This window comes from Cannabis sativa, chromosome 4, assembly GCF_029168945.1.
Source record: "Cannabis sativa cultivar Pink pepper isolate KNU-18-1 chromosome 4, ASM2916894v1, whole genome shotgun sequence".
Taxonomy (NCBI): Eukaryota; Viridiplantae; Streptophyta; class Magnoliopsida; order Rosales; family Cannabaceae; genus Cannabis; species Cannabis sativa.
In genome coordinates this window covers 80,246,929-80,310,585 of record NC_083604.1, presented here as the reverse complement: position 1 = coordinate 80,310,585, position 63,657 = coordinate 80,246,929, and the positions used below count along the sequence as shown (strand labels likewise).

At 31.6% G+C, this 63,657-nt stretch overlaps 8 protein-coding genes and 1 non-coding gene across 10 annotated transcripts; 6 read left to right on the top strand and 3 right to left on the bottom strand.

The window, feature by feature from the left end:
* The first annotated feature begins 5,116 nt into the window (after positions 1–5,116).
* LOC115714373 (F-box/kelch-repeat protein At3g24760) lies at positions 5,117–7,265 on the top strand. 2 transcript variants are annotated; one of them, XM_030643051.2, is made up of 2 exons: positions 5,117–6,448; positions 6,988–7,265. In XM_030643051.2, the coding sequence occupies exon 1, from the start codon at positions 5,271–5,273 to the stop codon at positions 6,426–6,428; it is 1,158 nt and encodes a 385-aa protein (XP_030498911.2). In that variant the 5' UTR covers positions 5,117–5,270; the 3' UTR covers positions 6,429–6,448; positions 6,988–7,265. The 2 variants fall into 2 exon arrangements, with proteins under 2 accessions (XP_030498911.2, XP_060970649.1); XM_061114666.1 differs by having other exon boundaries at positions 6,978–7,265.
* Positions 7,266–10,115: 2,850 nt separating this feature from the next.
* LOC115714159 (glycine-rich cell wall structural protein 1.8) lies at positions 10,116–13,107 on the top strand. The gene is made up of 8 exons (XM_030642729.2): positions 10,116–10,409; positions 10,894–10,974; positions 11,065–11,153; positions 11,316–11,390; positions 11,475–11,581; positions 11,664–11,816; positions 11,934–11,996; positions 12,347–13,107. The coding sequence occupies exons 1-8, from the start codon at positions 10,287–10,289 to the stop codon at positions 12,811–12,813; spliced, it is 1,158 nt and encodes a 385-aa protein (XP_030498589.2). The 5' UTR covers positions 10,116–10,286; the 3' UTR covers positions 12,814–13,107.
* A 13,396-nt stretch (positions 13,108–26,503) lies between these two features.
* LOC115712390 (protein SULFUR DEFICIENCY-INDUCED 1) lies at positions 26,504–29,297 on the top strand. Its single transcript, XM_030640662.2, has 4 exons — positions 26,504–26,731; positions 27,737–27,949; positions 28,382–28,537; positions 28,679–29,297. Exons 1-4 carry the CDS (start codon positions 26,594–26,596, stop codon positions 29,075–29,077), a joined length of 906 nt encoding a protein of 301 aa, XP_030496522.2. The 5' UTR covers positions 26,504–26,593; the 3' UTR covers positions 29,078–29,297.
* Positions 29,298–30,052: 755 nt separating this feature from the next.
* On the top strand, positions 30,053–31,977 carry LOC115713860 (pantoate--beta-alanine ligase). Its single transcript, XM_061114664.1, has 4 exons — positions 30,053–30,295; positions 31,080–31,194; positions 31,329–31,460; positions 31,628–31,977. The coding sequence occupies exons 1-4, from the start codon at positions 30,054–30,056 to the stop codon at positions 31,760–31,762; spliced, it is 624 nt and encodes a 207-aa protein (XP_060970647.1). The 5' UTR covers position 30,053; the 3' UTR covers positions 31,763–31,977.
* A 134-nt stretch (positions 31,978–32,111) lies between these two features.
* LOC115714213 (vesicle-associated membrane protein 722) lies at positions 32,112–34,860 on the bottom strand. The gene is made up of 5 exons (XM_030642804.2): positions 34,450–34,860; positions 33,237–33,378; positions 33,024–33,144; positions 32,794–32,856; positions 32,112–32,562 (listed from the first exon to the last, which is right to left on the bottom strand). The coding sequence occupies exons 1-5, from the start codon at positions 34,637–34,639 to the stop codon at positions 32,419–32,421; spliced, it is 660 nt and encodes a 219-aa protein (XP_030498664.1). The 5' UTR covers positions 34,640–34,860; the 3' UTR covers positions 32,112–32,418.
* Positions 34,861–41,661: 6,801 nt separating this feature from the next.
* LOC115714873 (uncharacterized protein At4g13200, chloroplastic) lies at positions 41,662–44,545 on the top strand. Its single transcript, XM_030643635.2, has 3 exons — positions 41,662–42,140; positions 42,888–43,042; positions 44,142–44,545. The coding sequence occupies exons 1-3, from the start codon at positions 41,924–41,926 to the stop codon at positions 44,394–44,396; spliced, it is 627 nt and encodes a 208-aa protein (XP_030499495.2). The 5' UTR covers positions 41,662–41,923; the 3' UTR covers positions 44,397–44,545.
* Positions 44,546–51,846: 7,301 nt separating this feature from the next.
* On the bottom strand, positions 51,847–54,943 carry LOC115713023 (guanine nucleotide-binding protein-like NSN1). Its single transcript, XM_030641495.2, has 9 exons — positions 54,793–54,943; positions 54,430–54,674; positions 54,226–54,340; positions 53,932–54,105; positions 53,451–53,668; positions 53,090–53,354; positions 52,746–52,925; positions 52,431–52,645; positions 51,847–52,332 (listed from the first exon to the last, which is right to left on the bottom strand). The coding sequence occupies exons 1-9, from the start codon at positions 54,809–54,811 to the stop codon at positions 52,006–52,008; spliced, it is 1,758 nt and encodes a 585-aa protein (XP_030497355.1). The 5' UTR covers positions 54,812–54,943; the 3' UTR covers positions 51,847–52,005.
* A 2,565-nt stretch (positions 54,944–57,508) lies between these two features.
* TRNAM-CAU (transfer RNA methionine (anticodon CAU)) lies at positions 57,509–57,593 on the bottom strand. The gene is given in 2 exon segments: positions 57,509–57,544; positions 57,556–57,593. It is a non-coding gene; the product is annotated as a tRNA-Met (tRNA).
* Positions 57,594–58,522: 929 nt separating this feature from the next.
* On the top strand, positions 58,523–62,238 carry LOC115715057 (uncharacterized). Its single transcript, XM_030643848.2, is given in 9 exon segments — positions 58,523–58,614; positions 59,039–59,238; positions 59,368–59,667; positions 59,824–60,046; positions 60,543–60,686; positions 60,778–60,902; positions 61,415–61,619; positions 61,988–62,112; positions 62,114–62,238. Coding segments are annotated over 8 exon segments (1,305 nt in total). The 5' UTR covers positions 58,523–58,614; positions 59,039–59,125; the 3' UTR covers positions 62,184–62,238.
* The last annotated feature ends 1,419 nt before the right edge of the window (positions 62,239–63,657 follow it).

Here is a 63,657-nt window from a genome sequence, read left to right as displayed (position 1 = left end):
AAAAATATTCTCTTGGGACCACATAATTGATTTGGTGAATATTCTTTCATTGTCCTATGATTGTGGCTGATTACAATAATTAGGCCTCATCAAATTCTGGGCTTTCCTCTTCGGGCTGGGCTATTGTAGGGCCTTTCATTTCAACATGTCTGAACTCCATCGTCTTTACTAGTACAGAATATGATACATTAAATGGCACTTTTCAAATTTTGAAACTTTTCCGTGTAAAAAATAACATAAGGCAGTTCATACTAATTTGATTAGATTGTGCTCTTAAATTTTGTATGTTGTTTTTCAAAATATGGAGAACATAATTTTGTAGTGGTAACAGTAAGGGCATAGCTCAATTATTCTAAATGATTTGGGAGACACAATTTGACAATATACTTCGAGTGTGAAATAATGACGTATCAATTTTTTACAATGAAAGATATAATGAAATAGTTAGAAAGTAAATATCTTAATTATCCTTTATTTTAAAATATTTTATTAAAAAAAATTACAATAAAATACTATTATTTACATGTGTTTTTTCGTAATTGAAAAAGTCATTCTTAACTTCGTAACATAAGAATAATTTTGTTGCTATGTCCATCGTTTTGATTAGTTAAGTTACAATCTTATTTATTTTGAATTTTTTTTATCATTTAAACGTTTATATATTACAATACATATATTTGTTTTGAATACTAATTAGTAATTTGTAAGTAAGTATACTCTTTTATATCTTATGTTAGTGTCTTTTGTACTATTTTTTCTTCTTTTCATTTCACTTTACTTTCTTTCATTTTCTTTTCAATTATACATTAGTTCCTTTTGCTACATATATATAATTATTTGACAATGATTTTTAATTTACTTTGATAAGTATTAAAGGTTTTTTTGGTCATATCATACAAAGAAATTTTAATAATGTATCTAAAGTGACACTTATGATCATATATTAAGATCTATAAATATAATTATTGGAGGGAGTTCAAAATATCTCATGTCTTATCTTTTATTTTACAAGAAATTGAATTTATTTAGATATTTGCAAATACTTTTACTTTAAATGTTATTTTCGATAATATTTGAAAAATCCCATATTAATTATAATATTATCTATTATCGCTTTGATATAATGTTGAAATTTTGTTTTTTTTTTATTTAACATGTGTGGCCAATTTTTTAGCAAGTGTACTCTTTTCTTTTCTTCTTCTTTTTTTTTTTTTGGAAGAAAAGCGTGCAAATATATTAAATCAGTTAGACTTGTCGGTCGTTACAAAATAGATTATCGGAGGATAGTGGCATGGTACCAAACTTCTCATGGGAAAATGCCCACTTAGCTACATTATGGACCACAAAATTACATTGTCTACTAACATGTTCAAAGCTACAACCAATAAAAAAGGGAGAGTTTCTTTTACAAAAAGAGACATAGTTCTCAAGCTCCCAACAGGACTCCTTCCCATTAAGGGCGTTGATCACTACCCTCGAATCACTCTCTACAATAATAAATTTAACACCATGAGCCTTAGCCTCCTCCAAGGCCAAACAGTAAGCCATCGCTTCCCCACAGAGAGCATCAGCAAACTCCAGCTTAGATGTAGTAATCCAGATCACCTTGCCAACGTGATCCCTTGCAACCACAGCTGCACACATGCTATCCAACCCTACTCTGATGTCACAGTTCAGCTTCAACCAATCCTGGGGGGACGCCAAAGATCCGATGAGCATAATATGGGGCAAGGGAGCAAGTAAGCATGATGATCTGCAAAAGAAGACCAAATAGTGTCAATGCATTTAAAAATGTCGACTGGACAATTATTGTGTACCTTTTCATTTTAAGTTCGCCAGATCGTGTCAATAATTAACGAAGCATAAAGGAAAGCCTCATCTGCATTGATGCCTTTGTTTTTCAGGTCCCATAAGAATTTAACCCAATCCCACATTCTAATACCAATATCACAGATGGGGAAGATACCCCAAGGAGTTGACCGCCATAAGTGAAATGCAAAATCACAAGACAGGAATAGATACTCCATAGTTTCGACCACCGTTCCACATAGGGGGCAGCTGTCATCCTCAATAGGAAATCTTTTTCCTATGACCGAACGAACAAGAAGTTATGGAAAATACACGTATATTTAGTTATATTCTTAATTTTTATTTTAATTGTATATATTTTTAATTGTATAATTTTTTTTTTGTGTAGATGTTATTCAATAAACAAAATTATTTTTTTAAAAAATGTTTAATTTAAGTATTATTTGTATAAAAACATAATAATATTCAGAATTTACTGTTAATTATAATTTTAATTTAATTATCGTAATATTTTTTTTTTTTTGAAATATCATACACTTTTTTTTTTATTTTTTTAAATAGTAAAAATAGAAATATATTTTTTCTATAAAAAATGATAATAAAAAGATAGTTTTTTTTTTTTAAATATGTGTAATGAGGTTAAATTTAAATTGTAATATTAAAAAAGAAACTTTATGTTATATAGACACATTTAATACAAGATAAAAGATAAGAAAAATATGTATGGTAATCTTAAATTTGAATTGTAATATTTTTTTAAAAATAAAACTTTTGATATATAGCCACATTTAATATAACATTGATATATAATTTTTAAATATGTTTTCACATTTTGCTATAGAATACCCCCAATATGCTAGAATAAATGGTCTGGCTCATACTTGTGTATTGTTTTCCATATTTTTTGTCGTTTATTGCTTCCGTGATATTAACACTTATATATTTTGTTTTGCAGAAAATCCACACACTTTTCAGGTGAGTTTGGTTGAAAATTTTTGGGAACCATCACCAAGAAGTCCTATGACATTAGGGATGTCGCCAAAGGTGGCAAGGGCAATGGCAAGGCTGGGCAATCTTATAATGTTGGAGCTAAGAAGCCAGCACCTCTGGTTAAGGGCCACGAGGTCGTTTCTCTAGATCTGACCTTAGAAACTTTTGCTCATCCCCAAACCTCTTCAGCTATTGTGGATATGTTTCTTCCAAAAGAGAAGCAAGTGAGACTGCTTTGGATGTGGCGCCTCTCCAGCAGGTGTCAATCAATGTTGACGAGGAAGAGGAGGAGGAGGAGGAGGAGGAAGGAAGTGAGGGCCTTGTTTAATCTCATTGTAAAAGGTTTGTCCCCGCCCTGGGCAAAGACAGTAAAAGAAGTAAGGCGGAAGCCAAAGACAAACTTCTTCAGCTTGCTACTTCTAGGAGACAAAGCTCAAAGTCATCTGGGCAGAAGGAAGGAGAATCTCAGGAAACTGAGAGACTAAGTAGGCGGACTACTCGTTCTGGTAGGGAGATCACAAGCTCTCAACCTCTGCCACCAAAACCATTCAATGCTCCTCCTCCTCAACTGCCCAGAGACGGGACCAACTTTCCTCCCTTTCCACCTTTAAGGGTCATCTTGCCTGTTTGCCCTCCTCGTTGCTAGAATAAGATCTTGTTCAGTTGGATATAGCTAATAAGTTCTTTGTGAAGAGGTTCAATGGAGAGTTTGACGATGCGAAGAGGAGAACCACAAAGCTCTAAACTAGACGAGGGGCAGAGTTCACAAATTCAACAAGAAAGACTGAGCCTCTTCCCCCAATTTTTGACCGTCCAGCTGTCACTGAGAATCTTAGGCCTAGAGTGGGTTTAGATCCTTCTCCGTTCGTGGCAGATTTATTGGACCAAATTCGAGTAACTTGTAGCAGGTTGGGTTCTGATAAATTTGCTTCCATGACCAATGGAGATCCAACTTTCATGCTCGACTGCCTTAAGAGCCAAGCTATTGTAGTAAGTTTGTCGATCTTTGTTCCGATTGTGATCTCAATTTTCTTAATTTGTATTTAACCATGAGTAATTTTTTCCATAGGCGAGTCTGATGGCAAAGAGGTGTTCTTCTTTAGTGAACAAACTAACCTACAAGATGGAAATCTTGAAGGCCGAAGGTGCTAACTCAAAGCGAAAAAGAGAAGAGATCGTCAAGGCTCTGAATGAGGCCAAGGCTCAATTTGATGCTTTTGTCAAGCAAAGGGTTGAGGCTTCTCTTAATGCTACTGTGGCCAATTATAAAGCAGATGCCAAGACGGAGAGGGATCATGCTGAGAGGTACAAGGAGTTATACAACCAGAGAAACTCTTAGGCGTAATATGGGACAACATTTATAGTTGCCAAAATACATACAATATCCTAAAATATTATTTTTTTTTTTATTTCTCTCCAATCCACATAAGATTTGTCACATTTTTTTAAAAAAATACTCGACAACTCTAAAAGTTACCCACCATAGTCTCATATCAAATTAAATTAATAATTTTTTAAGTAAAAATAACTTTTTTTTAATAAAAAAATGAAAGAAAAAAATATCATCATAAAATTAAACCACATTAGATATGTAGAGCATGTTTAGTATTGTTTTCTATTTTTTGTTTTAAAAAATTATTTTTAGAAATGAGAACAAAAAATAGTTTTTGAAGTTTTTAAAACACAAGTCACGTTTGGTTAGTGATTTTTAAAAACAATATTGACCAAAAGTGTGGTTTTTAAAACAGAAAATAACATTTTGTTGTTTTCAAAATTCTTATTTTTTGTAACTTTGTTTTCTGAAAACTGTTTTTAAAAAACAAGGCCAAACAAGCCAAATTGTTTTTAAAAACAAATTTCTGTTTTTAAAAACAAAAAATAATTTTTTAGTTATGATGCCAAACATGCACGTAGCAACCACTCCAATTTACATTCTTTATTGGAAATGCTCTAAGAAAATAAAACTTATTGGTCCCCTAAACAAAACTTGTCTTGAAAATTGAAGGTATATGTGTGAAGAGCACTCGAACCAGCATTAGAGATGCTCCTCTAACTTTCTAAACATATAGCTTGACCCAGGCCCGGCCCTTGGCATAGGCATGCTAGGCCTGTGCCTAGGGCCCACCCAGCCCAGGGGTCCAAAAATTCTTTTTTCCTCTTTTAAAATTATACTTTTTTTTACCAATTTTAAAAAATACCACATTTTTTCTAACATAAGGGCCCAAAAATTTTTTTTGTTCCTATGGCCCACTTTGTTTCAGGACCGGCCTGGCTTGACCTATAATAATACAAAGACAACCGTCGTTCAAATTGAAAGAGGGAATGGGTGATTTGCGTACTTAGTTTCCGTATCTACCAAGTACCAAATCTCATCCATACATCGCACCTACTACTACTACTCTCTCTCCTCTTCTCCTTTCTCACATATTTAATATCTTTCATTCCACACACTACACTCTGAATCTCTTCCAATGGCACAATTCAGCAACCTCACTCCAGACCTAACCGAACTCATCCTCTCCTACCTTCCAATCCCAACTCTCCTCAGAGCTTCAACTGTCTGCAAACTCTGGTACCACATCGTTTCATCCCCAAATTTCTCTTCTTCTACCAACCAAATCCCATGGTTCTTCCTTTACGGACTCCACAACACTTCTTCAAGGAACAACCAGTCCTTCGCTTTCGACCCATTATCTAATCTCTGGTTCTGCCTCCCCACCGGAGCTTCTCCTGCACCTCACCTACCCAATTCATCTTGCTTCCTCGGACTCGATAAATTCGTTCTCACCACTGCTCCTAATTTCACCTACTCCAGGATTCTTAAACGGACTTGGCGATCCACTTCTCCGCTTCGATTCTCGCGGATTAATCCTCTTGTCGGTGTTTTTGATCATGAATCTCGACGAGTTCCCAGATTCGTTGTCGTTGGTGGTGTCAGATTCATTGGGAACTTAGTTGATATTGAGGATCGATTGGCGGTTGAGATTTACGATCCTGATTCTGATTCTTGGCAGATTTGTCCACCTCTGCCGTCTGATTTCAGATCCGGTAATTCGTCGCAATCTCTCTCGTCGGCTTTGTTTAAGGGAAGGTTTTATGTCTTTGGTATATACTCTTGTTTCGTTTCGTCTTTTGATCTGATCCAACATCAGTGGAGCGATGTTCTTATCCTTAGGCCACCTGGTGTTGTTTTCTCGTTTTTGATCGCGTGCCAGGACCGGCTAATCTTGGCCGGAATGTGTAACACGCCGGTTGGGTTGTCGTTTAATTTGTGGAAAATCGATGAGAAGACTATGGAGTTCAGCTCAATTGGAGCTATGCCTAGGGATTTGCTGTACAGTTTGTTTGATAGTGATGATGATGATAAATTTGCGAGCTTGAAATGTGTTGGACTTGGTAATCTTATCTATGTTTTCAATGAGGATTACCATAAGAAATACCCTGCTTGTGTTTGTGAGATTGTAGATGAGTCTGGTGGTGATGACAAGTGTGGCTGGAGAAGAGTCCCTCCATTGCCTTCCCCTGTTAATAAATTTCACAAAGTCATTAGCTTTTGTTCAACGATTTCTGTACACAACATTCTTAGAGGAGAAGAAGATTTTGATCAGATTCAGATGAGGGCAGATTGATATTGTTTCTTCTCTACTTGGTGAGTTTATCCAACCCTTTTCAATGTTATAATTTTGGGCATCTTTATATAAGGAAAACTTTTGTTTTGCCATAAGCTTTAGGAATGCAAATTTTGTGTTGTCTTGTTTTTGGCTCATGTTTCTCAGATCATAAGCCTATCAAAAGGGTCAATTTTACATTTGAAAAACAATGACTAGAATCAAATCTCAAGCACTTTTTGGTTACTAATGGAATTTCTCCTTTTAACAACTATGCCAAGACAAGTAGGTGTTGTACTCAGTACTCACTCTTTTACTAATGGAATTAGGTTCTTTATTATGAATATCAGTTTGTTTCTACCTACCTTAGCATATATATTATTAAATAAACTTCCCTAGTCTAGCTTTTATTAGTACAAGTTTACTCTATAATATTTTATTTACTTGTATGCTTTGAAGAACAATAAAATAATGTAAATTGTGGATGTTTTAATGCTGCTGCCGCCAGTTGATCTTGAAACCTTTTTCTTTTTTTCTTCTTTTTGAGGCAATTCATATTATTTTGGTTAGTTTTGTACAGGTGCATGATATGGATTTGGGTTTGAACCAACATTAGAATAAAAAGCTCTTGTTGTCTTCATGTGAAGTAATCTCTATACAAACTTAATTCTTCAAAATTTGTCCTGGTCATCAATCCCATGAGACTAAGACTAGTACTTTGTGTTCTTGCTACTTGGTATACTATTTTCTGTTGTCATTAGATCTTTGTGCATTATTTCTCAACAGATATAGTCAATTCTGTTTAAAAGTATGCTCAGCTTGGTTGAATAATTCCAATTGTCTCTAAAAGATTGTTGATATTTATGTTATGAGCATTGTTGAGTAGTTAGCGGGTTTTCTATCTTATCTAATATTATATTAATAGTGATATAACAAGTTAGTAGATGTTGGACATTTTAAGGTAACTCTAGCATTTTCCATTATGTTAATAATGATATATTGTTGATATCAACATGTTTATCTATATCTTTGATTTTTCAAAGTTCAAAACGTTATTTGACACAAAGCATTTTCGTTTTGTCTAAACATTCTTTATCCAATTATATATCGATTGTTAATGTGATTCATTCAACAGCCAATCTCATAAAATTAATATTTTTTAAGATTCTTGTTTTTAGTCAAAATTATGACAATTATTGATATGTGAGTATGTAATTTGAAATAAGTTGAAAGTTCAATATTTTTCATCTTAAATTAATTCATAACTTATTTTATTGATATATATTTTATAAAATATAATCTTATCAAAGTAATTATTAGAGTTAGCATCAATTACTTCTAAACAAATGATTGAGAGGTTCGATGATGAAAGCCAACCCATTGGTAGGGTGTATTATTTTTTATAAGAATGTTAATCTTTACATTCTATTTGCTTAATTCGAAAATTTTATTGTTGTGGAAACATGTCCTTCCGTAGTAATAATCTTCAATTAATTTAGATTTTGTGTTCAACCAAATAATGTAATCATGCTAATAGTAATATAAGTAAATGTCCTCATGCACTACAAACACAATAAGTTTTAATTAAATTAGGGTCAATTTTCGATAATTTTTTTTTTTTAAATATAATCAATTTGAAGTTAATTTTTAGCACGAACAGATGTAAAAAATATAATCAGTTTTGTCATAAAATCTCTATATTGGGTTGTTATTAAGTTACATTTTGACAAAAAAAATAGTTAAAGATACTATTTAGTAACGCTTTGAAAAATAAAAGACTAATTTGTTATTTTACAATATATGATCCAATTAGTATCTTTTGCATAATACAAAGTTTAAGATAGTATTTACACTTAAAAGTATAATAATCTTCTCATATTGAATGAGTATCATGTAATATATTAAAATACCTTAGGCCATGAGTCATTGTCTAATTTATATTAGGGTTATGTTCTAGATATAACAATAGAGGTTTCAAATGTTTTAAGCAACATTTTTGACTTAGAATTGAAAATTGATCATCAATAGGATTAGTGGGTCCAGAATATATTAATAACATTTTAATCTCTCTAATGAGTTATTACATAAATGAATTACTTTATTTGTTCTTTATTATTTAGTGCATCGAGTCGATTTAATTTAAAAGTATAGATAGATTGATTTATTTTGTCTCATTTATGATGTGAGTGAAGAAGCCAGTCAGATGTTTGGAAAAGATGTGTTATGAGTAGTGAGTGTGCAAATTCCAATATTTTTTTTTTGACGTGGTGAACAAAGTCACACATGATTAACAATGCAGTACACCACAATATCGGCGGTGGAGCCCCTCGAACCAGGATAGCTCATCGTCTGACCAAAGAGCATGTTTTGCAAAACCATAAGTTGCTAGCAGAGAGTGTGCAAATTCTAATATTTATTTTGCTTTTATGAAAAATTTACTTTGTTGCTTGTACGAAAAGGGGCACTATAATATTTTAGCATTTTTATCGAACACCATATGAGTCATATTGTCCACGAGAAATGTGAGAGTTGGAATTGCCCAAGAGAATTGATCGTCGAGGATTGGATGACATTTGAGATTAGAAGCTCGCATTAAGCCTACTTCAAGATTGGAGTTGGATTTTCTTTCACTCTCTGCTAGCAAATTAGGATTAGAGACCGACAGATACGATTGATAATATGCTTCCACATTGAAATCCAATAAGCTTATTGAGGCGGCTATTTCTCAGTCTCGGGATGCTTTCTTAAATAAGACGAGTCTTGGCCAATTATTTACTCTTAGTAGGAATGTTCATATAATAATCAATCTAATTCAATCTACACGATCAAGTATGAATTGAATTGGATAGAAAAATGTAAAATTCGCACTTATGCCTATAAAATGTTGTTTCAAATGTAAAAATAACTTATTCAATAAAATCTACTTTTTTATATTTATTTCAAAAATTATAAATGCATTTTTTATATTGTAAAAGTAATTAAATAAAACTAATTCATAGTATATATTTTTCAAACTTAATATATTAAATATTTATATTTACAAAAGAAAATGTAATCTAAAAGTATAATCAATATTTTCTTTCTACATATAATTTATTTTTTCTTTTTGTTATTTTTTGTTTATTTATTTTAATTTATTGTTAAAGACATAGAACAACAATTTATTTTATTTTATTGTTGGACAATTTACTCTTTATTTCACAATATTAAATATTTATTGTGAATTTATTCAAACTCTGTATAATGTCTTAAACAAGTATAATCTAATTAGAAGAGTATTTTATTATACCTATTATTACAACTTCTTAATCAACTATTACAATATATAATTTATATTTATGGTATCATAAATATTATATTATAATATTAGTTATAATATTTTTTTTCCATTTTTTCATATTATAATGAAAAATAAAAATGTTCCACTGTATAATTTCGGATTAAAAAATTAATTTAGAAATTGTAATAAAAAATTATAATTATTTGTATTCAAAAATCATCAAAAAAAAAAAACATTACAAGTCAGCCCATTTTTTTGGGGTTTACAGTAATAATATGCTTAATTCTATTTGTCAAAAAAATTACTATAAAAAAAAAGTTAGAAAGAAAGTTACTTGACACGTAGTTAGGCAATCTTGATCGTTCGTGAAGAACACGCTCTACAAGTTGGCGCGTTGTGCGGAAAACCCATAACCAATCGGAGTTTTCATGGTATATAAGAAGAATGACCCAAAATGTTAAGGAATGTGGTGAGTCTTAACGCTTAAGTCAATTTTCACTCACGCGCTCCTCTCTCGTTTTCTTCTGCTAGGGTTTTAAGGGTTTTCTCCAAACGAAGAACACAAAATTAAAAAAAAAAAAATCTCAATCGATTGAAGCATGGATAGGTATCAAAGGGTTGAGAAGCCCAAGCCCGAATCTCCCATCAATGAAAATGAAATCCGAATCACCACCCAAGGTGTTATCAGAAACTATATCAGCTATGCGACCACTCTTCTCCAGGTACCTTTTACTATTTTTCATTTGATGAGTTCTGTTCTAGATTATTATAGATTTCAGTGTTTTTGAGTTCAGTACAGAACATATATATTTTTATTTGGCATTTATGTCTTGGCGTGTTTGTTAATTTATGTATTTTTGTGGATTTTTCTATTATTACTTATCATCGAAGGAAGTTTTGGTTTCTGGGTTTTGATATTTTCAGATTAATGGTCTTTAATTGCTTGGTTAGCTGTGTATTGTAATTTGATTGGTAATATTAGGCTTTTAATGTGAGTCAAATGAAGAAGGAAATTATTGTTTGGTTGATTCTTGTATTCATCTCTCTTTTGTGTCTTTTATGGGTTTTCATGCCTTGTTTGCCTTTTAGTTATTTGTTGCATGTTTATCTTGTGGTATTGGGGCTGATTAGTGTTATGGGGTGATGTTTTGCTTTGTTGTTTGAACTGAAAATTTCTCACTCTGTTTTGTTTCATATTGTATTTAGGAGAAACGAGTTGCTGAGATTGTATTGAAAGCAATGGGTCAGGCAATCAGTAAGACGGTGGCCATTTCAGAGATTATAAAGGTCAGTACAATCTTGTAATAAGATGAAGTTTTCCATATCTCTCTATTATACTGTTACAAAACTAATATGTAATTTGTTCATACAAAACAGAGTAGAATTCCTAGGTTGCATCAAGATACTGCTATCAGCTCAGTGAGCATAACTGACGTATGGGAACCTATTGAAGAGGGTCTTGTGCCGTAAGTGTGGTTTCATAGTATTTCCATGTTTAATTTAATGTATAATTATGTGAAATTTCTTTTTGCTGTAATCTGCTGCGATAGCATCATGTCACACATTTTGATGGTTTTGTTCTGTTCATTTTTTTTTATGTTTACTGAGTTGTTAAAATTCTGATGCAGTGTGGAGATGACTCGTCATGTCTCGATGATTTCAATTACTTTATCAACTAAAGAGCTTGACAAATCCTCTCCTGGGTATACATTACAGCTTGATAATTGATCAACTTTGTTCTTTTTGTGTGCTTTGAACTCATCTGACTAAATGAACTTTTTGTGCAGTTACCAAGAGCCTTACCAAGGGGATCAGTCTAAGCCACAGCCAAACTATCAGCAGCAGTTGCAACAACCTAGGCAACCTCGTGTGCCATATAATTCTGTAAATGAAGGTGATGCAAACAACATGTTTTCTCATCCATGCAACATGCTTCTACAGTTTTATATATTCTTAATTTCTCGCTTTGCTTTTAGATTCGTATAACCGAGGTTGGGGCCGTGGTAGAGGACGAGGGAGGGGTTGGAATAGGGGTGGGTATGGTGGAAACTATCAGGTTGGGTATGGTGGTGGAAACTATCAAGGCGGTGGATATGGAAATTATGGAGGAGGTTATGGAAACTACCAAGGTAATACATTCTTGAATATCTTGAGGGCTCAAATTTATTTATTGGTCAGTTAATGATTACCAAATTATTTCCTTTCGAACCTTATCTTGTTTTTTGACATGCGCTTACTTTCACTAGACAATGGTGGATATTCAAATCGGGGTAGAGGTGGTGGAAGAGGCAGAGGTCGAGGTTATCGAGGTGAGTAGTTTCTATAACCGTAATTATTCATGCAATCTGTTTCCTTCATTGATGCTTTGTAAACTAATAGTTGTGTTCGGCTGTTTATATTGCATACTAATAAAGTATTAAACCTAGGAAAGAACTCATTTTGATGTGTTCACTTGAAGTTTTGATTGATGACTTCTTCTATTAACTGTAATGGGCAGTGTATAGTTTCAATTTCAATACCCTTCCAAGTTCTTTCCTTAATTTCCATTACCGATCAATAAAGATGTCCTTTAGTTTAGTTTCTTCTTCTTGGCAAGTATGACTATCCAAATATGCTTTATCAATAAAACTAAAATCCTGACCCACTGCTTATCTTATAGGTACAGGTACATATGAAAGGAGTACAGGTTCTGGATTGGAAAGAGGCACAGGTTCTGGATTTGAAAGAGGTACAGGTTCTGGATACGAAAGGGGTACGGGTTCTGGATATGAAAGAGGTGCCGGATATGATAGGGGTACAGGATACGAAAGAAGTGGAGGAAGTTACGAAAAAGTTACAGGATATGAAGGAGGAAGAGGAGGCAGAGGCGGAGGTACAGGATACGAACGAGGTGGAAATGGAAATTACGAAAAAGTTGCAGGATATGAAGGAGGAAGAGGTGGAGGTTACGAAAGAGGTACAGGATATGAAGGAGGAAGAGGTGGAGGTTACGAAAGAGGTACAGGAACAGGATATGATAGAGGAAGGGGTGGAGGAGGAGGAGGAGGAGGGGGAAGAGGGTATGGCCGTGGGCGAGGACGGATGGGTGGCCGCTCAAGGGGGGGCGGTGTTGGGATCCAGGGTTGACAGTATGGTCTGTTATTTTGCTTTTAGCTAAATGGTTGCCTGTGGCCTGTGGGGGTTGAATTTTATGGGGTTTAACTGTTTTTAATAGGCGTGAAATGTGAGCTTTTGGAAAGCAGTTTCTATTTTCTAGTTTCCCTCTTGCGTTTTTTATATGAAATGTGGGGCAAAGGTTGTTTTTTAGTCAAGTGCAAAGTAGTTGGTTTTAAGCTGTTGATTCATTTCATCTATATTCCCGCCAATATTTGTATCTAGATTTTTTTTTTCTTAATATCACATATCTTTATTCCTTGAAAAGCACCTTCTTATATTTCTCTTTACATGTTATATATTTGCTATAGTAAGAAATGGTTAATTTTATTTTGTTTTTTCAAAATATTAAATCTAAATTTAAATTCAGTACACATTTTTTTTATTGTGTATATTTTTTTTAATATTATAATTTAAATTTAAAGGAAATTTCTTTTTATAGGACTGACCATTGGTTGGTTTAGTCGAATTTAGTTTTTGGTCTGAATTGGTGTAATTTGAAAATTTACTGACCAATTCAAAATTTATCTTAAAATTGATCGTTTTGAATCTTGGTTTGGTCGGTTTGAACCGATCTAATTTATTCTTTAAAATTGATCGTTTTAAATTTTGGTTTGGTCGGTTTGAACCGATCTAATTTATTCTATAAGAACATCATTTTACAACTATATAAATTAATTGTTCAAAAATTATTATTTTATTCTTTTAACTTTAATATTATATAATAATAATATATTATTATATATTATGAGAAACTACAATACATAAAGAAAAAAAAAACTTAATAAATTAATATACATGTTTAACAGTCGGTTTATTGTCCAAAAAAAACCGACCGTTCAATGGCGGTTTTAACTGTTAGCACCTTTTCTTGTTTTCAGTTCTACCAGTTTCGATACCAACGGTGTTCGGTAGGTCGGTTTGAACGGTTTTTTTAGTTTTCAAAATTTCATGCTTAGTCCTATCTTTTTACTCAATTTACATATTTTTTTACATATTTTGAAAAATAATAATAATAATCATAAGAAAATTCTACAATGCACACCCTAAAAATGGATATATTGATGCACCCCTATCTGTTTTAGCATCCGAAATAATTTTTTAGTCAAATTTTTTCTCATGATCATGTACGTTATAGTTATTTAAAACATCCTGCAAAATTTTAAGAAATTTGGAAAAGTTTAACATGCCGAAAATTATGTTCAAATAGTGTGTTGCACGCGTGACTACTTTATTTTATACGCGTGTAAAATAGACTGTTTGAACATTATTTTTTATATTGTAAATTATTCTGAATTTTTTAAAATTTCGTAGGATATCTTAAATAGCTATAACATACATGAATATGAAAAAAAAACTAGACTAAATTTTTTTTCTGGATGCCGAAACAAGTTAAGGGTGCACCAGTACATCTCTTTTAAGGGGGTACATTGTAGAATCACCCATAATCATATAGCGTAACAATAAAAAAATTAGGGTGATTCTAAAATGCACCCCCTTAAAAGAGATGTATTCATGTACGTTATAGCTATTTAAGATATCCTACAAAATTTTGAGAAATTCGGAATAATTTACAATATAGAAAATAATGTTCAAACAGTCTATTTTACACGCGTATAAAATAAAATAGTCACGCGTGCAACACATTGCTTGAACGCAATTTTCAGCGTGTTAAACTTTTTCGAATTTCTTAAAATTTTGCAGGATGTCTTAAATAACCATAATTTACATGACCATGAAAAAAATTTTGACTAAAAAATTATTTCGGATACTAAAACAGATAGAGATGTATCGATATACCCCTTTTAAAAGGTGCATTATAGAATTTCCCAAAAAATTATATTTAACAATAAATTTTAAATATTATAATATATTTTTATATATATAATTAGCGCTTAAATTAAATATTTTTAATTAAAATTATATTATTTAATAAAAAAATTAATTATATAATTAAAAATATATTAAAAACTAAGAATATAGCTTATATACGTGCATTAACCTAGTTATTATAACATAAACGACGTTCTTTCCTTGTTCACCTTATCAATTTATAAAGATAATTGTAAAAGTAAAATTAGGCCCTTTTAGGCTTTTAGTTGTCTAAACCAATCCAACTCAGAATAAGTATATATTCTCTAAATCTTCAATATTAATGATTGTAAAATAATAAAACAAATAAAAAAAATATATATGGATTAGTAATTTTAGGGGTATTCAAGATTTAACTTTGATTGATTCAGTATAATTTGCACGATTCATTCTTGTCCAAATTCAAGATTTAACAAAGCAATTCGTTCCACAATTTATGTTTGTAATTTTGAAAAATAGTTATACATATTTTAAAATTTGATATATTTATTATAAAAAGATAATAAATATTCTTTAAACAAATAAAAAGTATGCTAATATGGTTTTTTTTTTTTTTTTTTTTTTTGCAATAAAAAAGTAGAGTAGTAATGCTATTGCTAGATAAACATAAAATTATGACTGTTGGTTAAAATCCACTTATAACCAGTCCCTTTACAGTATATATCCACATCAGCAAAAGGAAATAAAATACAAGTAAACAAAACAGTCCTAGGGTGGCTTCGCCTCTAGTGGATCAAATCTTAGTAGTTAGTTACAACTGAAAGTGTAACTAACTCCTAAGATCTTGATCAACCGACTATACTACTCTATATAAGAACAGAATCAAAGCAAATAACCTAAGATCTAACACAAGAAACTGTGATGGAAAAATATACAGAGAGAGAAAGAAGAATAAACCCTAGTTTAAAGACTTCAGCTCCAAGATCCAACCTCGAAAATGCAGATCCCATGGTGAGGAGACAGAAGGGATGAGTACATGCACAACAACAAACACACAGAGTTAGATCGAGAAGAAAAAGCTAAGGAAAATCAAACAGAACTTGTAAAAACAAAGAATCGAGTTTACCTGGTCAAAAACCTTGTGACAGGAAGCTCCAAAAGTCTGTATTTTGCCTTTGAATCATAGTGGATATCAAGCTAATCTCTGAGACGAGCTTGACAAGAGACGTAGCCACAATTTTGGGGTGAACTCTGAAACAAATCTGGTGATTTCTTTCCTATTACTTGTTTTTATTCATCTAAACCTAAAACTATGTGTGTGTGTGTTTAGATCTGGGTTTTTCTGGGTTTTTTCTGGGTTTCTAGGGTTTGGAATCGAGCAAGTTCTCAGAGAACTTCTCGCTGTAGGGTTTCCATTTTTGGCTTTGTGGTGAGTGATTGAGTGTTAGGGTTTAGACCCTTATACCGAGTATTTAAAACTCTGATGATCAAACGACACAAGTTTGGATGTCGTGTTGGTCATACGGTGCCGTTTAAGTCTAAAGCTTAAGTTAGACTTGGAAAGGTCAATTTTGACCTTGATACTGATATTAAAGTATCTTGTTGGTGTAGGGTAAAACGGTAAAATCCTACGGTGGTATCGAACTTTGGTTTGGCTAAGGAGATCAACGAATTCAAGGAAAATATCGTAAAGGAATTGGCAAGAAAATCTTGAAAGAAAAGATTGACAAAAGAACAACACTCGAAACGACGAAGATCAGATTGATTCAAACTCAAATTCCGAAATACAAAGGCGAGAAATTCTAAAACTCTATCTACGTTTCTTATCAATTTTTATTAAAATGAGTAACATAAAAGTTGACATTGATAAATTTGATGGTACAGAGGATTACGGAATGCGGAGAAGGAAAATTAGGTCACTTCTAGCTCAGAAACTACTAAGGAGTGCTTAGATGAACCTATTGAATGGCCGAAGGAACTTCTAAAAATACAACGAAGAATACCTAGAACACTCTTGGAATACTAATCTTCAATCTATCAGATGCAATAATAAGATTAGTAGATAAAGAAGAGACTCCATCAAAGATTTGGAAAAAGCTAGAAGAGCAATTTCAACAGAAATCTTTGACAAACAAGATTTATCTCAAGGAAAGGATTTTTGGGTTCAAAATGAACCAATCCAAGTCCTTTAGATCAAAATCTTGATGAGTTCTCGAGGATGCACATTGAGCTTGCAAACTCGGGGAAAATGAGGCTCTTAGTGATGAAAACCAAGCCATCATCATACTTAATTCATTGCCGAAACTTACGGAGAAGTTAAAACGGCAATTAAGTATGGAAGGACCTCAATCACTCTTGATGAGGTCATCTCTTAAAATCTAAGGACTTAGAGATGAAATCGAAAGGAATGGTGGATCCCAATGGTGAACTAAATGCGAGTAGAGGCAGATCTACTCAGAAGAAGCCTTGGCATGGAAAAGGGAGGAGTCAAAGCCATAGCAGGGGTCCAAACAGAGGACAGAACAAGGGTAGATCTAATTCTAAAGGGCCACAAGACACAGATGGTTGTTACAACTGTGGGAAACCTGGACATTTCAAGAAAGATTGCTATTTCTTGAATAAAAACAGAAAGAACAAATTTAATGGACAAAGAGCTGATTACAATTCGAGTCCGAAATCCTAAGGGCAAAACGAGATCACCAAAATGCTAATTTCGGTGATTGTTATGAAAATGGGGAAGTTTATGTTGCGGGATCATCTTTTAAAGATGATTGGATACTTCGACTCGGAGTTGTACATTTCATATGACTAATAACATCTATTTTGGTAATTTCGGGGATTCAACTAAGGGAAAAGTGATTCTAGGGAATGACCAAATTTGTGAAATTAAAGGAGCGAGGGCAGTAGCATTTAAGATGCATGATGGGGTCACTAGATCCTTCAGCGGGTAAGATTTGTACCTGATTTATCTAGAAACCTAATTTCACTAAGTGTGCTTGATGATTTAAAAATAGAAAGCAAGATCAAAGATGGACAAATGAAAATATGCAAAGGATCTATGACTATCATCAAAGGAGTTAAGAAAGAAGGCCTATACTACATGATTGGGGAACTATAGCTAGAAGCAACAATACCGTTGAGACGAACAACATTTTACAAAATCACGAAGATGCTAAAGCTATACTATGGCACAACGAGACTTGGACACTTAGCGAGAAAAGGTTTACAGATTGTAAATGAACAACAACTACTGGGCAAGGACAAAATCAGCAAAGTGGAATTTTGTGAGCATTGCATACTTGGAAAACATCATAGACTGAAGTTCAAAACAGGGACACATAAATCTAAAGGTATATTAGATTATATACATTCAGATTTATGGGGCCACAGAAAAGACTCCAACTCATGGAGGTAATACCTATTTTCTATCTATAGTTGATGATTTTTCTAGAAAAGTATGGATTTTCTTACCTTGAAAAATAAAAATGATGCTTTTCAAAGATTTAAACATTGGAAAACACTTGTTGAAAATCTTACTAACGTAAAGGTTAAAAACTGGGACGGAATGATAGTGTCCGGAATTTTGCAACAATGAATTTGACATGTTTTGCGAGAAACGAGGTATTCAAAGGCACGAACGATTAGGCTAACACCACAACAAAATGGTGTTGCGAAAGAATGAACAGAACCATTCGAACAAAGCCGGATGTATGTTAATACAATGCGGGTTTGTCCATGGTTTACGGGGAGAAGCGATTATGACATCCGCATTTGATAAACGGATGTCCCTCAAGTGTTATTGAATTCAAAACACACGAGGAAAGGTGGTCCGTAAACCACCGAGATCTTTCAAACTTTGAGAGTTTTTGGTTGTAGTGCATTTGTGCACCAAAGTATTGGTAAGCTTGAACCTAGAGCTATTAAAGGGGTTTTTCTAGGCTATCCTGAAGGAGTTAAGGGTTACAGAATTTGGCTAAGAGACAAAGGTGGATTTAAAACTATAATTAGCAGAGATGTTATATTTAAAGAAAATGAATTTCCTTGTTTACTTAAAACTAACCCCCTGATGCAGTAGACACTAACCATGCGAATGTACTATCTGATTTGACCACTCTATGGAAGGCTAGATGACGAAGAACTGATATAAATCGGGTGGAACCCAGTTTGAAGTGAACACGATCGGGATCGGGTGGAACAAACGAAGCTCCAACGGAGAAGAGCGAAGGAGAAGAGCAACAGGGAGATGAAACTGAAGTGGTTCAGCCCACTGAAGCTCTGGATGACTACCAATTAACTAGAGACAGAGAGAAGAGGACACCTAAACCTAATCCTAAGTACAGTTTCAATATCTGGAATGAAGACATAGCCTATGCCTTCATGACTGCTATGAAATCTCTAAGTACAGAACCTCAAACCTATGAAGAAGCTATGACAGGACCTAATGCTAAGAAATGGTTTAAAGCTATGGATTCAGAAATGGTTTCTACGAAGAAAAACAAGACACGGATAATGGTTCTAAGGCCTAAAGGGAAAAGAATAATAGCCGCAAATGGGTTTACAAGCATAAAGAAGGGATACTTGAAGGTGAACCTATAAGATTCAAGGCTAGGTTAGTAGCCAAAGGTTTTACACGGAAAGAAGGAGTTGACTACAATGAGATATTCTCACCGTGTAGTACAAGACCATAAGAATAATGCTATCTATAGCTAATCAGTTTGACATGGAAATTGATCAAATGGATGTCACTACAGCTTTTCTACATGGAGACTTGGAAGAAGAGATCTATATGGAACAGCCTAAAGGTTTTGAGATTAAAGGGAAGGAAAATATGGTACGGGTTGGTTAAGTCCTTGTATGGACTCGAAACAAGCTCCTAGACGGTGGAACGAAAGTTTGATGCTTTTATGTTAAAGCATGGGTTCAACAGAAGCTACCATGACACATGTCTGTACTAAAAAGGAGACTCTATAAAAGATGTCATCTACGTACTACTTTATGTAGATGACATGCTTATTATAAGTCGAAAGGACTAGGGTTGATATGGTTAAAGCTCTACTTAAGACGGGAATTTGAAATGAAGGATCTTGGAAATGCTACCAAGATCCTTGGGATTTCTATACTAAGGGACGAGAGATAAAGGAAAGCTAGTGCTTAGACGGGAAGATTACATTGAGAAAATCATAGATAAATTCTCAATGAGGATGCTAAGGTTGTTAAGCAACCTATTACTAGTCAAGTATACACTCTAAGGAACAATGCCACAAAACGAGAGAAGGAGATTGAAACTATGAAGGATGTACCCTATTCTAATGCCGTAGGGTCCGTAATGTACTTAATGGTAAGTACTAGACTTTGATTTGGGATTTCTTTATGAGTGTACTTAGCAAATACATGGCTAATCCAGAAAAGTTCAACTGGTTAGCCATGAAATGGGTATTCAATTATCTACTTGGGACAACTAAGGTTGGATTAACCTACAATAGACAAAAGCTAACACTATAATTGAAGGCTATAGTGACTCGGACTATGCAGGACGAGACAATAGGAGATCTACATCTGCCTATTTCTTTCTAATTGGAGGTAACGTGTAAGTTGGAAAGTTCGGCTTCAACTTGTTGTGGCACTATCAACTACGAAGTGAGTATGTGGCCACAACCGAAGCTATAAAGGAAGCTATATGGCTAAAAGGGCTAATGAAAGAACTTAATCTACTTAAAGGAGTACCTACGCGTGTACTCGAACGGCGTATATTCCTATGTAAGAATCCTATGTTCCATGACGGAACAAAACACATAGAAATCAAGTATCAACACCATCGGGGACAAAGTGACACAAGGAGAGATAGATATTGAAAAGGTGCCTGCGAGGATAACCCACGGACATGGGAACTAAAATTGTGACTCTTAACAAGTTCATACATTGTATGAACTTGTTAAGAATCGACAAAAGGAGACTAAAAGTAGGACTATCAAGCTAAGACTCTCGGAGATAAACAAACAAACATCGAATCGGTTATAAGAGGATTTCGGGTGGAAATTGTTGGTTAAAATCCACTTATAACCGGTCACTTTACGATATATATCCACATCGGAAAAGGAAATAAAATACAAGTAAACAAAACGATCCCCAAGGTGAAGCCTCTTTCAGTGGATCAAATCTTAGTAGTTAGTTACAATCGAAAGTGTAACTAACTCCTAAGATCTTGATCAACCGACTATACTACTCTATATAAGAACGAGAATCAAAGCAAATAACCTAAGATCTAACACGAGAAAACCGGATCGAGAAAAATATACGAGAGAGAGAAAGAAGAATAAACCACTAGTTTAAAGACTTCAAACCTCCAAGATCCAACCTCGAAAATGCAGATCCCATGGTGAGGAGACAGAAGGGATGAGTACATGCACAACAACAAACACACAGAGTTAGATCGAGAAGAAAAAGCTAAGGAAAATCAAACAGAACTTGTAAAAACAAAGAATCGAGTTTACCTGGTCAAAAACCTTGTGACAGGAAGCTCCAAAAGTCTGTATTTTGCCTTTGAATCATAGTGGATATCAAGCTAATCTCTGAGACGAGCTTGACAGAGACGTAGCCACACTTTTGGGGTGAACTACGAAACAAATGCGAGTGATTTCTTTCCTATTACTTGTTTTTATTCATCTAAACCTAAAACTATGTGTGTGTGTGTTTAGATCTGGGTTTTTCTGGGTTTTTTCTGGGTTTCTAGGGTTTGGAATCGAGCAAGTTCTCAGAGAGAACTTGCTCTGCTAGGGTTTCCATTTTTGGCTTTGTGAGGCTGAGTGATTGAGTGTTAGGGTTTCTAGACCCTTCTCAGAGTATTTAAAACTCTGATGATCAAACGACACAAGTTTGGATGTCGTGTTGGTCATACGGTGCCGTTTAAGTCTAAAGCTTAAGTTAGACTTGGAAAGGTCAATTTTGACCTTGATACTGATATTAAAGTATCTTGTTGGTGTAGAGTAAAACAGTAAAAATCCTACAATGACATACTTTATACACATTAATTTTTACTATAGATAATTTACTTAATTATGATGTTGAAATTAATTATACATTTCAACGTACATAGTGTGTGCAATATAAATATGTCACAATTATTTTTCATAAAATATGCTATGTTAATTTATGAACTTTAAGCCCTTTGAGATTTTATATATCTTACTAATTATATAAATCTCTATTTAACTATAATTTATTACGGATTTAATAGATAAAATATACTCAATTAAAAAGTTAAATTTAACCGATTTTATATTGCTAAAATTAATTTTTTTTAGAAGATCAAAAAGTTGTATTGCTTCAATCAATTTATATCCTAACAGCACTTTTTAAAACAAAAACCATTTTAGCAATTACAGCCAAATAATCGTTGGGAAATATTCTCATCTTCTTGATCACAAAGAAAACATCTACCATCTGTAATGATATATTGAACAATTCAACAACCTATCTTTCATTTGTAATTGATTTAGGACAGCAAACCTCTCCATACCAGCAGCTTTAAGATTGGTAAAATTATTTTAAAGAGTTGCATCTTGTCACTGAAAAAGACATCCATTCACAACAAGTAAACACTCACTCACACCTACCACTTTTTATTCTTGTATATGGGTTTGATTACATATTTACTGGTGAGTGCATACATGTACATTCATATTCATTCTTCTTTCATATGTCTTTCACCTAGAATATATATTATTGAGAATAATATTAAATAGGGAAATTCTAAAATGGATATATTGATGCACATTTATCTGTTTTAGTACCCGAAATAATATTTTAGTCAAATTTTTTATCATGGTCATGTACGTTATAGTTATTTAAGACATCCTGCAAAATTTTAAGAAATTTGAAAAAGTTTATAACACGCCGAAAACTACGTTTAACAGTGTGTTGCACGCGTGACTATTTTATTTTATACGCGTGTAAAATAGACTGTTTGAACATTATTTTCTATATTGTAAATTATTCGAAATTGCTCAAAATTTTGTAGGTTATCTTAAATAGCTATAACGTACATGAATATGAAAAAAATTAGACTAAAAAATTTTTCTAGATGCCGAAACAAGTCAAGGGTGTATCAGTACATTCTTTTTAAGAGGGTGCATTGTAGAATCGCCCTATTAAATATATAGTGCATGCATATATAACCTTTTAAGTTTATTTGAAGTTTTACCTCTTCATTAATAAAATTGTTCTTTTTTTGAACAAATAAAATTGTCCTTATTCCATGCATATAATGAGAAATTTAAATGTGTGTAATGTACTTGTTGGAATAAAAATTGGTTTTTTTTTTTTGTTGGAAAAAGAATAAAAATGGTTTGACTCACGGAAAATATAATATTATGTGGGGTTTGTAATATTTTTTATCAATTTTTTATTTTTAAAATTAGAAAAGTAAAAATATTTTTCAAAGGATGTATTTTTAAAACATTAAATACCAAATGAAATAAAGTGTTTGTTAATTTATTACATTTCTAAAAGTGACACTTCTTACATTATTAATTAATTAATAACAAATATAGGTGATTATGAACCTTAGATATCAAATATCTTGGCAAAATAATAACTTTTTTTTTTCAATATTTTGATATAATAATATTTACATAATGGTGTTCCTTTCATACAAGGATTTGATGTATATTGACACAATTTGTAGCCTAATACATTCAATGTAATAAGTTTCTAGACATAAATATCATGGCCCAGCACAGCTCCTACAGTCGATATTTTTTTACTCTCTGAGTAGTGAATAACAACAACAAATAATATAAATATAATCAATCATCATGTATATCACAAACACAAACTATATCTATATATAATATATATATATATATATCATGTATAGTGTATATATCCATATTATCCAAGAGGCAAGAGTGTGTCTAGGTTCATTGCATGTGCCACATTAAATAGTTTGACACGTCAAAAAAATACATATATCACTTATATATTTTCTATTATTTTTGTTTGATGAACAAAATGGATTTACGTTGTAAAGATTATCTAATTCTCTACCCTTTTAATAATTTTGTAATTTTCAGAATTATATATTTTTACCATTTATTAATGGACATTTGTCTGAAAAAAAGTACTAAAAAAATATTATTCTTTATATATATTTTTTTTCTTATATTATTATAAAGTAAGAAAATTTAATTATTTAATATATATTTAATAGCAATATAATATTATTTTAATAATTTATAGATGTGTTTATTATCAGAATATTTTAGAATAAAAAATGGTAAAATAAAATATATATTATATTTTTAAGTGAGATAGAAATTTTTGAGACTCTTAAAGAATATCATCATTGGCAATATTCTTATATACCTCATGCTTTAATTGAATTATCTCGGTATGCACTTTGAGAGTTTCTATTCAAATAAGGGTAGTCCCGCCACAAGGTAACCTCTCAAAGAGTACTCAAACATAATCTCTCTCATTAAGATTCAAACTCTTAAATGAAAAAAAAAAAAAAATACTACATGATTATAGTATATAGACATTTAAATTAAAAAAAAAAAATACTAATAACTAAACTATCACCACCACACACAACACGTGGTATATTATTATTATTATTATTATTATTATTATTATTATTATTCATGATGCATCAAATTCTTATATATTATTAGAAAAAAATTGTATTATAATAATAAAAAAAGATTATTATAAGGACTATCAACATCATCCCAATAATAAAATTTGGCCCATAATTAGTTTGATGGTGGAATTTCTTATTAAGGGCATTTTCTTTTCTTCGATTATTCTTATTCCTTAGTAATAATTTGATTCACTTGTGTTTTTTTTTTTTTTTATTCACTTGTGTTTAAAGAAACAATATATATCCAAATCTTATAGTTTTTTTTAGTGAAACAAATCTTACAGATTATAGTAATTAATAACTAATAATAATAATTAATTAGCTAAGATAATTTGTCCACTAGGATTTGTATGAGCCTGAATTAAAGGCTAGGTACACCTATCATATTTCTACATATATACACCAATTTAAAGCAATATATATAATTTCTTCTATAAAATAAACCCCAATTATAAAAGTGTTATGGATTTACACTTTACGATTAAAATTAAAGTTGACATTAGGATGGCTTAATTAGTAGATGTATCTTTTTTCCCCTTAATGATTCCATCTCTGAAAATAATTAATTGGTAACATGGAATAACTTATGTTTTTTTATTGGAACTTATATATAATATTCCTCCAGGATGATGATGACAATATTTACTCACTAATATATTTCAAATACTTTTGCTAAGATAAATAATCAAATCTGTGACTTATTTCTCTTTTTCTTTCTATTCAAATTTTAAAATTATACAATTTAATAAATGAGTTTTTTTATTTTTATACTTCAAAATAGTTTTTTTTTTTTGTTGTATTTTTACGAAAATACACATAGCAACTCACATAAAATCATACTGGAACAACTCAAACTGTAACTTTAAAAAAAAGTTCAAAGATGGTATGTTAATTGGGTGATTCGCCTTTAATAAACATTGGTATACTCATGGATGTAAATTTATATTACACTTCCTAAAATGGTTATTCCAGTGCATTTCTATTTATTTCGGTATCCAAACAGATTTTTATTTATTTATTTTTTCATAATTGACATTGTGTACTAAATTTAAATATAGGAACACTTATAAATTTTTAAAAAATTTGAAATAATAGTTTATAATATAAGAAATAAGTTTTAAATAGTTATTTACGATACTTATAAGAAAAAACATTATGTTTTTTAATAAAATATTTAAATCTTATTTTCTATACTGTAAATAAGTGATTTTATTTACAAATGATCTTAAATAATTACAACGTATAAATTATATATAGAATAATTTGTGGCATAAATACTTACGTTTAATTTTTTGCGGTAATAATACTTAAGTTATATTTTTGGAACTCTGAAGGTACTTGGTACTTAAATATCAAGTCATTATTTACGTGTCATTTTCTTATTGGTATATTAAAATTTAAAATTAATTTTTTTAAAAACAAAATATAAAAATTCATGACATGGGCTAATCAGGAATTATCACGTGGCAATTTACTTAACAATTAACAGTCAGATACATACAGAAGTTCCACAATTATAACTTAAGTATTATTACCGTTAAATATTAAACTTATGTATTTATTTACAACTGAGATTTAACTTTTAATATTTATGCCACAAATTACTTTTATATATATAAAAAAAATTAACTAAATATTAACAAATGATCCTAATCTAGCTTGTTGAGATAAGAAGGTACCATATATAATAACCATTGTAAAGGATATGTATATAATGTATGTTCTATAATATTCTTTCTATACTTAATGCAATTATGAGGGAACAAAGGGCAGTTTGGTAAATTGCCTTAGAATCGGTCACAAATTATTGTACATATGTAGTTTTGATCATTATCAAGACTATTCCAACATAATATAATAGAATACTATTCCATAGTCTCCGACAAAAACTAAAAATAAATAAAATAATAATGAAAATTATAATCATAAAAATAAAATATGGAATACCTTTATCCCCAAATGAATCAAGACTCATTTGATAGGATATAGGACTAATTATTAATAATCATGTACAAGCTAAGAAGAGGAAGGGATGACATAACATCGAATGAAAATAGGACACGTGTCGAGCAGACAAGCTAGAGAAGAGTACATTGGTTGTTGAACACATTAATAAGAGAGAGTGAATTTGGACGTATAAGAGTCTATATTCACTGACCACCCCATAAGAGCTGTCGTCTATATATAACCTTCCTCATCTAACCAAGCCGTACCATTAACTAAATCCAAATCTCTCCTCTTTTTCTTTTCTTTGAGTATTAGAAGAGAGTATATATATATATATATATATATATATATATAATGGAAGTAAATAATTATTTGAAGATGCAGAAGATGATGATGATGAGCAATAATACTAATAAAAAGGATGATCTTTATCATGTGATTCACAAGGTCCCTTCTGGTGATACTCCTTATGTTAGAGCCAAACATGCTCAGGTATCTATATTATCTTTATTCATTTACAATTTCATAACTATTCATTAATTTTATTTTATTTTATTTTTTTGAAAAAATATGATTGTTAATTAGTTTAATATAATTAATTTGTTGTATTGTATAATTAATTAATTTGTATTTATATATAAACCTTGTTATATTCGTGTAATATACATGTATAACTTACATTATATCTTATAGACGCTATGGCCCCACATGTATAATTTGGTTTGACAAAAGTGAAATTAAAATCTATTTTTTTTCTTTATTAGTTTGTTTACATGAAAATTTTATAAGTTATAATTTTATATTTCTAGTTTTTATATTTACTAGTATATATTAAAAGGAAAATTATCAAAACAATTTAGTATATATTAAAATTAAACTATGATTACTTTTGTTTATATGAGTTTTTTAGTGGTTATAATTATAAGGTTAAAAATTAAATATTATAGGAAGTAAACTAAATATAGAAAAGAGTAATGGTGTAACGAAATGAAAAACGATGTGGGACCATTTTCCAACAACCATTATTTTATTACCTTCTCCAAAGTTCCTGAGGGAAATGCTAAATATACATATAAATATCAAGTAGAATATTATTATTTGTATAATTTAATATTAGTTTTTATTTATTATAATTTAATAAATATTATAATAAATTACTAATTAATTATAGAATATTATAATGCACATTAATGCGCCAATGCTCCTTATAATAATATAATATTGTCGTTATAAATATATAAATTATATTAATTAAAAATGCGTGACTATATATATACACTAGCATTTCTACAAGAGGTTATTTAATATTATTTTATAATTAGTTCGTGATATTTTATAGTGTTTTAATTAAATTATGTGTAATGAGTTATAAAATTTGAATTATAATATTTTTTTATAGCACATTTAATTAATATGACATATATAGTCATATACATGATTGCACTATATATACTCTCTTACTCTCAATTTCCTTTATATACTATATGGTAAAAACAGCTAGTTGAAAAGGATCCAGAAGGGGCATTAGTGTTGTTTTGGGAAGCCATAAACTCAGGAGATAGAGTAGACAGTGCCCTAAAAGACATGGCTGTAGTAATGAAACAGCTCAATCGATCTGAACAAGCCATTCAAGCTGTTTTGTCTTTTAGAGGCCTCTGCTCTAAACAAGCACAGGATTCACTTGATAATGTCCTCATCGATTTATACAAGGTACATATATATATACGTGCAGGGCCGGCCCTAGGCATAGGTGGGCTAGGCCCGTGCCTAGGGCCCACACTTTCCGGGGGCCGAAATAAAAAAATAAAAAAAAATTATTAGGCTTTTATTTAAGTAAAATTTAAGTGTATTATAAGCAATAAATATTTATAGCTTAGTTGGTTGAGGTGGATGGTATAAAGTCCAAGGTCATGAGTTCAAATCCCATAACATTCTTCTTTTACTTTTTTTTATATATTTTTGAGGGCCCCAAAATTTAATTTGTCTTGGGCCCATATATTTTCAGGGCCGGCCCTGTATACGTGTATACATTAATGTACATGCATGCATGCACTGCCTAATTAAATTAATCTCTACGTACGTACTTTGAGTTGATAATAATAATGTAATTTGTACATTTATATTTATAATGTTAATGTGTAGAAATGTGGGAAAGTTGAGGAGCAAATTGAGCTACTAAAACGAAAGCTTAGGTTGATTTATCAAGGAGAGGTTTTTCATGGGAAACCTACCAAGACAGCTCGATCTCATGGCAAGAAATTCCAGGTTTCTGTTAAGCAAGAAACATCAAGGTTATTAGTAAGTACTATTATATACTCATACTCTCATTATTTTGATATATATATATATATGATTAGATCTATGTTTTCATTTTTATGGTTTTTTAAAGCACAAGTATATAAAAATGAAATCTAACTATGATGTTATTTTCTAATTCAGGGTAATTTGGGCTGGGCCTATATGCAAAAGCCGAACTATATGATGGCTGAAGTTGTTTATCGAAAAGCCCAAATGATTGATCCAGACTCAAATAAGGCCAACAATTTGGGCCTATGCCTTATGAAACAAGGCCGATATAGTGATGCCAATTTAGTTTTACAAGATATATTACAAGGAAGGCTTCCGGGTTCTGAAGATTCAAAGACACGTAAAAGGGCCCAAGAATTGTTAATGGATCTTGAGTCAAGAAACCCTCCTTCGCCATTGGATCTATTGGGCCTTGATGATGATTTTGTCAATGGGCTTGAGCAGTTGATGAATGAGAGAGGCCCATTTAGATCTAAAAGACTTCCCATCTTTGAAGAGATCACTCCATTTAGAGATCAATTGGCATGTTAAATAGTATGCATGTATATTTTAGTTATGGTTAGAAAAATGTGTTGTGATTCAAAAGAATGGGAGTGTATTGCTTTTTTGACATTCAAGTCATGGTAGAATAAGTCCATTTGTAATTAAATGTTGGACCCTTTTTGAAGTAGATGTAAATGTAATTGACAATTGTGTCAAATTGTCCTTTTGTATTTTGAATTTCAAAACAACCAATATTCTTCTATCAAAATCTATCTTCAGCCTTTTAAATGTTAATATTGTTATATTAATTAAGAGATATATAATACAACTTTTTGAATAATTTAATAATTTATGATGACAAAAATAAAGTTGTAAACCATTTAAAAAAAAAAAACAGAAAACAAAGTTTTAAAGAGATTAAAAAATTTATATGATCTTCTAAATAGTTAAAATAAACACAATTATATATATAAATAAAAACAATTACACACTTCAATTTTTTTATATATATATTTTTACAGATTTTTTATTGGGACAATTATATGAGATACTAATTTTTATAAAAAAAATTATATTTTTACGTTTAATTTTTTTTTTTTACATATTTTTACAGTTTTTCATGAAAATAACACAAAAACTACATAAAATAACATCTTTTTTTTTTATATAAAAACATAAAATAACATTTAAATAACATCAAAATAACAATAAAAAATAACATATAGATAACGAAAAATCAACAACAAATTAACAAGAGTACAACATAAAAAGATCATATTTTTTGTAAATAAAATTAAAAAAAAATCGTAAAAATATTTAAAATTTCATAAAACCGTAGTTTTGTAATTTTTTTTGTTATTTTTGTGTATTTGTGAAATAATTCTAAAAAAAACCAACCTAAAATGTATAGAAATTAAAATATAATAAATATATATTATCTTTTTTTTTGTTTTCTTTTTTTTTTTTTTTTTTTTTTGATAATTATTATCTTTGTTTTTTGGTCAGCAAAAAAAGTCGCTACCTAATGAAGCCGCCACATAGAATCCTCAGAATTCATTTCATGATTTCATCGAATCCTCAGAATTCACTCAACTTCAAGAAATGGCTACAAGTTGAAAATTTGGAAAAGGGTATGTGTGGTGAGAGTAGGCCTGTGTTTTTTAGAGGGGTTGCCACTATAGTCACCAAGTTGTTTAATATAGTTGAACCTGATTTTGCTGTGTTTGGGAAGAAGGATTATCAGCAATGGCGTCTTATTCAGAGGATAATGAGTTTTGATTTTCATTTTCATTTTGATTTCTTCTCATAATTCTCTCTGGTTTAGAATTAGAACTAAGTTCAATAATTGTGCAAAAATTTCAAATGTTTGAAACTAGTACACTACACTACAGCTCTGTTAATGGTATTAACTTTGATTTGTGGCTAGAATTAGAACTAAGGTGGCTTAATGGGAATGGTATTATGATGTTTGGTTTATGTTGGTACCGTAATGAAAATGAGTAAGGTTATAAAGTAAGGGTATAAGAGTTATTTTATTTTTATATACATATGGTGTGATCAGGGCCGGTCCTGAAAATATATGGGCCTAAGACGAATTAAATTTTGGGGCCTTCAAAAATATATAAAAATATAATCAAAAGAAGAGTGTTATGAGATTAGAACCATGACCTTAGACATTATGTCATCCACCTCAACCAACTAAGATATGAATATTTGTTGCTTATAATACACTTTAATTTTACTTAAATAAAAGCCTAAATAATTTTTTTTTTTTTATATGAATGGTGTAATGGTGATTACATTGTAAAGGCATTACAATGTTTTGGTTAGGATTAGGATTATGCCAAACCAAACATGACCTAAGCTCAATTGAGCAAAAATGTCAAATGTTTGAAAGTAGTACCCTAAACTACAGCTCTGTTAATGGTTACTAACTCTGTTTTTCTTTGCTTGATAAAGGCATATATGTGTTTGCTAGTGCATATTATTCCCATTGAATCTTTGAACATGTTAATAGGTTAAACATTATTGATATCAATAGTATTTTACAGGTTCGAGACCTTGATTTTTCTATAAAAGTGATTGGTTCTGAAATGGTTCGTGATGATGATGGCCTAGCAATGAGTTCAGGCAATGTTCACCTCTCACCTGAACAAAGAAAACAGGTCTTTCTTGCCCATGTATTTTCTCAATCATTCTTTTAATTTGGTTATGTTATTTTCTATCCTACCCTACAATGTTAGCTTTATTTGATACAATTTGTTTGATTGTGGTAATTTTATTGTTTTTGTTTCTCTAGGCATTGTCAATAAACAAGTCTTTGTCAAGAGCTAGAATTGCTGCAGAAAAAGGTCACGTTAATTGTCAAGAGTTAAGAGATATGGTCATCAAAGCAATCCATGAAGCTGGTGGAAAATTCGATTATGCTGAGGTAAACCCCAAAAATAAAAGTCAATTTTCAAGTGCTTTGACTTGTTCAAATTACCCTGTAGATTAGAAATTTCGTTCTCAAGAACCAAAAAGGGATTCTTTAATACTAGGATGATATGTAATCCATACTGAAGCCTTAAGGGTTTAAAAATTTGATTTTTGTGGTAGCATATTGTTGACCAAGAAAGTTTGAAGGTTGAGGAAGAAATTACAAGTCCTGTTGTGTTTTGCGTTGCTGCATGGTTTGGGAAAGTGAGATTGATAGACAATATGGAGATCTTCATTCGAAATGGTGATCTATAGTAACCCAACTTTTTGACAAGAAATTTGGACCCATTTCTTCTTTTAATAATGCTCATGTTTACAATGTTGTTCACAAATAAGCCGTGCACAATTTGTAGTAGGCTGTCTTATAAAGATCAATAAAGCTATGTATAGAGATTCTTTTCATATGGGCACATTTCTTCATGTATATATTTTCAATGAAAAAGATGGAAATTTTGCATTGGTTTTTGACCTTTCTCGGTAATGTGCCGTTTTGTTCTTTTTTGACTTTATTGAGATTTGATAGTTTGAGAAAAGCATTTTCCTATGGAAAGATAAAACAAGAGAAAAGATTCTCAAAAATAATAATAATAAAAATGCATGGGAAGAAGAGCAACAAAGTGAATTACAAATACTACTAAACGAATTTGGAATCAATCACACTAAATTGCAATTTTTTCCATTGTTTCAATTTCGAGAAAGATTTTAAGGTAAAATGACTTGAAAGAGTAAAGAAACAAAAGATATTTCACACGTCAAAAAAGACTAGACAAACTATACATACAGTCTTAACAGTAGACTATAATGAAAAAGTGGGAAATAACAAACCAAAAAATGGTGGCAAGATGAAGCTGTAAGAGGAACTCCAATCATCATCGTCAAGATGAGAATAGAATAGGAGTGAAGAAGAAACATCAACAATGGAAGCCTCCACAAACAGATAGAACGATTATCAGAATCAGTGCGATTAAGATTCCCAAAACAATTAGCTTTATCTTCATGTTCTGCAACCACATCTTCCTCCTTACTTGGGTCCCCTGCTGCCTGAAATCTTGCGCCTGCATACCGAGGTTTGATTAAATGGGAAGTTAAATTTAATGCAACCAAGAAATGAGACAAAAAGCATACAATTGAAATATGAATCATATTCATTCCAAAACCATAAATCTAAACACCCAAAGAAAACACTCCCAGTCATCAATATTCCTTATGACAAAAAAAAAAGGTTCAATAATACTTCTAGATAATAGAACTCAATGGCAGTAATTAAGTTATATAGAAAAGCTGACCTGAGAGCGTAAGTTCTCTGTTTTATCAACCAGAAGTTCGATTTTCTCTCCCCGGTCAAGGACCTGCACCGAACAAAGATTTTTTCTTAACAGTCCTGATTTTTAAAAGTTGTGAGCAACCACGACAACTTAAACCTCTGTCCACCCTAACCACCAAAAGGGCAGGGAGAAGACTACAGGTAATTTATAGAAATATAGCAAAGAAGGAAGAAGGAAGAGCAGGGCCTTGCCTTTTCAATATTTTCCATCATAACACCTTTAACTTCTGAGACCTGAGCTTTTACTTTAGCAAGCTTGTTGATCTCATCAGGATGATCCACACAATATTGCATGTGCTCCTTTAATTTGGATCTAAAAATATAGTTCGCCAAAAGTTTGATGTTAGTTCATAAATTAGAAAGGCTTAACTTTATTTAATGGATTAGCAAAGAGAAATGATTTACCCAAACTCCCTGTTCAGGCTATTAGCAACTGCTGTTGCAGCTTTTCCACCACCGTATCTCTTGGTGAAATCCTCCTTGACTCGCTCAAGGAACGCAATAGGAATCTGTCGACCAATAGCCTCTACAGCAACCACGCAGTAAGCTGCAGCAATCATAGATTATATCAATTAAGATCTCTCACAGAAAATACGCAACAAGTTTATTAGCACCCACACCTGTTTGATTTTATTCATATCATATATATTCTGTACTGTAACAGAAGTGTATAAAACTAATATAGTTGGTCATAACATTCTTTTTCACTATACATACACATCAACGAATAGGTAATGAAAAGAGATGTAAAAGGAAAGGCTTTGAAATGAATTTACTAATTTTACAAAAGATTAACAAAACATATTTCCTAAATGTATTAGACATGAATAAATGGGAAAGAGAAACACTTTACATTGTTTCCATTACATATTAGTAACACCATAGTACGAACAAACATGTCTATTTTAATACTATGACAATATTCACCCAAGAATAAAAACAACAATACTATGAGATCGTTGGTGATGCATAGTATGCTATCAAACTTAATACAAAAGAAGCAATATTAAATTTAGAACAATTAAAACAACCATGGCAGCAAAGCAAGACTCACTAAAATCCAAACAAAAAAAATAGAGTTTCAAAATCGTACAAATTCCTGTTTTGGTATGAAATTCATAGCACAATACAGAACTTCCTTTATTTTTCGTTCTGTTAAAGCAGCACTTCATATTAGGTAAATAAGATATTTCTGATCTTATTTACCTAATATACCTTTTCTATAGTTTGGTACTTTAGTTCAGATTTAGTACTTAATCTTTCCTTTTTTCAAATATATATTGGATCTTCTAGCTAATTCTTACAAAGTTACAATTTTTCAGATAGTAAGACACTCTTATCAAATTACATGTATTATACTCAATGATCCCCTCAGATTTAAGCGCATCAAACCAATCAAAATTACCATTTCAATCTCCTTATCATTTCTCATCCACCATTCCCTCAAAATACAAAAACCTTACTATTAAAGAATGCCTTCAAAACCTAAAAATCATTCAGTCCCATAGATGTACAAACACAAATACAAATATACGATAACCGTGACCAAATCAAGAATCAGAGCAATAAGATCAAAGCTAAAAGAGAAGTAATAATCGGAACAGATCGAAAAACATACTGAATCCTTCGTCAACGAGGTAATTGAAGGTGTGGCCATCGCAGTTGTAGGTGAACTTGTTATTTGTAGCCGGAAGCTTTTGAAGACACTGCGAAGCTATGCTGGTGAAGTTGCCTGTGAATTCCGTGTACTCGGCGAGGATCACCGTGCCACGCGCGACGAAGGTGTAGATCAACGATTGCTGCCCCATCAGCGTTGAATCGAAAACCCTAAGAGAGAGAAAAGTAAAAGAAAGAAAAACTCAAAGAGAAAAAGCTGTGAACTGAAGAGAAGGGTTTTTGTTGCAGAGAGAAAATAGAACAAACCAACGAAGATTATGATTTTATTGTTAAGAGAGAAAATGTTTGGTTTGTTTTTTTTTTCGCTTGAATGCGAAGAAAGGTAGCGAATTTTGCTTAGGTACCCTCCAATTCAATAGCAATTTTTAAAAATGCCACTATTTATTTATTTATTTTTATTTTTAATTTGAAAAAGACTACTTCTTTAGGAAAATTATATGGTTTATTTAAAAGATGTTCACTAAATTATTTTATCTATTTTAGTTATGTGTTATACTTTATGTGATTTGTTTTTATATTATTGTGTTAGACTAGATTTATTTTTTTATTCGTGTTTAATTTTCTCAACCATAACTCGACTGGAAAAAAATTGTATCGTGTTCGTGTTGACTTAATTTAACATGTTTTGTTATTGTTGAAACTAAAGTTATAAGGAAAAGTAATAAATTTAGCTTCCATTAGAAAATTTATATATTTATGTATGTATAGTTTTTTATATATATAATTAAAATTAAATTTTTTTAAATATTTTTAATTTTATTTTAAAAAAAATTAATTTTAATTTTTTAACTAAATATTAAATCACTAATAATATATTTTTACGTAATTATATTATTATTGATGATTTTTTATTTTATTCTATTTTAAAAATAATGTGATAAACATGTCAAATTCGTGTTAAGGGGTCGTGTTGTGTTTGATCTATTTTTATTTCGTGTCGACTTGTTTTCGATCGGCATATGTAGAAGCACCTTTTAGTTTATTATTTATTAAAAATATTATTTAAAATTTGTACGCAAGCAGGGTGGTTTTGAATTTTTGTTTGGTTCTTAGAATATTTGGTCAGTTCAACCAAGTTGACAAAGTTACGAGACTATATCTATAATTATTTAATACTTAATTAATTGATACTTTGAATTTGTAGTTATCAAATATTACACACCATATCTTGTCTGCTTAAATAGAAAATACTCAGTTTTCAAAAAAAAAAAAAAAGTCACTTATATGATTCATGCCATATTATTAAAAAATATTAATTTATTTTGTAATATATTGTAAAGTTTTATAATATGAGCTTTTGTCTTTTATTAGGGAATGTCTCACTTTGATTAGTGATTTTTTATATTATTTATTAAATTAAAATATGTGAGATTTTACTTATGTGGAACTCGATATTAAAATACACTAATAACAATATATAGTACTCATTAGCATTTTTGGTGAGTATATATCTATTTTTGTAGTTATAATAAACACTTTATTTATTTTTAGAAGAAATTAACTTGTTCTTGCTCTTTATATGTGTGCAATTAAATATTTTGAATGTAATTTTTAGTATAATAAATTAATTTAACTTTTTCGAAAAAAATAATGTAGACTTTGATATGATAATATTTGGCTATAATTTTTAAAAATACTGAAAAGTGCCCATGAAAACAAAAGATATTCCCACTATAATTGTCACCATAATTTATTATGTCACACTATTTGAATTATAGTTGATGTAATTATTGTTTTAATTGGTTCAAAAAATGGTTAACTTTTTCCATGTACCATTACTAATTAATCACCTACTTATCCAATTATTTACAAAGATTAAAGTCTTCATTGTATTAATATAAAGTTGAATATAATAAGTGGCAAAACAAGGCAATAAGCCTATAATTATGGTGTTTCCAAGGGATGATAAATTAATAATACATTAAATGATTATTTATTATTTAGATAAGTACTTTTAATATGAGTTTAACAATGTTTTGTATTTTCCTTTTTTCTTATTTGAACTTAAAGGAACTTCTTTTGGAATTTAATTTCTTCTTTTTTTTTAAAAAAAAAAAAAAATACTCATTTACTCAAAATTATTTCAAAATATAAGGCCAAACATCTTGTTTTCTCATTTTATCTATATATACTAGTAAACATAATCAGTGTGGTTATGTATAATAGTTAAAATATAAATTTTAGTTTTATATTTTAAAAATGATTGGTCCTTCTCTTTAGTTAAATTATAATTTAAATATTGTATTTTGTAAAATAAAGTATAATGATACACAAAGTTTAATTATCATCAAATATTCGATTAATGATTTAATTACACTGAACCAATCTAATTACATCATCGAGCCAATCAAATTCAATCTAATTACGAAATATTGGACATCCAGTTATAATTAAAGTAGATTGCATGTGAATAGTTATATTCTAACTAGATTGAATCGATTTTTGAAGACCGATCTAATATATTTACATATAATACATATTAAAAATATATTATGTTTATTTGTATATAATAAAAAAATATTTTTTTATTTATTGTTTATTAATTATAGATGAACCTGTTATACTTAATTAAAGAAATTTCTTAAAAAAAAAATCCTAAAAACTCACTTCACGTATAGCTTAGTTTTTTATGTTTTTTTTTTTAGTTAATATTAAAATCATATGTTGAATATATATAATATTTATAATGTTTGCTCCTAATCTCTAAAAAAATGTGACATTTTCTTTTACTAAAATGTCAAATAACCACATTGTGAATAATATTTTGTTGTTCTTATAATATATTTTTTAACATAAATTAAATTACTATAGATAGTTCTAGTTTCAAATAATTTATATACATAAGAATTTTATTTTCGATGTTTTTTTAACTAATTATAAAAAAGTATTTTCTTGTTTAAAGTAATATAATATTTTATATCATAAATTTAATATAATTTATTGTGTATAATTTTAATTTTAATCAATTTATATACCAAAAAATTTTGATATTTTTTTTAACTGAAATGGAAATAAATTAAAAAATAAGTTTTTTTAATTATAAAGTTTTGATCAAGACTTAAAAATACAAGAATATATTTGTTGCATTTTTTTAAAAAGAAAATAAAAACTATAAAGTCTAATCTTATTATTCACCAAACAAAAAAAAAATTATGTAACACTAATTTTGTGACAAAGTAAAATAGAAGAAAGTAGTCATTTATTTATAACTTATAATAAAAAACAATAATAATATGTAATAAAGAGTCAAATAATCATATTTTTTAAAATAAATAAAAAAAATGTAAAAAAAGATAAATAAATAACATAGGATAATACATCCTTAGTAGCATGTCATGTCACATTGTACTTTCTTTTATAAAACCTTTGTCCATTACATTAATTGCTCATCTTATATATAATTTTTTAGATGGAAAAAGGTGAAGCTTCTTGTGATGTTCCACCAAAATATTTCTATCTATTAGACACTTAACCTAAGAAAAAGAAGGTAAAGCTCTCACTAAAATAATGCCAATTACAGCTCACCCCATCTTTATACTTAAAACTTAATCTATGGTGATAAAATAAAAAATGGTGTTTTATGAAAAAAAAAAAGTAAAAGAAAAAATTAAACTAATAAAGTCAGGTTGCTATAGGCATTAATAGTGTCCAACACTACTAATAATGTAATATTTTGTAAATAGTTAATAATATTTTGTAAAATTATTAAATTAAAATATATCAAAATAATTATTTAACTATTCATAATTATTTAGCAACTCCGATGAATTTCTCGGCACCGATAGATATTCCGGTGATTTTTTTGGCACCGACAGCAAACTCCGGCTACTTTTCCGGCAGCAAACTCCGGCTACTTTTCTGGTAGTAAACTCCGGCTACTTTTCTGACATCAGTAACAAATAAAATTAACTAAATAAATAAAAACATTAAATATGAGTTTTAAAAACCTAATTTACATATATATAACATATCAAATACCATAAAAAGACCTAAAAATAAAAAATATCATATAAATTGGTCAAACTTAAAAGTGTCATACATAACATAAGAACTTTCAAAATTCCATCGTGTTGAGAATCATGGGGTTCCAACTCAAAACCAATTGGCAATGAGTGGAGTAGCCCATGTTCTTATATATGGCTCAATACTTTTACATTTAATCCATGTGGGACAATGTTCTCCAATATCCCCCCTCAAGATGGTGGCTATTTTTGCTCACCAATCTTGAATCACCTTATCACAGGCCATGCCATTTGCTCGCTTATTTTTGTTCGGATCTCAGGCGTCTTTGCACCATCTGGATCTCGTGCGGCTGGCTAACCATCTGGATAGGTGTGGATCGAAAGCCCGCTAGGGATATGGCTCTGATACCATGTTGAGAATCATGGGGTTCTAACTCAAAACCAATTGGCAATGAGTGGAGTAGCTCATGTTCTTATATATGGCTCAATACTTTTACATTTAATCCATGTGGGACAATGTTCTCTAATAAATCGTAAGTGTAATTTCCTCTTTTTTCTGACTCCGAGTTTTGGTGGATTCTAAACACGGGCCTAGCCAACCTTAACTTAGCACCAATTGTGTTTCCAACATTTTTCCTTTCCCCTCACTACAATTCAACTTCCAACCTTAACTTTCTTCTCTAAATAGTAAATACTAACATGATATTATTAGAATGAGAAATGCTAAAGGGCACCATTGTTATTGGTCTAATTAAGTATCGGGTGTCTTATAATTTAATATAATAGTTTTTAAGAAGTATCGTTAATCAATCGCAACGCAACATGTCGAGAAGGTGTTAAGCACCACTGATGACTAATAACATTACTCTATTAAAATCCCATAGAATCCCATGTTATAGAAAATTGTGAGAATTGCACTAAAACCTACATCTAAGTCGAGTGTAAAGGAATTATATGTATTTTTATAGACAGAACGTGGCTCTATAACTTCAAATTATGAAACCCAACACAATAATAATAATAATAATAATAATAATAATAATAATAATAATAATAATAATAATAATAATTCATTGTTTATTACTTTATATTACTAGCTGTATTTGCACAGCAAATTAATTATTAAATGCCCTTTGAATACATCACTTATTTAAACTGAAACAAACACAAAACCCATGTTGTTTGTATTTGTCAAAAATAAAAATAAAATTAATATGGTTAATTTAATGCTTTTAATAAAAGTTACATGCCCCCACCAACCTAACCTCATTAAGCTGTAATTTAATGCTTTTAATAATTTTTCATTATGTTAATATGAAGGGTGTTTAATGTTTTAATGTAATTTTTTGTCTCACTTTTCACTACCATTTTTTGAATAAACCCCTCATAAATTTTAAAAATGACTTATACAGATCTTATATAAAATATACATTTAAAATACAAATCCCTGTTGGTGAATTAAAAGAAGAAAAAAAAAAAAATCAATTTTTAACTTTTTTTAACCAAAAATAATAACAAATATAAATTTAAATAAGTTAGAATTGAAAAATTGATCCTATCAAAATCATTTATAAAATTAATAAATTTTTAAGCTTATAACACTTCCAATAGATCTAAAATAGCTTAATCTTTAAATTATAGAGAAAAAAAATATAAAATTGAGCTTCGAACAAGTGAGGTAAACCTTAGCTATTTTACATATTTTTTAGCTCAATTAATAGTGCTTAGCTAAATGTAGAGATAACTATTCATTGAGCTAAACATATTTTAATATTATTTTCATCAATTTTTTTTATACATGTGTGTAATATTATATAAATTATTAATATAAAATAAATAAAATATATTAAAAATATAATATTTAAATGATATAAAGAAAAAATAGAGAAATGATGTATGATATAATGTAAAAGTTTGAGGTAAAATAGATAAAGTAGAGTTTTGGTGATATATTTTAAAGAATAGAGTAGAAAAACTGTTGGGAGTGTTCTGCTTGTTTTCTGTAATAGAGAGTGATATATTTATATTTGGGGGTTGTTAACTAATTAATTTTTTTTATTAAAAATTTATGATTATTCCCAAATAAAATAACATATTAGATTGGTTGACTAAATTATTAAGATTAGTTTGTTAGAAAAATATATATATATTGTTTAGAGAGATTTTTAGAAACTCATTATTAAAGAAATTAAGGTTAAAAAAAAGTAAATATAAGATAATGCAACAAAGATTTTTATGTTAATGATGCTTAGTCTACGAGTCAATATTCTTAAGCTACAAAAGTAATGGAGTATTCGTGCACAAGAGTATTCTTGCTTCAACACCCCTAATCTTTAGCCCTTAATTCGTGAAATTAAATTCTAACTCTTTGCATGAAGGGATAACATTTTATTTATAGACTAAAATCGGGTTTATGGATAAATTCAGACACGTTATGATTTGAATGTGTCAACTAGATCCATTGAGTAGGGTGTACATCGGTCGTTTTAATCAGTTTATGGTACATTATACTAATCCGTTTAATAAAATTGGTCAGTTTGGCCGGGTTAATCCGTCCAAATCGACCACTAATATTTTTTTTTTTTATATTTTTTATTTTTACATTCAATTGTTTAAATGTTCGATCCGTGATTTTTTTTTTTTTGTATTCTTTATTGATTTTTTTTGGTAAAAATGAAATTTTGGTGAAATAGGCATGGTTCTTTATAAATTTTTTGTTGTGAATGTTATAGACTAGATAGAGTATGTACATAATAGTAGTGTAATATAAAAGTTAGAGATGAATGTTCGATATTGTAGGATAGTTGATAAAATGGTTAATTTTACAAATGCACAAAAACAACAAAAATACGGTTTCACGGAATTTTAAATATTTTTACGATTTTTTTGATTTTATTTACATAAAATACGGTCTTTTTATGTTGAAATTTTGTTCATTTGCTGTTAATTTTTTGTTATATGTATGTTATTTTTTGTTGTTTTTTTGTTGTTATTTTCATGTTACTTTTATGTTGTTTTCTTGTTGATTTTATGTTGTTTTCGTGTTATTTTTTGGAAAACCGTAAAAATGTAAAAAAAAAAATATTATTTGAACGTAAAAATATAAATATTTTACAAAAGATGGTGCTTTATGTAATTATTCCTTGATAAAATTCAATAATGATATAATAGTGGTATAATAATTGCTTAAAATTTATGTAATGAATTTATAAATACGACATGTCGTTTTGTATGCATGAAAAACGACATTCAATTAGACAAAGCAACGCGCACCCTTCTCTTCCATCAATTCTTCGGATAAATCCAAACCCAAATCAGCCACTGTTGAGTTTCCCGACTAAACAGATTTCATTCGTTCAAGACCCACAAAATAATTTTAAATTCTGTTTGGTTGTCGAGAAAAAGCCAGAAGAAAGTGACAGAAAATAATAACTGGGAGATACTTAATCAAAAATGATTAGTGGCCTTGCATCTTCAGCTTCACCTTCCGGACCCATCGTTTCTCACTTGCCATCTAAATCAAAAACTTACACATCCAGCTTCTTCAATCCTTGTACTGTATCCTCCTCAGAATTCAAGCTCAGAGGCATCAGATTCTCCAAAACTAAGCAAACCCAGATAAAGACGAGAATTTGTAATAGTAGCACGAGACCCGGAGGTCCTGGTTCTGGTACTTGCTTTTTTCTTTCTCTATATTCATGGTTGTTTTTCATAAAAGAGAATTTGGGTTTCTCTGCTTTTAAAAATCTTTTCAATGGAGTCAATTTTGAAGTCAAGAAAAGTGGGAAAGTTTTTACCTTTAATTTTCTTTCAATTTTGTATTAGATTTTTCTTTATGAAAATTAGCCGATGTTTTAATTTGTTCCCAATATTACATTTGATGTAATTTGGGTTTGTGATAAAATTTACTTCTTTTTCTTTATTTTCCATTTTTGTTGGGAACAATTTCGATGGTTTATGACTTTATGCTAGACTAAAATGCATAACAAGGTAAAACTTCCATAGTAAACAACGAAAATGGAGTTTAGAGGGTTACGTCCAATTTTTCATTTCATGATTATAGTATTTATTTTGATACAATCTGTAAATTTTCAAAATAGTTTAACGTGGTAAGTAATTGAACTTTATTTTTGGTATTGGAAACTATTCAATTGGTGGTTCTAAAAATGTTCACGAAACAAAATTTGAAGTGAAAAACTCTTTTGAATGCTGAAATAAGTAGAAAGTAGCAAAACACCCCTTCAAAGGAGTTTACTACAGATTTTTCCTAGAGTTTATAATTATATAGCATGTGAGGAGTTATGAATGTGCCATAGTTTATCTTAAGCATAATTCCAAGGCAATAGTAATGAGTTTACTTCTTCTATCACTACTCTTATTTCCTTTTCTCTTTTATCATTTTCTTTCTTCTTGACAGGTGATAATGAAAGCAGAAGTGTTCTTGATGCATTTTTCTTGGGAAAAGCTTTAGCAGAAGCCTTAAACGAGCGCATTGAATCAACTGTTGGGGAGGTTTTGAGTACTATTGGACGATTGCAATCTGAGCAACAAAAGCAAGTACAGGAGTTCCAGGTAAAGCATCCATTGGAATATGCAATTTTTTGATAGCTTCATTAGTTAATTTTTCTTGTAGAAGAATTGTTTTGATTTCTTTTTTGTAGTTTACATTCTTTGGCCTAAGTTAGCCTTGTTAACTATGATAATCGAAAAAATGACCCTCTTGGTATCTCAAATGGTGAGGCATGTGGTTTGCTTCGATCCCACAAGGTCTGAGATTTGAGTCCCTCCCGGGTACCTACATAACAATTGCTCTAGTTTCCTGATCCCCAAATTTTGTAGGGTTAGGCGGGATCCTTTTTCAAAAAATAAACAAAAAAGAAGAAAACTTTGGCAATTGTAACTACTGTACCACACAAAAATCAATCATTAAGATGATATGAAGCTTTATCTGCGGGGCCTATTGCTATTCATTCATAGTATGCCGCTATCCTAATCATTAAAATGTCAAGTATAGTGTTTGTTGAACTTCTCCACCTGGTAAATATTGTGGACATTGTCCTACATGAAATAAATGGTAGAGTATTGAGTCATGTATAAGAACATGGACTACTCTACTTATCACTAATTAATTTTAAGATGGAACCCCATGATTTTTAACATAGTATCCGCATCTATACAAATAGTGACCATGTCATCTTGAGGGGGATTTTTTTTTGTTATACTTTTCTCTATTGTCCTAAAACAGTTAATGTGATTGCTCATGTTTTAGCTAAGCACGCTATTGCGATATTATCGTCGCTACAAAACTCACCAAAATCACCGTGAGTTGGTCTGGTACTGATAATTTTTCAAACAATATTTCTGGTTCAAGTTCTTTCTTTTGTGATTGGTATGAAATGAATGTATTCAGAAACAATGATGGTTAAGATTGCTGGTTACAGAAGATTGTTTACAGATGTTGAAGGGTTCCCTCCACTTAGCCATATAGACAAAAGTAGTTTAGCAGATTTTGCTTGAACTGGTTACATGAAATTTCTCTGATGAGTAATGGAAACTTCAACTTTGTTTCTCCATGACTAATTTAAGTTCAAAACTTTTATAAAACTCGACTCGGTGAGTTCTTTTCAGCTGACACCAACACCAACATATATTTTTTTTGATCTTTATGTAGGAAGATGTGTTGGAAAGAGCCAGAAGAGCCAAAGAGAGAGCAGCAAGGGAAGCCATGGAAGCTCAAGGACTGATTTCCAAGTCTGCTACGGTAGAGACCACAACAATCGATAATGGGATTACTTCAGTTACTTCTTCCTCAACTAACAATGATGTAAGTCCAGTAGATCAACCATATTCTACTCCCTCAGTTGATGATACAGAACGAGATATTACCAATCAAAATCCAGTTTCAAGGTTATCAAATGAAGACTGATTCAATCTCTTTTATGTATCTGATATGATACTGTACCATGTCAAATCTCATCCATATAGTTATATTGATAACTCCATAAAGGCATAGAGTTTTTTTCTTTTCTGTTAACTCAATATTCTTCTTCTAAATACTATTTATTTATTTATTTAGTTTGCATATCCTATAAAATAAATAAGTGTTTAATCCAATGGTTAAAATAGTCCCAAATTTGAATCTTTAACAGACACTAAACAGGCTTTGATTGCAATGAAAATGTCTCTGAAAAATGTAAATGTCAAATTGACAAATTTACAATTAAAGGACAACTAAAATAATAATGGGATTCATCAACTCAAATCAGAAAGAAAAGTAAAACAAAATTTATGGAAACCAGTAGTTATGTAATAAGGTATATTAGTTGTCTTAGTAGCATTGATTTTAGTTTATCTAGTGTGTAGTTTCTTAAGAATAATTTTTAGTTTGGTATTAGAGCATCTCCATTGATTGATGCTTGGAAGAGTGCTTAATGAAATGAAGGCTATCTGTGGCAACGATGCTATAAAAAATAAAAAATAAAATCAACATTTATACCATTGCTATTGTTGATTTTTCACCATAATTATTTAGTCACACTATTTTATACATTCTTCTATAAATCATCTATTCTTATATAATATTTTTTTTTCTACCAAATAGATTACCAAAATTCCCAAATTCCCTACATACAAACTCCCAAAATCTAAATTTTCACTATTCTCTATTCAACCAAAATTTTCTTAATTCTCTCTAACAATTCCAAAAATCAAAATTTTCAATATTCTCTACTCTACCAAAATATTTCTAATTCTCAAAAGTATCCCATGTACTCATTCCCTTACTACTCTTTTGAGACACCTCAATACGGGTCATTCTTCACACTAGGAAATTCACCACCACGTGACTTTGAAATGACTTCAAAAATTTATAGGCCAAGTATGAAAAAATTTTAATATAGATTTTGTTAAATTAGATCTCACTGTAATATTTATTATTACTGTGTTACAAGATGAAGTGAAAAAAAAAATACAGATAAAGTACAAACAGAATACAACAGAATTTAGATCCTATGTAGCTTTGCCTCTAGTGGATAAAGAACTACCTGTTAGTTACAACCGAAGTTGTAACTAACTCCTAGTTCTGTGATCAACTCTAAACTAAAACTATAAAAGAGCACTAGAGTAATACAAGAGGGACAGAGTTCAGATATACCAGAAACGAGAGCCCTAGGTTACCAGATCTGAGAAGTTGTTCAGCTCCAAACGATGTTTCCAGTTCATGCAAAAGAAACACAAGAAAGTTAGTGAGAGAAATCAAAAGCAAGAGAGAAATAAACACAGAAAAAACAAAAGAGAGAAACCATTAGAAATACCAGTCGATCTGTGACTTGGATTTCTTACCTGTTGTAATATTCATTCATCATAGTGCAAGATCTGAGGTCGATCTTCAAGGCGGGCTCATCAGAGGATGTACCCCTAATTTCTAGGGCGAACCTCTATATTTCTGGTGTTTGTATTTTCTCCCTAACCCTAATATTTGTTGCTTTATCTTTGTGTATATGTTGTGTGGTGTTTCTGGGTGAGTTTCTGGGTTAGATCGATCAAGAGATCGAGAAGGATCTCTGGTTCTAGGGTTTGAGAACCAGAGAGAAGGCAGAGAGAAAGAGAGAGAGTTCTGAGACTCTCGAAGGTTCGAAGAGAGGAAATGAGCTAGGGTTTGCTCTGATTCCTCTTGTTTTATTCAAAGAAGAACGACAGATCGTTTTGGTTCAAACGATCTGTCGTGTAGGTGAGAACGACAAGTGCCATTGTCGTGCAAGTGAAAACGACCGAGTTTTCTTTGTCGTGTGAATTGATTGTTTTAATTGGTTTTACAAGGACAATTTTGTCCTTGTCGTTTTAACTGTGAACTTGAGTTGGTGTAGGTTAAACTTGGAATTTCACCAAGTATATTCCTACAGTGGTATGAGAGCTTTGGTTCAAGCTTAAATCAACTCAAGAAAGGATCAAGAAAGTGACAAAGACTGGGAGAAGAAGAAGAAACACAACAAGAAGTTGTGGACAGTGGAAAACTTGTGGAAATTTCACAAACGAAGAATAAACCAATCTTTCTAAACTCAACTCAATTTAATTTTGATTTTTCTAACATGAGTAATATCAAGGTTGACATTGATCGTTTTGATGGATCTGGTGATTACAGGATCTGGAGGAGAAAGATCAGATCCCTGTTGGCTCAACAGAAACTACTTAGGGTTCTTGAAGACCCTATTGAATGGCCAGACAATACATCAAAAATACAGCAAGAAGAAGATGTTAAACAAACATCGGAATCATAATTTTCAATCTTTCCGATGCAATTATCGATTGGTCGATAAAGAAGAGACTCCCGCTAAGATTTGGAAGAAACTTGAAGAACAGCTTTCAATGTAAGTCGATAAGATTTACCTAAAGGAGAGGATCTTTGGGTTCAAGATGAGTCACACTAAAACCCTAGCATCGAATCTTCGATGAGTTTCTCGTAATGCACATTGAATTGGCAAATTCGTGAGAGAATGAAGCTTCAGTGATGAAAATCAGCAATAATCATTTTGAATTCATTGCCCGATTCATACAGAGAGGTAAAGACAAAGAAGTATGGAAGGACTTCAATCACACTTGATGAAGTCATTTCAGCCCTAAAATCTAAAGACTTAGAGATGAAGAGTGAAAAATCCAATTCTGGACATGGTGAAATGAACCTAAGTAGAGGAAGGCCATCTCACAAGAAGCCATACCAGAACAGAGGTAGAAGTAATAGTGCACATCATCATAGAAACTCGAACAGAGGAAAGAGTAGATCACCATCAAGAGATTCTGGTGATTCTACAAGTTGTTTTTATTGTGGAAAGACTGGACACTACAAGAAAGACTGCTACTTCTACAATAATAAATACAAGAACAAGAAAGGTGGAAGGTTTTCAGAAAGATCAGATCAAAACAGACAGCAAAATGACAAGCAGCAAGAAGCAAACTATTCAGATGGCTATGATAGTGGTGAAGTCTATGTTGCATCTACATCTTTCAAAGATGACTGGATTTTGGATTCTGGGTGCACCTTTCACATGACAAATTCTAGGGAAATCCTAACTGACTACAGGGATTCTAATGGTGGCAAAATAATTCTGGGAAATAACAACACATGCAATATAGAAGGTTCAGGTAATGTAAGTTTTAAAATGTTTGATGGAATTGTCAGAACTTTAACAGGTGTAAGGTATGTCCCTAATCTTGCTAGAAATCTAATTTCTATGTTGTTCTAGATGACATGGGTATTGTTAGCAAAATTGAAGCAGTTCAATGAAGCTAAGTAAGGGTGCTATGACAATCATTAAAGGACACAAACATGAAGTGGTCGTACTACCTAGATGGAGAACTTAGCTTACTCACCGCAATAATGCGCTCACTAGCAATCCGTAAGACCTAAAGGTCGTTTCTATGGCATAAGGTTTGGGCATATTAGTGAGAAAGGACTACAGATCATGAGTGATCAAAAGTTACTGGGTAAGGACAGAGTAAGTAAAGTTGACTTCTGTGAATCTTGTGTTTTAGGTAAACATCATAGACTAAAATTTAAAACAGGTATTCATAAAACTAAGCATATATTGGAGTATGTTCACTCTGATCTTTGGGGACCAGAGAAAACTCCAACACATGGTGGAAATGTGTATTTTATGTCTATTGTTGATGACCATTCTAGAAAAGTTTGGGTATTTTTACTTAAACATAAAAATGAGCTTTATCTAAATTCATACAATGGAAAACCCTAATGGAAAATTTAACTAATCAAAGGGTTAAAACCCTAAGGACTGACAATGGCTTAGAGTTTTGCAGTGATGAATTTAACAGATATCAGGCTCGTTGGAATTCAAAGGCACAGAATCGTGAGAATTACTCCTCAACATGTAACGGGGTAGCCGAGAGGATGAATAGGACCTCGATGAACAAGGTCGATGCCTATTATCGTAACTGGGCTTACTAAAGGATTTTGGGGAGAAGTTCGTGTTAACAAGCAGCCCTACTCCGTGAATCGAAGTCCATCCAAGGCCATTGAATTCAAGACACCGCAGGAGATCCGGTCGTGCAAGCCTCCCCGATCTCTCAAACTTAAGAGTATTTGGATGTGCAGCCTATGCACATCAGAGTGTTGGTAAGTTAGAGCCTAGAGCTCTAAAATGTGTGTTCCTAGGCTATCCTGAAGGCACTAAAGGCTACAGATTATGGGTAAGAGAAAAACAAGGTTTTAAAACTATAAACAGTAGGGATATTGTTTTTAAGGAAGACTTATTTCCTTGTATTACTAATAATAATGCTATATCAAGCCCTACTTTAGACACTAACCCTGCAGGCACATCTGTGGACATGCAAACAAGGAACACTCAACCTAATACTATTCAAAGTTGAACTGCAATTGTGGAAAATACTCGTGGAGATGAAAACTTAGAAGGAAATGACCAAGTTCAGGATGACAACATTCAGGTGGAACCTACTGTTGTAGACAAGAAAATGAGGCAATACAAGATTACCAACCGACCAGATTAACTAGAAGTGGTTCCTGAACCTACACAGAGATTCAACATAATTGGGAAGAAGTGCTAGCCTATGCATTCTTTCAGGCTACATGTGGGTGGAAATGATGTAACCTAAGACCTACATGAGGAAGCTATGACCGATAAAGATGCCAAGAAATGGTCCAAGGCAATGGACACAGAGATGGAATCTCTCCGAGAAAGAAACAACTCGGATACTAGTGAAGAAACCTAAGGGAAAGAGCATAGTTTCATGCAATTGGCTTTTCAAACACAAGGAAGGACTCACCGAGATGCATCCTAAGTTTAAGGCAAGACTAAAGGGCTAAAGGATTTACCCGTAAAGAGGGAATTGATTTTAATGAGATATTCTCACCGTTGCTAAGTATAAAACCATCGAATTATACTTACCATAAATTTACTCAATTTGACCTAGAAGTTGATCAAATGGATGTAACTACCGCATTTTTACATGGGGAACTCGAGGAAGAAATCTACATGCAACAACCTAAAGGATATGAGGAAAAAGGCAAGGAAGACTTGGCCCAAACCGATTAAGTCCCCGTATGGACTTAAACAACTACCAAGGCAATGGAACAAAAGGTTTCGATGAGTTTATGATCAAGAAGTGGGTTCTCTAAGCTACTATGATCCCTATCTATACTACAAAGGCACTAAAATTAATGAAGTCATCTACTTACCGCCGTATGTAGATGACATGCTCATCAGAGCAAGGAAAGGACCAAACTGACCTAATGAAAGGTTGGCTAAGGAAGAATTCGAGATGAAGGACTTAGGCAAAGTCGCTAAGATCCTAGGCATTAACATCTCTAGAAATGGAGCATGGGACACTAAGACTACATCGAAAAACTACATAAAGAAAGTCATGTAGAATTTCTCTATGACTAATGCAAAGCAAACTAAGCAACCTATGACTAATCAAGACTATCTAAGCAAAGATCAATGTCCTAAAACTACAAACTCGAGAAAGAATCTATGAGTGAAGTGCCTTATTCAAGTGCAGTGGGATCGTTGATGTACCTAATGGTCGATTAATTCGATTTAGCCTATGCCATTAGTGTACTAAGTAAGTACATGGCTAATCCAGTAAACAACACCGGGAGGCTATGAAATGGTTACTAAGATACTTATCGGGATCTACGAAGTGGACTAAACTACAAGAGAAGGGACAATAGTGTAATGATCACCGGGTACGGTGATGCAGATTGCAGGTGACAGAGATAGTAGAAAGTCTACCTCTGCCTATTTCTTTACACTATGGGGGAATTGTATCAGCTGGAAAGTACAATCGTACTCGTTCGTAGCATTATCTACAATGTATCCGAGTATGTAGTCGTTACAAGTAGGCTATTAAAGAGGCTATATGGCTTAAAGGACTACTAAGAACTTAATCTACTGTAGAAGGAGAACCTATAATCTACTCGTACAAATGCAGTTGTATCCACTTGTGTAAGAACTCGTCTTTCACGACAAACGTAACCAAACATGTGGAAATCAAGTATCACTTTATACGAGATAAAGTGACACAGCATTGTACAGATAGAGAAAGTTCCCACCGCAGAATCCTTCGATATCTAAGAAGTGCTACTCCTTAACTTTTCAAGTTCACCGCTTGACTTGTTAGGGGTTGGTAATGGTGGATGACCATTACCACTATGAGCTAAGACCCTTGAAGACGAAGCACAATAATGATAAACATTACAGAAGAGATCTAAGGTGGAAATTGTTAAATTAGATCTCACTGTAATATTTATTATTACTGTGTTACAAGATGAAGTGAAAAAAAAAAATACAGATAAAGTACAAACAGAATACAACAGAATTTAGATCCTATGTGGCTTTGCCTCTAGTGGATCAAGAACTAGCTGTTAGTTACAACCGAAGTTGTAACTAACTCCTAGTTCTGTGATTAGCTCTAAACTAAAACTATAAAAGAGCACTAGAGTAATACAAGAGGGACAGAGTTCAGATATACCAGAAACGAGAGCCCTAGGTTACCAGATCTGAGAAGTTGTTCAGCTCCAAACGATGTTTCCAGTTCATGCAAAAGAAACACAAGAAAGTTAGTGAGAGAAATCAAAAGCAAGAGAGAAATAAACACAGAAAAAACAAAAGAGAGAAACCATTAGATATACCAGTCGATCTGTGACTTGGATTTCTTACCTGTTGTAATATTCATTCATCATAGTGCAAGATCTGAGGTCGATCTTCAAGGCGAGCTCATCAGAGGATGTACCCCTAATTTCTAGGGCGAACCTCTATATTTCTGGTGTTTGTATTTTCTCCCTAACCCTAATATTTGTTGCTTTATCTTTGTGTATATGTTGTGTGGTGTTTCTGGGTGAGTTTCTGGGTTAGATCGATCAAGAGATCGAGAAGGATCTCTGGTTCTAGGGTTTGAGAACCAGAGAGAAGGCAGAGAGAAAGAGAGAGAGTTCTGAGACTCTCGAAGGTTCGAAGAGAGGAAATGAGCTAGGGTTTGCTCTGATTCCTCTTGTTTTATTCAAAGAAGAATGACAGATCGTTTTGGTTCAAACGATCTGTCGTGTAGGTGAGAACGACAAGTGCCATTGTCGTGCAAGTGAAAACGACCGAGTTTTCTTTGTCGTGTGAATTGATTGTTTTAATTGGTTTTACAAGGACAATTTTGTCCTTGTCGTTTTAACTGTGAACTTGAGTTGGTGTAGGTTAAACTTGGAATTTCACCAAGTATATTCCTACAAGGCATACAATGCTTTTGGCCACTGAATACTCAACTCAGTAATGGGGGAAAAACCAGTTGAACAACAATTGGTGGAGATTAGAAGTGAAGACTGAAAGTTGGAACAGTCAAAGATTGCTTGGTTAAACTTAAGGATTTAATTATATCAGCATACAAAATTTTCTTACATTTGTAAATCGAGCTTCAGATATCAATTTGTTTCCCCCAGAAATAAAAACAAAAAATTTAAGGTAAAAGGAAAACTGTGGCTAACAAAATAGCCGAAAAAAAGGTAAGAAAAAAATGATTTATTCCTCATCATCACTGACATCCATAGAAGACCCTTTCTTATAATCCACCGTGAAGTCATAATCGTCATCCATAGCATCTCCTTGGGTTGATTTGGCGGCCTTTTTCTTTCTCTTCTTTTCTGCTTTCTTCAACTTGGGATTAAAAATACCATCGGCGTTGTATAACATCTCGTTTTGCTTGCTTTTAGCTGTCTTTACCTTGGTCTCCTTCTCCTTGCCCGTTTCATTGTCTTCTTCAGTTTGCATCACCTGGTTATCTTGATCATCATCAGCCAAGGCAGAACTTCCTTCACCTTGAGTCGACTTTCGTTGTTGTCCATCATCCTGAAACATTAATCGAGCAAGATATGTAATCAAGTTAAAGCCTACTACTCGCATTAAGTACAATCTATTAAAAAGTTACTAGGGGGGAGAGCACAAACCTCAACCATGTCTTCATCAAATTTAAGTGGATTGCTTGGGGGCACTTCAACAGGCTCCATAAAGTCATCAACAGACTTGAGGCTTCCAATGAATGAAGATTCTCCATTGTAAACTTCTTCAACACTAAACACTTTACCAAGTTCTGTTACAATTTTAGCTTCAGTAGGTTCGTCTTGGCTCCTAACCGGGGGCATAGTGTAATATGGAATCTTGCCTGAGAAAAAAAGAGAAAAGGATTCATACACCTAGCTCAGCTGCGTGTTTATAATTATTAGCATATTAATTATATCAAAAGAATGCAGAAAGATGCATACCCTCATTCCAGTCATGCAGAACAATTCTTGCGGCAGATTCAATATCTACAATACCACCCTTTTTTAGTTTACCCCTGACAGTGGCCACCTTCTGTAGAAAGTCATCTACTGTCTCGAAGCTTGGAATTTTGTATAGAGTTACCAGCAGTTTGGCTGGACAAAGCTTGAGAATTTCCTTCACTGTTTTCATCCACAAACAAGGAAAGTGAGTATGTTGGTTAAAGTTTGGCTACAGAAGTTAAAAATAATGATAAGCCGAACAAATTGAAAAACTCTTTTCTGGAATTGAAAAAAAAAAAAAAAGAAATCAGAAACTTGAAGTGGAAAAAAGAGAAGTTCAGTACCTGGACTAACCGGGTCTTCTAACTTCTCAATTCTTTTGCAGTTTCGAAGTGTTATAGAAGGATCGTTTTCTTTAGATTTAAGCATTACAACACCAGGACAATCCAACAATTTAACATTCTTGTCTAGCTGAACCTCTTGCATTGATCTTGTCAATCCAGGAGTGGCACCAACATTGACAACATGACATCTCTTCAAACTATTAATCAAACTACTCTTACCAACATTTGGCAAGCCAATTACACCCACTGTAATAGATTTTTTGATCTGCCAAGGATATATTGCCAAGCAGATTAATACTGGAAAGTAAAAGGATTCGATTTAATTGTAATTTGTAAATGTATGCAAAGCATGATAACTTACATCGTGACTTCTCGAATAATTTTTTAACAATTTCAGGAGAGTATCAGCCCCAAGACAATCACTTGTCTGAAGAAGACTACTAGTAGTTTTAGCTGCCTTGGAAGATTTCCACCCCAAATTTGATCTCTGCTCTTGAGTACTGCACTTGAAAGCAACCGCAGGCAACTCTTCTCTGAGATAAGTGAGCCATTTTTCAACAGCTTCCCGAGGAACAAGATCTGAAAATGAAACACAATTTCAATCAATAAAAGTCTACAAACTCTACACCTATAAATTTACATTAAGCAATTGGCAGAGCCAGGAACCAACTTATTACAAAAATAGATTACAGAAACACAATCAACTTAACTCAAACAAATAGCAGCATCTAAAAACATCTTAAAACATGTCTTTCTTTTCTGTGTTTGTAATGTTGTATAGTCATATATATGTACAATGTAAATTTTTGTATTTAGGAAAGAAAAATGAATCCAATAATTACCAATTTTATTCAGCAGCAATACAAGATGCTTAGTAGGACCCGATTTCATCACCATCTTTTCCATATCAACACAACGAGTACCCAATGGATCTCTAGCATCAAGAACCTCCAAAATGACATCTGAAGCTTCTACAACTTTCACCAACTCCTTGTAAAAAGCCCTATCTGAACTATCTGTTAAACAAAAAAGGCATCAACTTTAAATGAGAAGAAGAAGAAGAAGAAGAAGAAGAAAAGGCAATTCATAATCAAAACCAAACTCTTCTAATACATAAGCTCGAGTATTAAACACACCCCGGTTTTTCCCAAATACTGCTTCATCGTCACCAGTCTTTTCCTCATCAATGGAAGACAACTTGTTATCATCGTCATCTTCATCTTCCAACAATCCCAACTTTCTCTTCCGAGCCTAAAAACAATCATAACCAGCTAATTAGAAAAAACCCAGAAAGAAAACAATTCAATTAAGTTCAGTTCAGTTCAAATAAAAAGCAATACCCTTTCTTTACGGGCGATTTTCTTTTGCTCCATTTCCTCAATAGCCCGAGCTCGGCGAGCTTCGAGAGCCTTAAGCTCCTGTTCCTTAAAAGGCCAGTCATTGGGAATACCTGGGTCCTTCTCGACCTTGCTCTTTCGATTCACACCAAGCTTCTTCGCTTCCTTTGCCTTCTTCTTATGGTGCTCCTTAACCTTCCTTATGACCTTGTGCTTCTGCTTCAGAGAAATTCTCTTACTCTTACTCTCTACCAACCATGGAAACTTTAATCAATACAAAAATATTGAATAATAAACAAAAATTGAGGAATCATAATTAAACACTGGAACTGAAATGTAAGAGAGATTGATATAGTTTTTGCTTACTTTTACTCCTTTTCACCATTTTTGGACCTTGGTTTGATGAATTTGATACAAATGAGAGAAGACTACCGTTTGCAGCAGCCTCTCTATAGTTTTAGGGTTTTGGCAATTGTAGAAGAAACGACTAACTTTTGCCTTTCTCCTGTTTAGGGTTTTTCAATTGGATTTGGGCTCGTACGGAGTTTACTTTGTTAAGGCCCAATTTAAAAATTAACACAATATTCATAGTTTTGTTTTTCAGAATTACCATATTTTTACTTATGTTTACAGAATTATGTAATAAAAAAAGGAAAATTTACATGGTATACTAATTTTTGTCATTTTTTTACAAAAATACTGTCAGGCAGAATTTTTTACTTTTTTACTGTGTTTTTTTATAAGTTTCATACTGCAGTATACTGTGTTAAGTTTTCACTGGTGTTCTACTGGTGTTTTACTAGTGTTCTACTGTTGTTTTGAGTTGTTCTACTTTGTGTTTTACTGGTGTTTTATAAAAACACAGTATTTTTGAAAAAATTTCCGTGTGACAGTATTTTTATAAAAATTAACCCAAATTCCAGTATTTTTATAAATTAAAAAAATCAGTAATCAATTTAAAATATTCTAATCTTCTGACTATTAAGGTTGTCTTTTCTTTTTCTTTTGAAAAGGAAAATTCATTCATTGATCAAAGGGCAAAAGCCCTACAAGTCCAACAAAAAAATCCCACTGTGACAACTGTTGGCTAACCACACTGACTTGAAAGGAGTAAAAAGCTCATGGCACATGCAGGAGCATTTAGAGGGATAAATTGCCCCAAAAAAGCATAAGGCCAACATCACAAAGGATAAAAAGTAAAGATCTAACAAAGCTAAAATAAATAAACCAAGCAAAAATAAAAATAAAAATAAAAAACAGCTTCATTGGTCACCTCCTGAACACAAAGGAAGAAACACAAAAGCCCAAAACAAGTCAAACAAAAGCAGAGGAGCACCGCCATCTTTCAACAAGAAAAGTCCAATCTTAATCTCCAGTTGTGGTTCTGAATGGTGAAAAAAGTGTTGGGACAATGAATTATAAAATTAGAAATTATGTGTGTAATTTTTAAATGATGTTTGACGACTGAGTTACCTAAGGAGTATTATTAAATCATGGCTCACCCATAAATATTTAGAAGGATAAATTCTCCCAAAAAGGCATAAGGCCAACACCACAAATGACAAAAAGTGCTGAAAAATCTAACAAAGCTAAAATAAACAAACTAAGCAAAAACATAAAGAAAAACAACTTCAATGGTCACCCCAAACGCAAAGGAGGTAACACAAAAGTCCAAAACAAGCTGAACAAAAGTAAAGGAGCACCGCCATCTTTCGACAAGAAAAGTTCACTCTTAGGTAGCGTTTGGCTGGAGGTAATGAAATGGAATGGAATGGAAAGAAAATAATTTTTATTTCATTCCTTTGTTTGGTTGCATTTTAAAGTATTGGAATAGCATTCCAATAGAATGCTCTTTCCACCATTTTGGTTGAATGGCTATTCCATTTTAAAAAGAAAGAAATGAAAAAATTTAATGATTTTTTTATCAATTTTTTTTATGCATTTTAAATTTTATTCCATTCCTATTCCTATTCTCATTCCTATATTTTCATTCCTTCCAACCAAACGCCTCAGTCTTCTTTTGTGGTTTTGAATGGTGAAGGTATTGGGATAATAGATTATAAAAGTAAAAATTATTATTAATTTTTAAATAATGTTTGACAACATAACTGAATTACCTAAGGGGTAATTATTAATCTAATTTTTTTTTATATATATTTATTTATTGTTGAAAATTAGTATAATCAACTGGTCTTAATTATTATTGATATTATTTATTGTGGGGTCTATTTTAGTCGTAAATCAAAGTTAATGTCGTTATACATATTTTGCTAAACATAAAGAAAAACAACTTCAATGGTCACCCCAAACGCAAAGGAGGTAACACAAAAGTCCAAAACAAGCTGAACAAAAGTAAAGGAGCACCGCCATCTTTCGACAAGAAAAGTTCACTCTTAGGTAGCGTTTGGCTGGAGGTAATGAAATGGAATGGAATGGAAAGAAAATAATTTTTATTTCATTCCTTTGTTTGGTTGCATTTTAAAGTATTGGAATAGCATTCCAATAGAATGCTCTTTCCACCATTTTGGTTGAATGGCTATTCCATTTTAAAAAGAAAGAAATGAAAAAATTTAATGATTTTTTTATCAATTTTTTTTATGCATTTTAAATTTTATTCCATTCCTATTCCTATTCTCATTCCTTCCAACCAAACGCCTCAGTCTTCTTTTGTGGTTTTGAATGGTGAAGGTATTGGGATAATAGATTATAAAAGTAAAAAATTATTATTAATTTTTAAATAATGTTTGACAACATAACTGAATTACCTAAGGGGTAATTATTAGTCTAATTTTTCTATATATATTTTTTTATATATATATATATTTATTTATTGTTGAAAATTAGTATAATCAACTGGTCTTAATTATTATTGATATTATTTATTGTGGGGTCTATTTTAGTCGTAAATCAAAGTTAATGTCGTTATACATATTTTGCTATTATATTTTCGTGTCGTTTACGAGTGTTTGGATCTATTGTAGTGTCGTTTCATTTACTTTTTAAAAATCAAAGTTAATGTCGTTTATGTGTATTTGGGTATATTGTAGTGTCGTTTCTTAAATTAGAAGAATATAAAAGAGATTGGGGTGAGAGAGGCTCGAACTCTCGACCTCAGGATCACTCAGTAGCTATGAGACCTACGCGCTAGCCAACTGCGCCACCACCCCTTCTTGATATATTCCCTATATTTAATAATAAGATTTATTTATAGGTTTTCTATTTTTGAAAGGAATTTTTATTATTCAATAATGAAATCAAATATTAATTTTATTATTGAAATATTAAATTGCTTTTATTCAATGACTTTTACAATTTTTTATTTTTGTGACATAAATATCTAAGTTAAATTTTTGATTATAAATAATACTTCTGTTTATTTTTTGACGGTAATAATACTTAAATTATATTTTTTAAACTTCTTTAGGTACCTGACTGTTAAGTGTCAAGTCAATGACCACGTGACAGTTCTTAATTGGTCTAGACTATTAAATTTTTATTTTTTATGTATTATAAAATTTAAATATACCAATAAGAAAATGACACGTGAAAAATAAACACTTAATAATGAGTTACCTACATAAATTTCAGAAATATAACTTATGTATTTATTTGCAACCGAGAGTTAAACTTAATTATTTACGCCGCAAATTATTCTTTTATTTTATTTAGTAGCTTGATCCATTCAAACATTTTTTTTTGAATCATGCAATTTTACATCTCTTCCGTTAAAAACACAATTAGAAATAGAATCAAAAAAATAGACTAATCGAAGTAACTTAAATAAAAGATACTTAAAATCATGTCACATAGATAAGATTAATCACAATAGGAAAACTATATACCTTAACCAAGCCATGCCTAAGCCCAAAGAAGAGCGGCGAGCCTGACCGAGGAAAAAAACTAGGTGACTTAGAATTTAAGAAGAAAAACTCTAACATACAATATAAAACATTTAGAAAACCCTACATACTACACAGTTTTATGCATTCAAAGGGGTTTGGTATTGTTCAAAAAACAAACAAACAAAAACAAAACACAAAAATAAAAAAAAAAAATAAATAAAAAAAGTGGGGTTGACCTCAAAACGCAGCCGTTTTAGTTATAAATGCAGTAGAAGAGTGGTAGTGTAGTGATAATAGTGTACTTGTTCTTCTTCTTGTACGGTTGGAGTTTTTGGGAGGAAATCAGGTACGCATAACCCCAATCCTCATCGACATTCACTCTCATCTTCCTTCATTCCAATCCAACCTTCTCAAAATTTGTTACACTTCTTTTACTTCGCATTTCTCAAACCCTAATTGAAGTCTCTTCTCAATTCAATTCGGTACATTACAATCTAATTTACTCTGTTCGAATCATTGTAGCGTTATTGTGTAATTTGATTTTTTTTATTTTGGGTCGTGAATGTATTTGTGTTATGGAACTTCTGAGGTAGAGTGGTATTTTTCTGTAATTTTTAGCTGGTATTTTGTGTTCCAATGATGTTGGAATAGGAAATGAGAGTAGTTTGCTTTTGTTTCTGTTTCTTTAATTAAAATTTTGAATTTTTCAAACCAATGTTAGTTGATTGGGCTTTGAATTTCAAATTTCGATGCTCATTTAGTGATTGTAGGTGGTGGTTGATTATACTCATTCCATTGAGTATGCTTGCTTTTTCATTGTGTTGATTGAAGAGCAAAGGAGTTCCTTTCCTTCACTCATGGCAGAATATGTGCCATCTATGTCATGTGTTAAGCTGCATACGCGGATAAGTTGTACCATCAAACAAAAGGGATTCTCACCCAGGCAATCACAAATCAGAATAGTACAAAGGTTTACTTGCTTGCTATTTTGAGCTAGTTGAGTAGAATTCTGTTATTAGTTTCTTACATTAACATTCATATGTCTTGGATTTATGCTCTTTAAGTTCAACACTGTGATTAGCTGTAGTTATGACTGCAGGAAGTATTCACATGGAAGCTGCAACTCCATGCGGTCACCAGGGTTGAAAATGTGTAAGCTTACTGTTCTTGGCATCTCAAAGCTGAGAGCAAGTCTTTGGTCCAGGAGGACAACTTTGAGCTGTACCTGTTTAGGACCAGGTGCAATAGTTTCTACTTGGGTACCAGTTGTTGATCAAATACTTTTGATGTCAAGTATATTTCTTACATACATGGCTGGTGTAATTCCTATTAGGCAGCCTTATAGAAAAGATGTCTCCGGTGACAGCAATGTTTCTGAAAGTTCGACCACTTCTGGTAGGTAAGGGTATGCATATCGAAAAATTGAAGTTTCATGTTCTGTTGTTGGAATAAAATATAAGTTACTCAGCTACTAACAGATCATGTGATGCCTCTGTCTTCTGATTTACCGGTTTCTATTTCATTTAGTTACTTATGGAATTTTGATTAATTGCAGCTCGAAAACAAACAATGACCTAGCTAATCCAAAGTATGTTTTAGATATCGTTAAAAGGAAACTTCTGGATTCTTTGGATGCCTTTGAACGTGGAGATGTTTCGGGAAGTAGGATTCTTGAATACAGTGAGCTACGTCCAAAACGACCTTTAAATTTGAGTGCCCTTGCGGATGGTCCAAGATTAAGATTGCTCTGGGCTACTTTTCAGCAAATTGAGGAAGTGGTAAGTTCTGTGTTCTTGTTTAGCTGTAATTACTTTGTTGGACTTTTTCTTTACCTGCCCGAGTTTATGCATTTCACTTCATTAAATGGTCAGAATTATTCTAATAGTAGACCTGCTAATTTGAACTGTTATCATTTAATTAATGGCCATAACTTTCAAAACTACCATTGACAACAATTCTCTGTTTTATTTGTGAAATGTTATGCTAGTTGATGATTATATGACTTATTAATATAATCTTTTAGAAAAATAAGTTTTTAGAAATCTTCTATCCAGGGTTGAAATATACATTTTATACATAGAATGATGTAGCTGATGAGCAATCTGGTTATATTAGATTAACTAGTTGCTCCCCAAAATTTTAATTTGATGATTCTCACTATCTAGTATAATACTTCCTGTCATCTGTTTTATTGACAGATCCAATCTTACTCTTCCGTATTTCAGTTCCTTCAACTAATTTCCTCTAATATTTTATTTTATTTTGGTCATGCAGGTGAATGATATATCAAACTCAGAATCTCTCGACTTGTATGATAGGTTGATTGTTTTTTCTAGAGTGATTGGAAAATCCTGTCAACCGGTGTGCATGACTTGGCTGGAAAGGGAGCACACCCTTGCAAACATCAATCTTGACAAGGTTAGTTTCATAATCTCATGTACCTTTCGGTAGCATTTCCACAGCTGGTGTTTTTCTGATTAGATTACCATTGTATCTTCCTTGTGTTAAGGCACTTGTTTCTTTGTTGGGTGCAAAGTTAAATGGAGACAACACTGTACTGCTGAACATTAAGAATTCAGGCAAGGAAGATCTTTATGCAGATTTATTGTGCTTTCTTTGTTTTGGTTCTATCAGGTAATCATTCACGTGTGTCTTGTGTATTTGATCTTAGTATATCGTCATTAATCTGTTGTGTTTGTTTGTATTTTTTGATAAGTTGCTGCCATTTTATAACTACAAATGATACTATGCTTATGTAACTGTCATTGTGTATATGATCAGAAATTACACCATTGTCTGAAATTCCAAACGAAATAAACTATAGTGTCCCTATTGATTTTGCAGAATACTTCACTTTAAAAGTTATGTGGATACATGCAGCACAATAAATATTGTTAAAAAATAACCTCAAATAAAGTACTTAAGTTAACAGATGAGCAGTAGTCTCTGTTTGATGTTGATTGCCATAATCATTTACTGCTGTATATGCACTCTACACATTATGTTCCTTAAGAAGAATTTTCTCATTGTAAAGGTATTTTCGCTTGGCTTTAGACCAATGCTGTACTCTTTTTTTCAATGCATCCTGTATTGAACCTGTCTTTAACTTTTAAGGGTGTGCTTACCTTCATATGTTATTTTGTCAGGGAGGATTGCTATTATGACAAGAGTCTGTTTTTCTCAAATGGAATTTCCATATTGGAAGATTTGTTGATAAACATAGCTGATGGGATGGCAAGCATATATTTAGAGCTTATTTCTGTTGATAGTAATGTCTCAAATGAAATGAATAATTTGTGCATGGCATTATGTACTTTGTCAACACGAGCTCTTCAAAGATTACGCAATGAGGTACACCCTTGTGAAGCACTGGAGCTTTAAAATCTTCTTTGCATGGTGTTGTTTCCTTGCATGATGCAATTGTTTTGCTATTTGCTTATACGTTCTATTTCTTTCCTTAATATGAATAATCAGGTATCACTTTATTTTTTAGCCATCATATATTTCTTATATATATTTTAAAGAAGAAAAAAAAAAGTAACCATAATGTTTACAATTACTATCACCTGCTTTGAAGACTTAGACGGAATGGATTTGGTTTACGGGTCTAGAAGGAGAGCTTTTATTTGTGGATCTTAAGTACACTAAGTTCTGGTATATCTCTATTTGGTGCTCTAATATGAATTCTAAATTTAATAAAGAAATGACCTCATCATTAGGTAGCTTTAAACCAGTGGCTGTATCAAAATTTGGAAGCAGTTGTTTCAATGTATGAAGATCGCTTTGACCTATGCACACTTCAAAGAAGACTAATTGAGGAACCAACCAATAGTCCTACAGAAAATTCTTGGTGGAAAGGGCTTATTCAGAAAAAATCTAAAATTGCATCATCATCATTATCTTATGTGTCCCTAAACCACTTTTCCATGTCAGTTAAGCGGACCAAGGAATTGAGGGCCCTGGCAGGGTGGTAAGCTCTTTTTACCATTTCCCCCTTTTTCCTTTTTTGCTTTATATTGTTTAAAGTGATAATATCTGTTTCAGCAATTTCAAACAAGCTCCAAAAAGGATTATTGGTTGTCTGTGTGTTGCAGGAGGTATTACTTCAGCCTATTCCTTGAGCTGTCCGACATTGGAATGCCATTTGTTAGAGCTGTTATCAACAAAGTAACCGACGCCATCTCATTCTTTTTAGTTTGCTTGATTGGTCGGTCATTGGGACTCATCTATACCGGAATCAGACAGTCCCTGAAATGGAAGTGAGATATAAAAATAAGAAAGGTACACCACCACCCTATGTTCATTGCAATTTTTTCTTAAAGGAAGCAGTCATCACAAAAATCTGTTTCAATTCAATTTATCCGATTGAAATTCCATTTTTGTTCTAGCCACTTGAGACTGTCTTATCCTTGTCTAACTGATCTGACACCAGAATTAATTTGAATTAGACATCATACCAACTGTCATTTGATCCTGTTTCAAATTAGTAAAGTTACTTGGCATATATAAGAATAAATTAATTAGTTCTCATTCTTTTTCCAGACTGGCAATTCCCAAGTTCTGTATATATTTATATATCTGCATATATGCTAGTTTTCCTTTTCTTTCCTTCCCAAATTGGGATAAAGATCATCATCCTTTACTTTACTAGCTTACTTTTGTGAAAGATCATTATAAGCTTTTGCTCTAGTGAATAAGCATCTTAGTTTTATTACTGTAATAATAAAGCTTTTTTGCAAACTTAGTTTTGCTTTCACAAGTATATTGATTGGCTATATCAATCCTGTTGGACTCTAGTTTTTTCAAAAAAGAGTAATGATATAAGGTTGATTTTCCAATCAAATACCATATGAATGAAACTTTACATTGATCTGTCTCACCTTATTTATCTTAACAATGTTACATTATTTTGGTAAAGAAATTGGTGGGAAGAAATTATATGGGGGGGTTGGGAAAATGACTGGCACATACATAGAAAATGAAAATCTATATACTACTTTTCAAAAGATCACAAACAAAAGCAAAAGTACATTTCAGGAGATAATCCTTGTGCCCTACCATCTTTACATGGTAATCTCTCTTTTTTGAAGAAACTTCTTATTATTTTACTAATCAAATAATCAAGGAGGTTCAATTCATTGTGTCCACACCTTTCTATAAAGCAAGGGTTTTTTTTTTAATTTATTTATTTATTTCTCCTACTTTAAGGCACTTAATTTTGTAAACCTATGATTATTTCCAGAATTAGTGGTTTTATTAGCCTCATAAAATTAGGTTAATCCGTCCTTTAAGGGGATAAAAAAGTTAGTCATAGTCAAATAGTCAATTTTGTGTTAATCTTTACATTTGTGTTAATCACAATCTACTTTTGCTAACTCCAAATTTTTAT

Bases quoted from the DNA above. Each gene is read 5' to 3' on its own strand.
- LOC115714373 (XM_030643051.2), top strand. From the start codon at position 5,271: ATGGCACAATTCAGCAACCTCACTCCAGACCTAACCGAACTCATCCTC.
- LOC115714159 (XM_030642729.2), top strand. From the start codon at position 10,287: ATGGATAGGTATCAAAGGGTTGAGAAGCCCAAGCCCGAATCTCCCATC. The intron at 10,410-10,893 runs GTACCTTTTACT...TATTGTATTTAG, and splicing joins ATGCGACCACTCTTCTCCAG to GAGAAACGAGTTGCTGAGAT. The intron at 11,582-11,663 runs GTGATGCAAACA...CTTTGCTTTTAG, and splicing joins ATATAATTCTGTAAATGAAG to ATTCGTATAACCGAGGTTGG.
- LOC115712390 (XM_030640662.2), top strand. From the start codon at position 26,594: ATGGAAGTAAATAATTATTTGAAGATGCAGAAGATGATGATGATGAGC. The intron at 27,950-28,381 runs GTACATATATAT...GTTAATGTGTAG, and splicing joins TCCTCATCGATTTATACAAG to AAATGTGGGAAAGTTGAGGA. The intron at 28,538-28,678 runs GTAAGTACTATT...TTTCTAATTCAG, and splicing joins AAGAAACATCAAGGTTATTA to GGTAATTTGGGCTGGGCCTA.
- LOC115713860 (XM_061114664.1), top strand. From the start codon at position 30,054: ATGAAGCCGCCACATAGAATCCTCAGAATTCATTTCATGATTTCATCG. The intron at 30,296-31,079 runs AATGAGTTTTGA...TAGTATTTTACA, and splicing joins TGGCGTCTTATTCAGAGGAT to GGTTCGAGACCTTGATTTTT. The intron at 31,195-31,328 runs GTCTTTCTTGCC...TTGTTTCTCTAG, and splicing joins CACCTGAACAAAGAAAACAG to GCATTGTCAATAAACAAGTC.
- LOC115714213 (XM_030642804.2), bottom strand. From the start codon at position 34,639: ATGGGGCAGCAATCGTTGATCTACACCTTCGTCGCGCGTGGCACGGTG. The intron at 33,145-33,236 runs GTAAATCATTTC...CTATATTTTTAG, and splicing joins AGCCTGAACAGGGAGTTTGG to ATCCAAATTAAAGGAGCACA. The intron at 32,857-33,023 runs GCAAGGCCCTGC...TGTTCGGTGCAG, and splicing joins TGATGGAAAATATTGAAAAG to GTCCTTGACCGGGGAGAGAA.
- LOC115714873 (XM_030643635.2), top strand. From the start codon at position 41,924: ATGATTAGTGGCCTTGCATCTTCAGCTTCACCTTCCGGACCCATCGTT. The intron at 42,141-42,887 runs GTACTTGCTTTT...TCTTCTTGACAG, and splicing joins ACCCGGAGGTCCTGGTTCTG to GTGATAATGAAAGCAGAAGT. The intron at 43,043-44,141 runs GTAAAGCATCCA...ATCTTTATGTAG, and splicing joins AGCAAGTACAGGAGTTCCAG to GAAGATGTGTTGGAAAGAGC.
- LOC115713023 (XM_030641495.2), bottom strand. The intron at 54,341-54,429 runs GTATTGCTTTTT...GATTGTTTTTAG, and splicing joins AAATCGCCCGTAAAGAAAGG to GCTCGGAAGAGAAAGTTGGG. The intron at 53,355-53,450 runs GTAAGTTATCAT...TATCCTTGGCAG, and splicing joins ATTATTCGAGAAGTCACGAT to ATCAAAAAATCTATTACAGT.